General features: G+C 33.6%; 8 protein-coding genes across 8 annotated transcripts; 2 read left to right on the forward strand and 6 right to left on the reverse strand.

The window, feature by feature from the left end:
- Positions 1-13,565: 13,565 nt before the first annotated feature.
- On the reverse strand, positions 13,566-18,194 carry LOC122585648 (60S ribosomal protein L10-like). Its single transcript, XM_043757778.1, has 4 exons — positions 18,018-18,194; positions 14,789-15,290; positions 14,592-14,673; positions 13,566-13,934 (listed from the first exon to the last, which is right to left on the reverse strand). Exons 1-4 carry the CDS (start codon positions 18,025-18,027, stop codon positions 13,866-13,868), a joined length of 663 nt encoding a protein of 220 aa, XP_043613713.1. The 5' UTR covers positions 18,028-18,194; the 3' UTR covers positions 13,566-13,865.
- A 4,419-nt stretch (positions 18,195-22,613) lies between these two features.
- On the reverse strand, positions 22,614-23,477 carry LOC122585403 (E3 ubiquitin-protein ligase MPSR1). The gene has a single exon (XM_043757538.1). The coding sequence runs from the start codon at positions 23,373-23,375 to the stop codon at positions 22,809-22,811; it is 567 nt and encodes a 188-aa protein (XP_043613473.1). The 5' UTR covers positions 23,376-23,477; the 3' UTR covers positions 22,614-22,808.
- Positions 23,478-33,929: 10,452 nt separating this feature from the next.
- On the forward strand, positions 33,930-34,697 carry LOC122584713 (protein DMP9-like). Its single transcript, XM_043756760.1, has one exon. It carries the CDS (start codon positions 33,947-33,949, stop codon positions 34,619-34,621), a length of 675 nt encoding a protein of 224 aa, XP_043612695.1. The 5' UTR covers positions 33,930-33,946; the 3' UTR covers positions 34,622-34,697.
- A 68-nt stretch (positions 34,698-34,765) lies between these two features.
- LOC122584712 (beta-1,3-galactosyltransferase GALT1) lies at positions 34,766-39,053 on the reverse strand. Its single transcript, XM_043756759.1, has 8 exons — positions 38,888-39,053; positions 37,010-38,130; positions 36,261-36,436; positions 35,891-36,172; positions 35,683-35,811; positions 35,429-35,608; positions 35,229-35,336; positions 34,766-35,154 (listed from the first exon to the last, which is right to left on the reverse strand). The coding sequence occupies exons 2-8, from the start codon at positions 37,764-37,766 to the stop codon at positions 34,945-34,947; spliced, it is 1,842 nt and encodes a 613-aa protein (XP_043612694.1). The 5' UTR covers positions 37,767-38,130; positions 38,888-39,053; the 3' UTR covers positions 34,766-34,944.
- Positions 39,054-47,737: 8,684 nt separating this feature from the next.
- LOC122609413 (sphinganine C4-monooxygenase 1-like) lies at positions 47,738-48,973 on the forward strand. Its single transcript, XM_043782461.1, has 2 exons — positions 47,738-48,157; positions 48,223-48,973. The coding sequence occupies exons 1-2, from the start codon at positions 47,933-47,935 to the stop codon at positions 48,775-48,777; spliced, it is 780 nt and encodes a 259-aa protein (XP_043638396.1). The 5' UTR covers positions 47,738-47,932; the 3' UTR covers positions 48,778-48,973.
- Positions 48,974-53,118: 4,145 nt separating this feature from the next.
- Positions 53,119-54,191, reverse strand: LOC122597252 (extracellular ribonuclease LE-like). Its single transcript, XM_043769870.1, has 4 exons — positions 54,081-54,191; positions 53,810-53,965; positions 53,482-53,680; positions 53,119-53,369 (listed from the first exon to the last, which is right to left on the reverse strand). Exons 1-4 carry the CDS (start codon positions 54,189-54,191, stop codon positions 53,146-53,148), a joined length of 690 nt encoding a protein of 229 aa, XP_043625805.1. The 3' UTR covers positions 53,119-53,145.
- Positions 54,192-58,892: 4,701 nt separating this feature from the next.
- Positions 58,893-60,771, reverse strand: LOC122597242 (extracellular ribonuclease LE-like). Its single transcript, XM_043769862.1, has 4 exons — positions 60,638-60,771; positions 60,271-60,426; positions 59,751-59,949; positions 58,893-59,209 (listed from the first exon to the last, which is right to left on the reverse strand). The coding sequence occupies exons 1-4, from the start codon at positions 60,761-60,763 to the stop codon at positions 58,986-58,988; spliced, it is 705 nt and encodes a 234-aa protein (XP_043625797.1). The 5' UTR covers positions 60,764-60,771; the 3' UTR covers positions 58,893-58,985.
- Positions 60,772-64,841: 4,070 nt separating this feature from the next.
- On the reverse strand, positions 64,842-67,474 carry LOC122580662 (pentatricopeptide repeat-containing protein At2g02980, chloroplastic). Its single transcript, XM_043752935.1, has one exon. The coding sequence runs from the start codon at positions 67,259-67,261 to the stop codon at positions 65,504-65,506; it is 1,758 nt and encodes a 585-aa protein (XP_043608870.1). The 5' UTR covers positions 67,262-67,474; the 3' UTR covers positions 64,842-65,503.
- Positions 67,475-72,089: the final 4,615 nt, after the last annotated feature.

The following is a 72,089-nucleotide window of genomic DNA, read 5'->3' on the forward strand; positions in this document are numbered from 1 at the left end:
AAGGAAAGCAAGTTGCTGCTCCTAAACCTAAGAAGACCCCTCCGGCGAAGAAGGAACATCCCGCTAAGAACCTACCTTGTTACCATTGTAATGAAGTGGGTCAGTGGAAGCAGAATTGTCCCAAGTATCTTGCTGAGTTGAAGAAGAAGCAGCCCGGTACGTCCGGGACTTCAGGCATATACTTCACTATTGATTATATTCATTTTCTAAGCGGAATTCATGGGTTTACGACACTGGGTGTGGTACTCATATCTGTAATTCTTTACAGGGGCTTAGAAGAGGAAAAAAACTGAAGCCGGGATCTTTACAACTGTTCGTGGGAAATGGCCTACCTGCAGCTGTGGAAGAGATCGGCGATTATCATTTGGTTTTACCTAGTGGTTTAATAATTGTCTTGAACGATTGTCATTATGCACCTTCTATAACTAGAGGTGTTATTTCAGTTTCTTTGTTGAAAAACAACGGTTACGTTAATGTCTTTAATGATATTGGAATTTCAGTTTCTCGAAATAATGTTCATTATTTTGATGTTATTGCTTGTGATGGTATTTATGAAATTGATATGCGTGGTTGTGATTCAAAGGATAATTCAATGTATCATGTTAGCAAACGAGTCAAGTCCACCTCAGACTCGACTTATCTTTGGCATTGTCGGCTTGCTCATGTTGGCAAGAAACGCATTGAAAGACTTCAAAGGGACGGTGTCTTGCAATCAAATGATGAATTATTTGAAAAATGCGTATCTTGTGTTTCTGGCAAAATGACAAGGAAACCTTTTCCAAATAAACCGGAAAGGGCTAAAGATCTACTTGGACTAATACATTCGGATGTATGTGGCCCATTTAGACATGTGTCAAGGAAAGGTGCTAGCTATTTCGTCACTTTTACGGATGATTTCAGTCGTTATGGTTATGTTTACTTGATTAAGCATAAACATGAAGTCTTTGAAACATTCAAGGAATTTAAAAGTGAAGTGGGGAATCAACTCGGTAAAACCATCAAGATCCTCCATTCGGATCGAGGTGGTGAATACTTAAGTCAAGAGTTCAAGGATTATCTTAAAGCTTGTGGAATAGTTCAGCAGCTTACTCCTCCATATACTCCTCAACACAATGGTGTTTCGGAGAGGAGGAATCGAACCTTGTTGGAAATGGTTCGATCGATGATGATTCATACGACTCTTCCTTTTTCGTTTTGCGATTATGCCCTTGAGACTGTTGTTCGCATTCTCAATATGGTTCCAACTAAGAAAGTTGACAAGACACCGCATGAATTGTGGCATGGGAGTGTTCCTCAATTGTCTTACTTAAAGGTCTGGGGATGTGAGGCGCTCGTGAAACGAGATACGCCTGATAAGCTTGCACCTAGATCTGTCAAGTGCATCTTTGTAGGATACCCAAAGGAAACGATGGGTTACTACTTCTAATTTCCTACGGAAAACACTGTCAAGGTTCATCGATATGCTGAGTTCTTTGAAAAGAAACTCATATCTCAAGAAGACAGTGGGAGGATTGTTGAGCTTGATGAGCATCAAGAAGATGTGTCAACTTCTAAAGATACTAGCAATCTTCAACTTGGGGGGGGGAATGTTCAAAGAGATGAATCTCAAGATGAACTTCAAGTTGAAGATGAAGCGATTCCACTTCGTAAGTCCTCAAGGACTATACGTGCTCGTGATAGATTAAATCTTATGATTGAGTCTGAACAACACGTGGTAAGAGATTTGAATGAACCTCCTAATTTCAATGCTGCATTATCAGATCCGGAATCTGAAAAATGGCTTGAAGCTGCGAATGTGGAAATGAAATCCATAAAAGGCAATCAAGTCTGGAGCTTGGTTGATCTTCCACCAAATGGTAGAACCATTGGGTGTAAATGGATCTTCAAGAAGAAGACCGACATGGATGGAAATATACACACCTATAAAGCTCGTCTTGTGGCAAAAGGTTATACTCAACTCTTTAGAGTTGATTATGAGGAAACCTTTTCTCCGGTTGCGGACATTAGAGCTATTAGGATCATCTTAGCCATAGCGGCGTACTATGACTTTGAGATATGGCAAATGGATGTCAAAACCGCTTTCTTGAATGGTTTTCTAGACGAGGATGTTTATATGGACCAACCTGAAGGTTTTGTCGATCCAAAACATCCCAACAAAGTATGCAAGCTTCAAAGGTCCATTTATGGACTAAAGCAAGCATCAAGGAGTTGGAATAAAAGGTTTGATGAAGAGATCAAAAAATTTGATTTTGTTCAGAATCCTGATGAGCCATGTGTATATCGCAGAGCTAGTGGGAGTAATGTTACTTTCCTTGTCTTGTATGTCGATGACATATTGATAATAGGAAATCACATTCCAATGTTGAAAGACGTTAAATCTTATCTTGGAAAGTGTTTTGCTATGAAAGACTTGGGTGAAGCAGCATTCATACTTGGAATCAAAATCTATAGAGATAGAAGTAAACGGTTGATCGGATTAAGTCAAAGTGCGTATATAGATATGATCTTGAAGAGATTCAAGATGGAAAATTCTAAGCGCGGGAAATTGCCTATGCAAGAAGGACTTAATTTATCCAACAAGAATGGTGCTTCTACACCTGAAGAGGTGGAGCGTATGAAGAGAGTTCCTTATGCTTCGGCGGTAGGTTCTATCATGTATGCGGTTAGATGCACTAGACCTGACATTGCATTCGCGCAAAATATTGTAAGCCAATATCAGCAAAATCCCAGAGAGGATCATTGGACTGCTGTGAAAAACATTCTAAAGTACATGCGTGCTACTAAAGAATTGTTTTTGGTGTATGGAGGAAATCCGGATCAAGAGCTTAAAGTCACTGGATACTGTGATGCTGGATTTCAGACTGATAAGGATGATACCAAGTCTCAGTCAGGGTATGTCTTCATTTTAAATGGAGGAGCAGTAGATTGGAAGAGCAAGAAGCAATCTACCGTTGCTATGTCTGCTACAGAGTCTGAGTATATAGCTGCTTCGGATGCAGCAATGGAAGCTGTCTGGATCAAAAAGTTTATTTCTGGGCTTGATGTGATGCCATCAAATAATACACCTATGGATCTGTACTGTGATAATTCTGGAGCAATTGTCATTGCCAATGAACCTGGGGTTCAAAAGGGTGCCGGACATTACCAAAGGAGATATCACTATGTTCGAGAGCAAATCGAATCACGTGAAATCAATTTACTCAAAGTTCACACAGATAATAACTTGGCGGATCCTTTTACAAAGGCATTGTCAAAGGGAAAGCTCAACAAGCATGCAGAAGGCTTAGGTCTTAGATATTGCTAAGTTATTTCATGTAAATCTGTGATTAGTATTTGGATAATGGGATGTTAAACAATTGTTATTTTCAATAAATGAATTTTTATACGCGGTATAAGTGGTTTCATTTTTATAATAATTGTGTCCTATATTTGCATGTTTAAATCCATGAATATTAGTTGAATATTCTAAATGTCTATTGTCGATTAATTATATGGGAATATAATTAAAGTAAGATAATTGTGAGAGATTGGTGAAAATATTTAAGGGAATATTTTGAAGATGGTGGATCGTACCAAACTCACATGATATTCAAAAGGTGAATATTGGACTTACCCCACAGAACGAATTATCATTTTATGGATCGGCGTCATTAAATGAAATTCGTGAAATGGTTACTTTATTTATCTTTTGACTTGAGATACAAGTGAGTTATGCATGTGTGGATTGCATTTCTTGATATAGTTCCTAACTGTCCTGAACAAGGCAGTAATAAAGGGCTATTTTCAAAAATGTTAAGAAACGACATGGCCAGACACTTGTAGTCAATACAGAATTTGTTCCTTCAATTTGAAACTGAAGTATGATACCATTTGGGCCCCTCATTAATTAATTAAGATGTTTGTATGGCCGTACCCAAATGAACTCAACAGGAGTCTTGACTAATTTGGTAATCTTGATTAATTATAGAAATGAGAAACATAATCGTTAAATTATGAAATGACATTGATCCATATTCATAATTAACAAGGGTATCTGAACAAAGGAATATTAAAGACTAAATCATTTCAACTTGTCAATTTAAGAATCTATTCTTAAATATTTCCGGGAGCATTGGAGTGTTGCTAGACGCTAACCAATGTTATTGCTTTTATAATAACATGCTCAAGTGGGAGCTGTTGGCATATGATCATATTATTATAAGTCGCATGTCCGGGAACAATTTAAGCCTACGGGGTCACACGAAATGACACGGTAACTCGATAATAACAATTGATATATTAAAGTAATATATTAATTAGTTTGATCACGAAATAACTAATTAAACATAATTAAAGGATTAGTTATATTTAATTGATTAAAAAAGAGGATTAAAATGTGAAAATTGGAAAGTGGACTTGGACCTAAGTCCATTAAGGGGGGACGGCTAATCAAGGCTTTCCAAAGCCTTGATGGTTGCTTAGTTTCCAAGTTATTGTTAACCTAATATTACCCTATAAATATAAGGGTTAATTCAAGGTTTTTCATTCATTCATTCACAAACAAATCCTCTCTTCTCTCCCTCTTTTCTTTGTTTCAGCCGAACACCCCTTCTCAAAGGGTTTTTGGTTTTGACTTTTAAGTTTAAGGGTTTTAAACAAAGGGTTGTTTAGGTTCGTGATCAGGGTACTAGCATACATTATTTGGGGTGTCTAGTGTGCGATCGTGGAGGGGTTTTGCTTTAAACCCTAAGTATTAATAATAATCTTATTATTATTATTATCTCAATTGGATCTTTGCATATAAGGTACACATCTCAATTCTCTCTTTGTTAATTAATGTGATTGCATATATGTTTCGATTTCTTCCGTTGCGTTTATTCGTGATCTTGTATGTTTTATGTGTTCATATTCTAACAGGTATATGAAGAGGCATGTCGCTGAGCCCAAATTTGTCGTTCAAAAAAAAACACATTCAGAATTTAACTCAAATAATAAGAATATGGTATTCAATTACCTTTTAAAAGCAATCCAGAGAGAATAAGAAATATGTATGAGAAAATTAGTTGTGTATCATGCGTAAAGAACTAATTATGGAAGAACCTAACACACGAACGTGATTAAGTTGGGGTTATTTGGGTAATTTCAATCATTAGGATATGGGGCTGGTTTTTTAACGCTCCTTGCAAAGGGTTTTTATTTTGAAGCTCCTTGGGGCTTTTTTTTTTCAAAACAAATAGCCCAAGCCTTATTACCCAAACAAGGTTTTTATATTTAGGAGGAGCTTTTTTTTCTAAATATGAAGCCCCATCATAAATCACAGTAAGTTACATCACAAATAAGAGTTTAAGAGCCTACATAACTGAGGGATCCAGAACTATAGTAATTAGGACGAATTGAACATGAAGCTTAACAATGTCAGACGCGGTCCAGTGACATGGAAACGTGCACTGTGGTCATCGGAGACAATTATTATCTGGTTATGGCTTAAGAACCGGGTATACTAAAAGATGAATTAGTAACACAAATTTAGGTGATTAATGCTTAAACAATGAATCTAACGAGAATTTGTATAATGAATAGTTTGAGTTTAAAGACAACACTAGTTACTTAGGCATAGGATTTAGTCTAGCTAGGAAGCCTTAGTACTTTGTTCCATAGGGTGTCTAGCACCATTTATCTTTCTTGCATGGTTGGTTCCATTTTTATATGAATGTGTGCATGGTTGTTTCCTTAACCCATGTTGGCTAGGGTATATGTATTGTCAAAACTAGGCTAAAGTATGCTAGATGGCATGCTTGCTAAGCCCCCCACGCCTACAGACAGGTATTTCTTTCTTTGCTATCGGCGACCGACAGGTATGATAACTTAACTCTTTACACTTTTTGACTTTCACTTATCTGTGGTTGGAGGTCCTTATGGAAGCAGTCTCTCTACCTTTGGGTAGAGGTAAGACTGTCTACAGCTCACCTCCCTCGTACCCCGTCTAGGGATTGGGTCTTTGTTGTTGTTGTTGTTGTTGTTGTTGTTGTTGTACTAGTTACTTAGGCAAAGTGAATCTAACGAGAATCTGAGCCGTGATTCAGTTTCCAACAGTCTAGCAAGTAGGTAGAATGATATTTGGATCTGAGATGTCAAACAAGCTAGTATTTTAATTTAATTATTGCTATTTGCTTTTTCAAATCATTTTCAGACTAAGCCTCTCGCTGAATAAGCGGTTGCGGCTTCTATTTACTTTTCAGTTTTTAATTAGTTTAATAGGAAATTGTGACAACCCCCAACCGCTAGAATTACACGTATTATTAGATTAGGTAGTGCAACTCGTCCCTGCGAACGATCCTGTACTAATCACTAACTATACTAGATCTGATCTGGTCCCCTGCCTGTAACTGCGTGGTTATTTTGAGATATTTACTTGTACAACATTTTTATAAATTTAAACACTAAAACAAAAACCACCCATCAGTCAACTTCATGGCAAATGGAACAAAATCAAAATGGAGGGATGTTAAAGCGGCGCCGACGAGAAGCATAATTTTGATGTCGTCCATGAACAATACAAAATGGAGTATGGGCCGACTCGATTTGCATTTGAGAAATGTTGGGAAATCTTGAAACGTTTTGGAACGACCACAGTACACAAAAACAACCGGCGTTGGTGGATTTGGGTGACAACGATGAGACATTAGAACGATTTGGTACCGAGAGAAACCCGACTGTTGACTCGTTGTTTGGAGATGACCCCATTAGGAGACCATCGGGGCATAAAGTTAGTCGAAAGTTGTCCTAAAGTTATAATGCAGGTTCGAGTAGATCATCTACCGGGTCGGAGGCGCTACTTAAACTCGATGAAATGCTCAAGTTGCAAAAGGAATCGATAAAGGGAACAGATGAAGATCGAATGAAGTTTGAAGAGGATCGGAAACAAAAGAAAGTCGCTCGTCACACGAAGGAAGTTATGGAGGCGTTTAAGTTTCTTCTGAAACCGATTCCCACTTATTTGCTCAGAAAAGAGATGAAAGCGCTTCTAAATTATCGTAAATCTTTGATGGATCAGTGTGGGGAAGACTTTGTAGAGATGGGTGAGAACAATGACGATGAAGACGACGAGTAGTTTATTTTATCGTGCTGTTTTAATAAATTGTCATTTTTAGTTGTGTTGCAACTTTCTTTAAATAAATGTTGTGTGTTTTTCTAATTTTAATATGTTTTTTTTAATACTTAAGTGTTTTAAATTTACATAAATATTTTCATTAAATATATTTAAGGGAAAAAATGGTAAATTATTTGATGAGGTGGTGAAAAAGTTCCAAGAAGCTTGTCTTATTGACTGGGAGAGTCTTGAGTGATGTGATGCTGATGTGGTAGGAAACCATTGGTGCACTTCGTATAAGCACCGACCTAAATAAATTTTTGTATAGTCTCTTGTAAAAATGAGTCATATGTCACACGTCAACTTTTTGTGGTTTACAAACCATTGGTCTGCTATTTTGTTTTATATATATACTACTCCCTAGTTCAAAATTCAATTAAATTCATTTCTTATCTGCTAAAAGAACTAAAAGAGCGTTTTCAATTTAATCAAAGTCATTATAGGGTTTAGCATTTAAATCTCTTAAATGATAATATAGTTTGTTACTAGCTTTTAGAAAACCTTTTTGGCATCTTTATATGCATCATTTTGATGAATATGCATCCACGATGGATGCACAAAATAAAAAACTAGATTATTTCGATTTTGACGGATGAATGTGTTGTTAAACACTTAAATAATAATAATTAGTTATGCAATATGTTAGTTTTATGGACTTTTAATGCATCAAAATGATGTTTTTAAGGTGTTTTCACCGTTCTTATTTTAAAAGTGTTCTCACCAGAGTGTTACCCTATAAAGGGGGCAATCAAATAAGAACAGTTTTAAAATAAGAACGGTGAGAACACCTTAAAATCATCATTTTAATGCATTAAAAGTTTATAAAACTGACATAGTGCATAACTAATTATCATTATTTAAGTATTTAACAACACATTGATTCATCAAAATTGAAAAAATCACGTTTTTTGTTGGATGCATCATTTTGATGAATATGCATCCACGATGGATGCACAAAACAAAAAACAAGATTATTTCAATTTTGACGGATGAATGTGTTGTTAAACACTTAAATAATGATAATTAGTTATGCAATATGTTAGTTTTATGGACTTTTAATGCATCAAAATGATGTTTTTAAGGTGTTCTCACCGTTCTTATTTTAAGAGTGTTCTCACCGGAGTATTACCCTATATATATATATATATATATATATAGGGAAAAGTGAGTATGAGGCTGTTATGCACCCAACTTGGGTGAAAAACCCCTCACATACTAATATTTTAATATTTTAAATAAATACATGGCCCCCCATGATTTTTACCTTTTAAAAAAAGGTATGTGAGAGGTTTTTCACCCAACTTGGATGCCTAACAGCCTCATATTCCCTTCCCCCATATATATTATATATAATTATTGACCAGGCCTATTTATATACAAAATAAGAGGAATATTATTTATTATTTTGTCATATTTAATTTTGAATGTAAAAAACTCTTACACTGCTACTTCAATATTTAATATTTGATTAGAAAGTAGGAAATTGGATTTCACATTTCTAACACATGGTCATTGTCACAGTCTAATGAAAAACCAATGAATATAATTTTTGTTATGATAAAATAAGTGTTATTACTAAATTTTGCATTTGGTTTTGAGTTATAAATTATACTTTTACCATTTTTGATTTAAAAATAATTAACAACTATGACATTCACAAAAAACAATGAAATAAATATGTTTTACGAATAGTATGACTTAACAAATATTTTCATATTAAAAATAAAATTTATAAATACTGGCCCAACGTCATTTACTCATAGAATAAATTTTCGTTTACTTCACTTTTAATATGGAAATTGTTAGAAACATGCAAGAAAAAATTGCTTGTTTTATTGTCTGGTACCATGTGGTGTTTTTTTAGTAGAGACTAGAGAGTGGAAAACATCTAGTGTCATTGTAGGTTTAAGATAAGAAAAGACATGGCTTTATAATACAAGGACTCGAATGCAAAGATAAAGACTAAAATAAAATAAAATAAAATAAAAAAACCTGTAGATATGTTTTTATAAGTCGGTTTGCCGCTATTTAAAAATATAATAGAATTAGATGTTAGTAAAGTTTACAACGTCAATAATGATTATTAATTTGTTTTTTTCTTTTTTTGGTTTAGAATATGCTAATATTGATGCATAATGCCAATATTTGTTGATACATGAATAAAAATAAAAATAATTTAATATAAGGTATGTTTGACAAAAGTAGTTGTAGTTTATATTTTAGTTTTAAGTTGTAGCTTTTAAGCAAAGTTGTTAGTTAAAATTTTTATTTTTTAGAGTTCTTTGATACTATAATTTTAGTTGCAACTTTAAGATGTATACATGTAGTTTTTAATTATTAAACAATTCATCCAAACTAAAAACTCATGAAACATCACTTCAAGTGGTGTTTCATTTTTCTTTAAAATGAAAACCTAAAATGATTTGGCATCCAAACAAAACTTTTAATACGAGTTATGTAAACATATAATTAATTACATTATAAAAAACAATCCAATACTTAAGATTTTCTTTTACAAATTATAAACATATTATATTAATAGACATGATGATTATACCATCGTTTCAAGTTGGTGAAAAGTCTTCCAATTATATCTATCTTCAAACTTAATTTCTTATAACAAAGCACATAATGAGTTGATATGTTTTTCTCAAATTGAAGATTTGAGAAGCTATTGAATACGATATGATTTTATATTTAATTAAGAAAATAATTGGCTATATATATTCGATAGGTAATATAATAACTTCTCTCTATAAAATATAAGATATATACATTCCAAAATTTCATTTTATTATGTGCCAATATATTTAATATTTTTTATTTCATGAAAAAATAAAGATTGTAAAAAAAATATGAAGATGCCACATAAGATTTATCCTATGTGGCAATGTTATAAGCTAACTTCAAATTGAAGATGCTCTAAAATCGTTCAGATTTTTACTGTTTTAATATATATATATATATGTGATAGGGATCAAATGAGAAGGTGGCTTAAGGAGAGAAGGGAGAAAAGGTGTTATTGTCCAATTATAAATCGTCATGTGTCAAATTAAAAAAACCACGCGGTGGCATTTTTGTAAATAAAGCAAACTTTTGTTATATGCGACCCGGTGGCATTTTTGTAATTATTTTCTCCGTTAACTATTAACGATCTGTTAGTCTATTTTTAACGTGCGTTAACTCCTTGTACATCATTTATTATTAGTTTTTTCGATATAAACTATATTGTGTACGATAAGAATCTAATTTATTATTCATAATGAAATCAAAATCGAATACATCTTCATCTAAGAGTAAGTATTTAACAGAAATCGAATAATTTTAAATAGAAAGTAGTAATTATTATTTACTCTTTTTGTTTATTTCTGCAGGAAACACTAAAAAATTACTAAAATTAAGGAAAAGTATAACATTTGAGTTAGATGAATCTGAAGTTGCTTTTTCAGATTCAAAACCAGTTTTCGAATGGTGGAAAGATGTTAAAAAAGGTGATTTTTTAATTTTATTTTTGCAGTAGTTTTTTGTTTTTAATTTTATTTTTGTTTTTAATTGTCTTTTTTTTGGATTAATTTAGATATCTGAATTAGTTCATACGAAACTGATAGATCAAACTGACAGACTAAACTGATAGATCAAAGGTGACAGCCAATTTGATACACCTAGGTGATAGATCTGTGAGTTTTTTGTTATGTAAAAATAGCTTCTAGACATGTTTGTTTAAATTTGCATATAGATTGTACGTTTTTTTATTATATACTTTTTTTAGAGTAGCTGACAGTGTGAAGCTGAGTCAATTTGGGTTTTTCATGTTAGTTTTGTCTTTTTTTTAGTCTAAATATTCTACATTTGTGTAGATTATATGTGAAGCTGAGTTAGATTTTTTTCTGTTAGTGTGAAGCTGAGTCAGTTTGGTTTTCCATTAGGTTGATACACTTAGCTTGGCTTTTTTTGGTCACACTACATGTGTGTAGATTATATGTCAAATTGAGTCAGTTTCTATAAATATGGACTGTGTTTTTATGTAAATTATGTGTTTTTTAGGTGTTAATAAGCTAGTATTTCAGAGTTATATGTCAATTGAGTCAGTTCTGGTTCCTTATGTTAGTTTTGTCTTTTATTTTATTAAAGTCTAAATATTTTACATTTGTATAGATTATATGTCAAGCTGAGTTAGTTTGGATTTTTCATGTTAGTTGTCTTTTTGTTTTTTATTAAAGTCTAATATTCTACATTTGTATAGTTTATATGTCAAGCTGAGTCAGTTTTATAAATATGTATTTGTGTTATATATGAAATTTGTTTATTAGGTGTTAATAAGTAATTATTTCAGATTTTTACTAGTATATTTTTTGCCTGATACTGTGAAGCTGAGTCAGTTTGTGTTTTTCATGTTAGTTTTGTCTTTTTTTATTAAAGTCTAAATATTCTACATTTGTGTATATTATATGTCAAGCTGAGTCAGTTTGGGTTTTTTATGTTAGTTTTGTCTTTTTATTAAAGTCTAAATGTTCTACAGTATCTTCAGATAGTCGAATAGTTAAAACTGACTCAGCTCCACAGTATCTTCAGATAGTCTACATAAATGTAGATTATTTACTTTTTTAATACGCCTAAATATGAATAATCTACATAAATGTAGTCTGATTGGTAAAACTGAATCAGATTGATAGTATCTTCAGATAACCTACACAAATGTAGATTTTATTTTACTTTTTTAATACCTCTAAATATGATTAATCTATATAAACATAGTCGAATAGTCAAAACTGAATCAGCTTCACAGTATCTTCAGATAGTCTACACAAATGTAGATTTTTTTAACTTCAAAAAAAAAACACGTAAATCCAACAATCTAATGAAACTATCAGCTAAGTCTATTAGCTTGGTCTGTCAGTTTGACATCTGAAACTGAAAATAATTCAGCTTCACAAAAATACTAATTAAAGTCTGATTCAGGTTGAAATTTTTAAAAAAACTAACAAAAACTAAAAAGAATAAAATCTGATTCAAGATAATATAAATTTAAAAAAATTAAAAACAAAAAAGTAAAAAAAAAAATAATTACCAGGATTTTCATGTAATTCTTGAAGATCCACCGTATGCGCAGGCGAAATATGTGTAGAAAAAGAAAATTTTTGATTTTTGAAAAAGACAGATCTGATAAATTCTTTGTAGATCTAAAATTTTATGTATTGGTATAAATTTAAGTTGCTTTTAACAAAGATAACGGAATGTTAATTAGTAACGGAGCTCATTATTTACAAAATTGCCACCGCGTCACATATAACAAAAGTTCGCTTTATTTACAAAAATGTCACCGCGTGTTTTATTTTAATTTGACACATGTCAGGTTCTTATTGGACAATAACGCCTTCTCTCTCTTCTCTCCTTAAGACACATTCTTCCAAGATCCTCATAGTAATACATATATATTAAGGGTTAAGAGACAACAATTATTAGCCGATATCTTTTTCTTTATTATTCTTTAATATTTTCTGTATTATTCTTGATATCATCTGGATATCCAAATTCATTTATGTGATATCAACTGGATATCACTTCTTGAAATAACCTTTAAACAACAATAATAATCAAAGGCATCGGGCCGACTTCCTTTTATTTCCAGGTGTTATCACTCCGGATTCAATTGTTGAAAGGCTAAAGTTTAAGTTAGAAATTGTTGAGTGATACGTATTAGAAGACTGGTTTCTTAATCATCGGTCTTGGTTGGAAAGGAGTGAAGACGGTGTTTGAGAGGCCGGCTAAGCAGAAAACACAAAAGGAATTGGAAGACCGGTGTCTAGGTGACCCGCTTGTGAAGATTAAGTAAGACCGGTGTATCAGCCGACACCGGATTTCTTAAGAAAAAGCAGTGTCTTCAACACCGTTTTTCATAGTTTTATAAGTTTTGGAAACAAAATTTGTGTTTACACTGCACCACAGGTTTTGAAAATGTTAGTATCTGTACAAAAAATTCTATCACTTAGACCGCCCAAGGACCGGTAAATGAGGGGTAAATGGAGCTGACTGGGTGGTGAGACGATAAAGTGGTATCAACCACAAGAATCGAACACATGGCCACATTTTATGGAAACGACAACACCACTCTACTTTTTAACTAACTCAGCTATGAACTCAGAAATAAATATCATTAAAAGAAAATAAAGACACACTCTAGTCTAAAGTAATTACTACTGATTTATGATCTAATGATAATTTTAGTTTCTCTTATTTGTTTAATTAGCATCCTTTTGGATATGAAACATTCTATGTAAAGATTAACATGAACTTTCATCGAAAAAGACCCCAAATCTAAAAACTTTCTTATTGTCAGTTTAACACCTTTTGGAGCTTTGGACAATACCCCAAATCTTAGTACTTTCTTGCCAATGAATTTGGACAAACCACAAAACTCCAATCAACACTAGATGAATAATACACACAAAGCCTCTTCATAATCATACTACAATCGTTTAGTTCAATCACGATTACATCATTTATTAAAATAAACTCGTATGATTATACTCTATTATTTCAATATATGTCTTCCAAGTAAACGGGGCAACTAAATTTGCCACATTATATATCAAATTATTTTCACAAACACTACTACTTTTAGCTCTAGCATATACCATCCTTCAAGCTGACAAAAGAATTGAGTACGTAGTATCACCATAGACAGACAGAACCAAGTTTAATCCTTTGATGGTCAGACATCGTTGGCATAAACTTCTCAAGTGGTTGATGTGAGAAACGCCCTTCCTGGTTGGCGATCTGCCAATGGTCCGTGTCGTCCAAGAAGCTGCAAGACAACATATCCAGCTAATGTCAACAAGCCCATATTATCAATGAAACTCGAATGATGGGTATTAAGTTAACCCAGTAATCTTTGTAATGGCCGATTAGAGTCATGTTAGGTCTCAACAAGAAATATAGTCGGAATGCAACATGTCAAATTGTTCAAACAAAGCCAATTTTTAGATTACTTATTGTAGGGTTTTGCGGGTTGTCATTAACATGCTTAAATTCGTTGTACCTTGACCAGAAAATTTAAGAGGTGAGCTATTGATATAGAAGGTACAAGTTTTTTATGAAGATTAATGATAGCCCTTAGAGCTCTCGTTTGAAAAATCCATTATTGTATTAGTATAGATTTTGTACTTACATCAGTCCACATATTTAGAGAAAGTAGATGAAACGGTTTCTGAGCAACCCGGTCAGTATCTAGATTAGCCTGTGTGGATTCAAAAGAATTTTGACTCATTACCAAACTTATCCTAATGATTTGGAACTTGAGATATTTCACGCTGGCGGGTGGCCCATTTGGACTCGAATTAATCTGGACTCATAACCTAACTTGCCCCAATGATTTGGAATTCGAGCTATGTCACGCTGTTTTAATTTCAGGAAGCGCTTAATTTAGACCATGTATTGGTACTAAAAAAAAAACACGATATACCTTGGCGTTGACACCATCTGGCACAATCCGGTTCTCCGCCTTCCACCTCACATAGTCTTGACGGCTAAACTTTGTAAATCCCCTGAAATTAACATTCTCACAAATATTACATATTGCTTTCACATAAATCTAAATCTAACTATGTAAGAAGATGAATTGTTTCAAAAGATGAGTAAATAAAAGGTTCATGATGATACCATTTCTTGCTAACAATAATCTTTTGGCGACCAGGGAACTTAAACTTGGCTCGACGCAGAGCTTCCTGAGCATGGTGGCTGTGGCTGTCCTTACACCTAACCGAAAGAAGCACCTGACCAATGCTAACACGAGCACACGTCCCTAGTGGTTTCCCAAAGGCACCTCTCATGCCAGTCTGGAGCCGATCAGCCCCAGCACACGACAACATCTTATTGATTCTCAACACATGAAAAGGGTGGACCCGAACCCTCAAGTTGAACGTGTCTTTTCCAGCGTGTTTTGCCATGTACTTGTTGCACGCGATTCGTGCAGCTTCTAGTGCCTCACTTGACACATTCTCTTTTTCCCAACTAACCAAATGAACACAAAATGGGAGTTCATCAGCACACTTCTTTTTCATGCCCACGTCGTAGATCCTTATCTTTGGATCAGGGACACCACGACAGAATCGAGATTTTGGGTATGGTTTGTTTTTTATTTGGCGATAGCATCTTGCAGGCCCTGCATTATTAAATGATCATAAAACGTACATTCGTTTTTTTTTAAACGAGACAAATCTTTAATTTGATCACTGACAAGAACCAAAATACATAGGTGGGAATCATCGGTTATAGTCAAACCTTTATAAATTAATACTCAATAAATTAATACTTCGATAAAATTAATAATTTGTCCAGACTCAAACCTAAGAATACTATTGTAAATTAACACTCAATAATTAATAACTCATTAAATTAATAAAATATCTTGGTCAACACTATTATTAATATATAGAGGTTTTACTTAATATCACAAAGAAATTATTCAATTACAAGCTTGTAAAATTGCTAAACTGCGATCAGGGTCGGAGGTATAACGTAACAACCAACAAGCAAAGTTGGCCGAGCCGCATAGAGGGTTAATATAGAGTATTATAGACTAAGGCCCATCCTGACAATCTTTTATAAAGCTCATGTATAATGAATCGGTTTATCTAATAAAGTTTGGCCCATTTAAAGTAGCCCTGTCCATGTTAGTTTGTAGGGTCATCTTTATTTTGCACTTTTACAAACAGTCGTAAAGACGTAATCGTATATAATTCAAATTCAAACTTTCGAGTTATATAATAAAGAATCCATCAAGATACACCATTAGTTTTGTCAATTACAAAGATGAAATTGAAATATTAAGGTTTAAAAAAATCTTAGTTGATCTATGGTATTTTTTATTCGATATGTAATTAGTTATCATTGTTATCATCAATATCAACTTTATAAGTTAAAATTAAAGTGTAATAACTACAAATGTGATATTCGAGCTTATATATGTGTTTTAGTGTGTGTTAATGGAGGTTTTGATGTGTATGTGTTTGGACTGTTATTGTGTGTATGTTTGAGAGAGAATTGAATGTGTGAAAGGCGAAGATTGGAATTAATGTGGGCAAAAGGTTACAAAATACATGTGTGAAGGGGTTTATTAGTTTATATAATTCAAAATTTACATTCTAACCACTTCTACACTTACAACATTTACATTTAAAGTCCAAAGTAAATACTATACAAATATAATTCTAACATAAAGCAACTTCAATTATCGCATATATAAATTGTACTCTTTTAAACATCTTTTAGAATATACTAATTTTAGGTCGAAAACCTTGTAATACATATCAAACGGTAAACTCATTACCACCCCAAGGGATACCCCGGGGCTATCGTGAGAAAGAAAAATCTTGAGTGAGACTTGAACTCAATACCTCACTTAAAAGTAACATTCCCTACCATACCACATTTAAGTAAATAATCATTTCGTAAATTGGTTACGCATTTTGTTGTGCAAATACTTTTTATTTATATCGATACCGAAAATCATGATCTATGAGGCATCATCAAGTTCAACGTCATTGGGAAAATGATAGATCTTTTTAAGATTAGCAGGAAAAAAAACCCCTTCTAAAACCACATAAATATGACTTGTAGATTTAATAAATCTTTAGCTTAATCTTATCCTTTGGCTTTTCAATTGGAGGAAACCCACCTGGTTTCGAGTTTCACTTCCAACATTTATGGGGTGGATTAATAGGGTTTTTTGAGAGTTATGGGTTTCATTCTAGTCATGTATGTAATTTAGAAGTAAAAGTAGATTAGAAAGTCGTTTTAAAAAAAAAATAATCATTTTAGTTTTAAAATAAGTTTTATGCTAATGAATTAGTAAGATATACCATAACTAGGATTATGAAACCAACAAATACTATAATAATTATCATCATAGTTGTCAACTCGTAACTTTTGACTCAACTCGAAAACATGATTTATTGACTCGTGAATCGAAACGTGACTTGACTCGTAAGAGTCAGAACATTTTTAAGTGTTACATAATATAACATAATTATAAATATGTAACGTATTTATAAGCAATATGTAAGTTCATTATCTTAATAAATTTAACAAAATATTACATATTCAATAGTTTTAAGACATAAACTTACAATTTATCTATAAATTTGCAATAAAATAGTCAAAACTACATAGATAACATACAAAATAATGTAGCAAATTAAGTATTATATATAATATATAACCATACTATCAAATTACAATAATTATAAGTTTGCGACTCATGACTCGGTCCAAGTTTACACAGCGACTCGTAAGAGACTGGACAAAAACGAGTCACCTGACGAGTCAACTCGTTTTTAGTGTATATCGACTCGACTCGTAAGAGTTTAATAACTATGATTTAATCAATAGTGATAACATGTATTCTCCTGCTTACAAAATATATATTATACAGTTTAGCATCATATATATAATATATGTAGTTTTTTAAATTAAGGTTAATGAAATAAATAACATTAATTGGTCCTTTGATGAGAGATCTTTAAAGTTAACGCTAAAAGATAAACCTTGTAAGTTGTAACAATATATTATGAGGGGTTTATACTTTATATATATATATATAGGCCATAGCTACACAGCTATAGATCGTAATGAATTTACTAAAAACATAACTTAAAAAACGTTAGTTAATTAAATCATCTACAATACACGAAATATATAAACGCAGTAGGAAACATAACTCGAGTTACATTTTTTATAGCATGTATATAAGAAACATGTAGAAGGAACCTTGTAATAATGCGAAATATGAAAATATATACACATATATACTATAATTATAAAGGATTAATTAATAAAGAAATAATAAAAATAAGTAAAAGTGGTAGAGAAAGATGATGAAGTTACGTACGTCTTCCCATAGTGAGTGAAGTAGGCGATTGATCTGTTGTTAAGTTTGTTCGATTTGTGTGGCTGCAACTACAAATATATTGGAAAAAATAGATGATGGAATAAATCAACGATCAGAAATACACGTTCTTTCTGGTACAGATCAACAACGAATTTTCTGGAAAGTAGAATAAGAAAAAGTGGTGTGTTGTGAAGCCACGATTAGTGGTTTGTTTTGGGGAATATGTATGTTAGTATTAGATTGGTGGAACATGTCATGTGTGATGCGTGAGTTAGACTCTCGTATGAGTGTAACACATGTATTTTTACTATGAGAAAATGATTTATATGTTAACATCATCTCATCATCAAAGATGATGTTGTTTTCACAAACTCACTTAAATCAATTTTTATATATGTCAAAAAGCTCTCATGATTTTAATGGTTTGTGAAAACAACATCATCCAACCAAAATAATATTAACATCATCCAAGTTATCCCATTTTACTATTATGTATCTCCTTTAATATGTTTCTAACTTTAATTTATTTGACAACTAACTTAGTTTAAGTTCAAATGATAATTTTTCAAAAAGATCATACTCCATTCAACTCAACTACATGCCAAATCACAAATAAAAGATGGTTAAACTTTGGTCTCACTCCAATATATATATATATATATATATATATACAAGGGGCGGAGCCACATTGGCATTAGGACGGGTCAAGGCCCACCCCAGCAGGCTACTTATAATGTAATTATATGTAGAAAAATGATAAAGTTTTGGGTTTATAATGAAGTTGGCCCATCCCACCATAATAAAATAAAAAATAACATTGGCCCATCCCACCAATGCCTTTTACTTTGCACAACACGACAACATGTTTTTCTCAATCATTCTTTTTTGGACTAACAGAGTCTCAACTATGGAAGTTTAATAGTTTTCATTCTCTTTTTCTTATTTCAATCTAACAAAGGTATTTTAATTTATTCATTTTATTTATTTATTTTTTTTACTACTTCCTAAGTTTTTATTCCAATCAAACAAGTGTGTATTATTTATATATCTTATAAAGTATTTTGTCCTTTTTTTTTAAGAAAATATGATTTGAACTACCCAAAATACCCCTATTTTTTATTCACTAATTTAAACATCTTTTTTTAATAATACCTATAATAACCTTAAATTTCAACCATTCATTTTTTTCCTCACTCATCCATAAATCATTTTATTCCTCCAATTCATTCAAAATCTTTTATCTCAAAAACCGTACATCGATATATTATAAAAATTATATAGTCGTTCTTAAAATTTCATGCTACTGTTTATGAACTAAATCGATGTTATTTCGCTGTCATTTTTCGACCACTTGCCAGATAAAAAGAAAATAATTTTGGCCCTCCTCGTATCAAATTGCTGGCTTCGCCACTATATATATATATATATATATATATATATATGGAAAATGTTTGATGCGTCTTAATAATATGTCTAAATTATTTCTAACAAGTATATGGATAAATACATTACAAAATTAATGATGGGGATGGAGAAAAAAGTGTATTACATGTCTCAGTGTCAACAAAACATTTTTCATTTTATACATACTAATAAAATTCAATATATAAAGGTTCAAATCGTGTTAAAAGATATATGTGTGCGAAAAAAATGGGTTGATTTGTTCGCCTCTTAAAAAGTGTGCTTGTATAGAAATGAGATCGAACACACTCGGCAATCCTCAGTATGCATGGGTTTTAATGGAAAGTCACATGGTCACGGCAACAAATGCTTCGACATTTTGATAACGTTTCAAGCTACAACTTGATAATAATATCTTTCTCGTGACTGTTTGATTGGTTCAATGACAATCAAAATAAATTAAAATTTTATTATAAGACGAACAAATGGCTCTCAAAAGCAAGCATTTGGGAAAATTCAAACAATTCTAGATGGGGTTTCTTTTACCAGCTTTTGTTATGTTACTCCATTAGTTTGCAACATCCAACATTATGGTCAATATATGGGAAGAAGTACCGATAAATGGCTAACAAAAAGCCATTTTGCATAGAAACAAGGCCATTAATGACAACTATGATATGAAAATTGATATATCCAAATTTCAAAGATGTTTAAGAGGCGTGTTCATGCTGGAAGCTTTCTTGGCGTAGTTTTCGGTTTCTGATTTTCATTTTTTAAGAGGCTTGTTTTTTTTTTTTTAATAACGGGCATCCGGACTGGATACCGAGGGCCTACCTGATCCCCTTCCCCGCCAGCCCCACCCGGTAAATTCAACCCGCACGCCAAGAATATTGGCTAGTAACAATGCTCGAGATGGGATTCGAATTTGTGACCCTTATTACAACATCCGGGGTGTCCAACCACCGCTAGCAAGGACTTTTTAAGAGGCTTGTTGATTTAGTTTGGCTGAGTAATTCCGTTTTCTTCTTCTATGTTTTGTTACTTTCGTATCCTAGCTTCTCACTTGTTTGCTAATCTAATTGGATGTTTCATATTCTGCAAGCATTCAGCGGCTGTGTCAACAATAGGCTAAACATTAAACCACTTGCATCAAATCATGCTCAATGAGATAGTAAAAGCCTGATGAATGCATCAAGTACTTTAGAAGCCAAACAAACCTACTGCAACTTTTTATGTATTGAACTAAAATAATAAACTCTTTGCATGTTGGTTTGATACTTTGATATCCCATTAGCAATATGCAAATGTCGGCTAAACTTCGATTCTTACCCAGTTACCCTCCATTCTACTTTTCAGAATCATCCTCAATTCTCATGTCCAGATCATGAACAGCAACATGCATATTCAGGCTACAAAAAGAGCTCACTTTTCAACCAGCAACATCAAGCCTAGTGACAACTCGAATGGAAAATGAGATAAAACAACAATATAGAATACTTTTCAAGCAAAAATGCAAAATACTTGAATGACTTTCTGTTCATATATGCCAGATAAACATGATCACACCGAAATTCAGAATAATCCTTGTTTTAGAACGAAATCATCTAGGAGGCTTCATTGCATTAAAAATAAATTGTGTACGAGTTCAACCAACTTGGCCCGTTTTGGCAGGTTTTCTTTCAGCTTATTCTATACTACCCGTTAAACTTATAATATCAAGTAATTAGGTCGAACTTCCCACCTTCACAATAAAAGAGAAAAAATGGACTTAAAATTTCTTACCAGTGATGTTCCACTTCAGGACTTTGGCCATATCTTATTCAAATTAGATAACATGATCATAATCCTGTTCCTCTTCGTGCAATGTTCAGTCGTGCACAAGCATTAATATACATGAAGAATCTTCATAGTAAGATGCAGAGCATGTAGACCAATTCTATCAGATCCAGAGGCATCCCAAATTCAGGAATCACCAATACCAGAAATGGGCGGATCAACAAGTTTTATCAGGAATCACCAATGCCAGAAATGTGCGGATCAACAAGGTTTATCAGGAATCACCAATGCCGGAATCGTGCGGATCAACAAGGTTTATCAGGAATCACCAATGCCAGAATTGTGCGAATCAACATGGTTTATCAGGAATCACCAATGCCAGAATCGTGCAGATCAACAAGGTTTATCAGGAATCACCAATGCCAGAATCATGCAGATCAACAAGGTTTATCAGGAATCACCAATACCAGAAATAGGCGGATCAACATGGTTATCAAAAATCACCAGGATCCTACTTGCAAGAAAGAATCAAAGGCATTCAATAACTACTCATAATTATCGCCACAATACTATACCAGTTTAGTCGTCTTGTAGCTTTACCTATAAGACTTGTCACACTACTCAATTCTTAGGTGTAAGAGAAACCCAAACCGAAACTAGAGCAGCTAGAACCCCAATGCACAACGGTACCCAACGATTTAAGGCCTCAAAAACTCTATAGGCCATACTAATTCTAGTATTTCATGCCTCTCTTTTAATCACCAATTGGTTACTAAAAACTGGAGTCTGAGCTCGAGGATGTCCTTGAGCATAACAGCAGGGTTTATCTGAAAATCATTAATCAGTAATCACCAATGGGTTTTTCAAAAATGGGAGGTAGAAGAAATTTTATCCGAAATCACCAAATCGTTACTGTCAAAGAACGAATCAAAAGCATTCAAAAACATCTCATTATCATCCCCATACCCAAACAATACCAGACTACTAGTTTAGTCGAGTCTTATTAGCTATACCTATAAGGATTGAGCTATGTAACCCCCAACCCCCAAACTTATCACATTACTCAATTCATAAAACAAACCCAAACCCTACCGATTTGAACCCAACGGGTGGCCAACTCTTTGTGAACCTTTCTGATACTAATATTTCATGCCTCTCTTTCAAGAGTTAAGACCAACCCCATATAGTCAGTCATGGTTTCTTTAATGAACAATTATACACTAATTTAACAATCAAAACAAATTGCTGGATTTGACACTCACTAAGGGGAATTTTGAACACAATACTTGAATGTAAATCTATCATCTCAAAACCAAACAACTAAACTAAATGTGCAAGCAGATAGATGAGATGTAAACGATCCAAAACAATCAACCATTCCAAAATTAATAAATAAAATAAAACAAATGCACCAAATAGTAACCAGAAATTAAACCTTTCATTGATTTCAAAATTATAACCAAAATCATCAACCTTCTGCATTTGAAAAACCAACAAAAAAATCAACAATTTCAGCCCCTAGCATCATCATATAGCTATCTTTCTCATCTTTAATTCTTTATACACAACCTACCCTATTATTCTAACCCTCTCCTAAAACCACCCCTAGACTCTTCAATATTCTTCATCTGACCCCTCACCATCATCATCATTACTCCTCCTCGGTGAAATAAAATCCAACCAAATCTCCCTCCGAACCACCCTTTCACTTTCCACGTCATCACTATTCCCATCCACGTCATCACTCTTCTCATCCACGTCATCACCACTCCCAACCTTCAACCTACAAACAGGACAAGTGCCATGGATCTTCAACCACTTATCAACACACTCACCATGAAACTTATGCTGACATGGCATCTCCTTCGCCACGTCACCTACCTTATACTCCTCCATACATATTACACATTCACCCCCTAAACTTTCAACATCTTGACAGCTTTTCACATCAATTGTTTTCAAACCTTCAATCTCCGCCTTACTCGCCGGCGGTTCACCTTTTTTCTCATCAAAATATTCAAAATCCGCACCTGCCACCACAATCATCGATCGCGTCACTGGGTTGATTATGAAGAGACGATCCGATGGACCGGATCCAGAATCCGCCCCGACTACATCCCTGAAAAACGGCATCGACATCAAATGGTTGAAAAAGGCGATTGCTGCAGCTTCTGAAGACATTGTTGAGAAAAAATAAAAAAGAAACAGTTATTTACTTAGGGTTTGGTGTGTGTAATTGAGTGTGTTTTTAGTGCGTGTAAATGGAATTTAGAAAAAAGATGAACAGTGTGGGATATTTTTGGGGAAGGTTTAAAAGGGGAAGAGAAGAAGAGTGTGGAAGGATCTGGAATGATTTTGTATCGTGTGTGTTTGTATGTTGTATGTATTATAGACAGGTGTCGTGATTTGATTCGATAAGGAAGGGTAGTCGGTATGGGAATGAGATATATATGATGGTGATCCAAAGTGTGAGATTTATATGTCAATTGGGTATTATTAAAATACTTATTAAGCAAAAAATGTACTATGTAATTTTTTCTATTTTTAATATTTTAAAGTTTAATATTTAACTTTTTAATACATAAAATGAATAACTGTCAAACTCAAATCATCAAAGGTAAGTGTTAAATGAGTCATTTTCATGTTTGAAAATTGAGAATTTTGTACGCACCGAATCTGTTAAGATCTGTTAAGACACGATTTGTCAGCCGTAAGATTTATCATCTAATTTGATTCTAGAAATTTCTAGCCATCGATTTCTTAATCAAGCAGAAACATGTACTCATGACTCATCCAAAGACTATTTTCATCTTTTGTCTTTTTCTTATACTCCAAAAAGACTAAAACTAGTAGGAGGGTAACGATTAAGTATTAACTAAGCTAGAGTTCGTTTGTTTAAATTAACAATGGTTTACGAACCAACAAACAAACATAGATTTGTGCACATTAAGAAAAATGGTTTATTCGTTCATTTAACTAAATAAACGAATACAAATAAATTTTCCGCCAAACAGTTTATAAACTATTCGATTCTTTTAAACCTCTAAAAATTAAATATTAGAAGACTAATAATGCCTTTTTGAAAATAAAGGTTAAATAAATAAATAATAATAATAATAAAGAATCAAAGATATGAAAAATAGTTGTGGCTGATTGTGTGACATGACTTTCTTTGTTTATGTTATTTCTATTTATCATTTTCTTTTATTTTCAGCAAAATAACTAGCAACGTGAAATTGTTGTATTTATCCCGAGTTCGAATCCTAGTATTCCTAAATGGTTTGTTTTTTCATGTCTTAGGTAAGTATATAGAGTTATAAAGGCCCTCTCCCTAAATGTCTTTTGTCTTATTTTGATATATACTTTTTTACTTTCAATGAAAAATCCAAATTAACCATTACAAATATATAACTTGTCAACCCGAAAAACCGTTTCAACACTAAAATTTATAAGCATTCCATCATTTAAATCACTACATCCAAGTCCCACTCCTAATCTTTTTTCATAATGGATTTTCATAAATTTGTAAGCATTCCATCATTTAAATCACTACATCCAAGTCCCACTCTCTTTTTCATAATGGATCTTAAAAAATATTGAAGTTTGTTACAATAAAATCATCAATTAAAATTGTCTACCAAATATTATATTTAAAAAAGTTGTCGATGGATGGGTTGTGAGGGTGATGGTGATAATGGCGACGACGTCTAAACCTTTTGGTTGATCAATGTGTTTGTTAAATTTGAGACAAAAGAAATAAAGATTTCAAGTTAAGGTTCTTGCACTTTAAGCAAAAATAATCCATGGAATACCACTTAGAAACTTTCTTTGATTACTCATTTTAAGACCATGCAATAGAAATTAATTAAAGAAGGTATAATACTCAAAACCAGGGACGAAGCTTTAAGGTGTCCGGGGGCCTCGACCCTTTCCGGTTTTAGCTCAGTATTATAGGTTTATCCGTAATTCATTCCAAAAGTTATATTTCTTTTTATTTCTAGGTTACATGACTTTCGATCCCCTGATTATATTTTTTAAAGTTATCTTTTGTTCCCGTGAATTTCAATCAACGTTATCTATTATCTCAAGCTTTGTCAATGCTCAAAACCCATTGCTAACTTTCCCATTCCAAATGCCTCCTAATTAATCCATATAAATTGGATTAGGGGGGCAACTATAAAATGTGAAAGGAAAATAAAAAAAACTTTAGAGACCTTGAACAAAGCATAAAAAAACAAAAAACAAAAAAAAAAAACTTTAAGACTGAGCAAGGCGCTCCTTTTCCACTTTTCATTTCTGGAAAGCCCTGAAAAGCCTAGAACATTGCCCTAAGGGGCTTTCTGAATAGAGGGAAGACTTCCCTTTTTGGACGCCTCTTTCTACTATACTTTTTTCTGAGCCCCACCTGACACTCTTCCACTTTCTTTTATTTTTTCTCATTTTTTAAATTATTTTATTTAATTAATCTCTATATGTATATAATTCTCTATCTCAATTTGATGATATGGTATATCACAGAGCTCGCCACATCATCTTTTTCCTACGTGGCGATCTCACATTGTTAGTCTCTTAAATGTTGACACGTAAGCTGACACTTATACATACTTGACGAATCATCATCCAGTCAACAACCACATATCCTTTATTAATTATAAATAAATAGCATATTAAGAAGTCATAAGCATGATTAGAATCCACAACCTCAAGTTTTTTATGTAAAACATAAACCACTTGATCTAATGAGATTTTTGTTTATATTTTGAAAAACATGATAGATATTCGGTCTAAAATCCCACGAAAGTTATTAAAAATATCATTTATATAATTAGATGACAGTTAACATATATATAAATGAGATATATGGTAATAGTTTCTTACCTAAAATATATATTAATGACATATTCCAAATTTATAAAAGTTTTCATATTTTAAAGATCTTTTTAATTCTTATTAAAAAGTAATAATGATTCTTAATTTTTTTTAAATAATATCTTTTGAGATATAATTTTTTTTATTTATATTTAATTTTTATTTTATAACATAAATATATTGTAAAAATATAAACTTTAGATTAAATGGAACATAAAAAAATGTAGTCTTAATTTAAGTTGAATTTATGTTTTTATATACTCTATGTTTAATTCTTTGAGGATGGACGTAATACATAAGGAGGCAAAATGGTGATCGACCGGTGACCAGTTGGAACACCACCCGCCCTGTAGGTACCAAAGGGTCGGTAGCAAAGTGGTGATGGTGGTGTAAATCTGGTTTCTTCCTCACCCTCTCACCTTTTTAATTTTATCTTTTTCTTTGTTTTTTATCACTCTTAACCTCACTCAGTATGTATATTATGTATGTTAATATGAAAAGAGAGTATAAATACGTACAAAAATATAGAAAACAAAGGTGAAACTTACATCTCATTCAATGACTGAATAAGCCTTAAATAGGCAAAACTACATCTCATGTGATCATAAAAATAAGCAAATAAATTATCAACTCTACCTAAGGAATTGGTCATGGGTATGACCCATAACGTTCATATTCTCAATTGCATATAATTCGGTCAACCTCATGACTTTATACTATTTATTTGAAGCAACATTAAAACCAACTCAAATACTAACTTAAATAAAACCAACTCAAACTAGATAATATGACTGAGTCAAGATTAATTCCTACATAGACGGTGAGAGAATTGTGAGATATTCATTGCTTGTGGAAGGGATAAAGGAGGATGAAAAAAAGTGAAGATTTATCTTAAGGTTTATAATTTTTACTTCTAATAATGTTTATTACTTTGTCATTTGACATTTTACTTCATTACATAAAAAAATATTTTCGTTCTTTGATGACAGTTTTTTATTATATTGAATATTTGTTGAACTATTTGATAGAAATTTATGTTATCCCGTGCAACGCACGGGGCTAAACCTAGTAGTATATAAATAATTAAATTGTGGGTCCCTATGAGAAGCCTAAAGGAAACCTTGCTCCCACAAAAACTAAGGAAAACCCTTTGTTGATTGTACTGCCACGTGTCTTAAGATGCCCCTATGAAAAGCCCTAAAGGGAAGCGTTGCTCCGATTGTACTGCCACGTGTCATTAGATGCCCCTATGAAAAGCCCTAAAGGGAAGCCTTTGTTAGAACACCATTCAAGAAAACAACAATATTATAGAAGATACATTCGAATTACAACAACAAAATTACAAGTAAAGAAAGTAGAACAAAACATTACAAGAAAGCAAAATAAAGAATAAAACAGAAACAGAAAGAAAGGCAAAAACGGGCTGAGGATATGGTTAAACCAAGGTCCCTTAAAACTGATTTCGGGCCACCCAAGTGAACCCGACAGTTTCCCAGGGTACAACAGCCAAAGCAGTTAGTACTGTCGGAGTTAACCACAACCCAGAATTTACCTTCAAGAACTTCTTGAAGAGGAGTGAAAGAGAAAGAATATTGTATATGATCCAGGATGAAGAAAGTGTTAGTTTTCTTGTTATTATCATTCTGATCAGTTACAAATCATATATAAATCAGATTTTGTTAAGTGGGAAACACCTGTTAACATTAGAAGGTTAACAACACATTAAAACAGATGTCACTTGCTGAACTAATGCAAGTGTTGTTTCAGATGTTAAACCAGGAACAAAGGATCCCACTTAAGCCACAACCACTAACACTTGAGCCATCATACTTAGCCACTTAAGCAAAGTGCGCCACTAAAACGCCACATTACGCCTCATCGCCCACACCCAAGCCCCCGGTCCCGGTCCCGGTCTCGGGCACGGGCGCGGGCGCGTCGGGTGCTTCGCACCCTCCTAGCTCACTTGGGGTGTAGCCCCTTATAAGGAATTATAATTCCTCCAACACTCCTCCTTATAAACATACTTAATGTTTATTCTTCTACCAATGTGGGACACACTCACATTAGTTAATTATTCTTTCAACTCCTTTTAACATATCTATTAACTTGGATATTCTATGTTATTACATAAAATTTCCAACAATCCCCCACATTAATAGATATGGTTATTAAAGATAAATTCCGACAGTCAAGTATTGCAGGATAAGTAGGTGTTACCCTTTGAACTTTCCTTTGTGAGTGCACTTAGTCTCCTAGCAGTTAGTAGAACTTGATGTCTTTGAACTAACTCCTTTTTACGTAGACGTTATTGCACATCACACAATACTTTCCCTAGTCTGGTTAACCCCTCACTTTCGTGTCCGTTATGGTCATGGAACACTATCCTGGTTCTGCGAGAGCTCTAGGAATTGCCCCCACAATTCCATTCGAAGCGACCACACTTCTCTCTAACATAGGTGATTGCTCACAATCATTAAAAGCTATAAGCTTAACCTCTATGATATCATTGATTTGATATAGGAATGGACTAGGAAAATTTGCAACTCACTTTATTGTGGTGGGTTCTCCCCCCACAGTGACTGTAAACTCCCTTTGATGTTTGGGGTACTCCCCACAATGACCTCTATTCGTACAATTAGGTTGTCCTATTGAACCTAGATCATGGGATCTCCATTTACATCTAGGTTAGGTTTTCCTTCGTACAAATTTACTCAATGGGCTTTAGTCCCATTCCTCTTGGTGACTTATAAACTGCCTCACTACTTAAACCTTTAGTTAGCGGATCCGCAATGTTATCATTTGACCTAACATAGTCAACAGTGATAACCCCTGTTGTGAGCAGTTGTCGTAGACTATTATGCCTACGACGAATATGTCTTGACTTGCCATTATACATTGTATTTTGAGCTCTACCAATAGCCGATTGGCAATCACAATGTATACAAATAGCCGTTAATGTCTTTGGCCATCTTGGAACATATTCCAAGAAATGTCGTAGCCATTCTGCTTCTTCTCCAGCTTTATCCAATGCTATAAATTCAGATTCCATCGTGGATCTAGCAATTAGCGTTTGCTTGGACGATTTCCAAGTTATAGCTGCTCCTCCAAGAGTAAATACATATCCGCTTGTGGATTTGGAATCTTTTATATCGGATATCCAATTAGCATCACTATATCCTTCCAATACAGCTGGATCTCGACCAAAATGCAGCCCATAATTCTTTGTATATCTCAAGTATCTTAGTAACCTAGTCATAGCCTTCCAATGTTCCAAACTAGGATTACTAGTATATCTACTTAGCCTACTAACAGCATAGGCTAAGTCAGGCCTAGTACTTGTCATGAGATACATTAAGCTGCCAATTACCCTTGAGTACTCCAATTGAGCAACACCTTCACCTCTATTTTTCGATAGATGTTGCGTGGTATCTATTGGAGATCGAGCGACTCTTGAGTCCTCGGGACTGAATTTCTCAAGGATCTTGTCCACATAGTGAGATTGACTTAACACTAGACCATCTTGGGTTCGAGTAATTTTCATTCCAAGAATGACATCTGCTAAACCCATATCCTTCATGTCAAATCTCGCCTTCAACATGTCTTTGGTAGATTTGATCATACTATCATCACTACCCACAATGAGTATGTCATCGACATATAGACAAAGTATAACATATCCCTTAGATATGTCTTTGACATAAACACATTTATCACACTCATTAATCCTGAAACCATTGTCGAGCATGACTTGATCAAACTTTTGGTGCCATTGCTTTGGAGCTTGTTTCAATCCGTACAAAGACTTGACAAGTTTACAAACTTTGTCCTCCTGGCCAGGAGCGGAAAAACCCTCAAGTTGTTCCATATATATTTCTTCATCAAGCTCTCCATTGAGAAATGCGGTTTTTACATCGATTTGATGTATTTCCAAATTTCTCAATGCTGCAATCGCAAGCACCAATCTGATCGAAGTTACTCGAGTTACAGGCGCATATGTGTCAAAGTAATCAAGATCTTTCTTTTGTCTATATCCTTAACCACAAGTCTTGCCTTGTACTTATCAATAGAGCCATCAAATTTCATCTTTTTCTTGAATATCCAACGATGTTCAAGTGGTTTACAACCAGGTGGAAGACGAACTAATTCCCAAGTATGATTCTGCAAAATAGAATCAATTTCACTCTTAATGGCTTCTTTCCATTGAGGCGCTTCTTGTGAAGTAACCGCTTCATGATATGTTTGAGGTTCACTCATAACCATATAAGAAACAAAATCAGGCCCGAAAGATTTTTCAATCTTTTGCCTTTTGCTTCTTCGCGGTTCTACTTCTTTTTCCTCTGATTGTTCTTGATGATCATCTGGAACAATCTTATCAACCGGAGTTGATGTAGAAGCTTTTCCTCGATCCAAACGAGGAAACACATTTTCAAAAAACGAAGCATTTCTTGACTCAAGTATACTGTTTTTGTGTATTTCCGGGTTCTTAGACTCATGTACTAGAAACCGATATGCACTACTATGTTCAGCAAGATTTGAGGATTCACAATCGCTACCATGCTTAGCATATCCTATGAATACACAATCAACAGTTTTTGGTCCTATCTTTTGAACTTTAGGTGGTGGAACCACCACCTTTGCTAAACACCCCCACACTTTCAAGAACTTATAGGATGGTTTTCTATTAAACCATAACTCATAAGGTGTAACATCCTTTTTCTTGAAAGGTATCTTGTTCAAAAGATAGTTTGCCGATAAAACTGCATCTCCCCACATATCTTGTCCTAAGCCCGAGCTTATTAACATGGCATTCATCATCTCTTTAAGAGTTCGATTTTTCCTTTCAGCAATGTCATTTTGTTGTGGGGTATAAGGAGCTGTTTGCTCATGGATAATACCATTTTGAGCACAAATTTCAGCAAATGGAGAAACATATTCACCTCCTCTATCGCTCCTTAATTTTTTAATCTTTTTGTTGAGTTGATTCTCAACTTCATTTTTGTACAAGATAAACTTATCTATTGCTTCATTCTTGCTCTTTAGTAAGTATACATAGCAATATCTTGTACAATCATCAATAAATGTAATGAAATATTTGTTACCACCTCGAGTGGGAATCGATCTAAAATCACATACATCGGTATGGATTAAATCAAGTGGCTCGGTGTTTCGTTCAATAGATTTGAAAGATTTCGTGGTTTGTTTAGCTTCAACACAAGTTGGACATTTAGAATTAGAATCAATGTTAATAGATGGTATACAATTTAACTTAATTAAACGACGCATTGAATTAAAATTCACATGTCCAAGACGATTATGCCAAATATTAGAAGACTCAATCAAATAAGCGGAAGTAGAAGCATTTTCATTCACTTGCTTAATAGGTACAACATTGAGCTTAAACATCCTATTAAGGGCATAACCTTGACCAACATACAAACCACGTTTAGTTAACACAAACTTATCACTTTCAAACACTAAACGAAACCCATTCTTGTTAAGCAACCAACCCGACACAAGACTCTTGCGCAATTCGGGAACATACAACACATTGGTTAACTTGAGCTCTCTCCCCGAAGTCCACTTGAGGATCACATCGCCTTCACCCTTGATATCGGCGGTGACGCCATTTCCCATATACAACTTTTCTTCACCGGATATTTCTTTCAAGTTATGGAACATAGTCTTATCCGGACACACATGACGGGTTGCACCCGTATCAACCCACCATCCTTTGATTCCATCGGTGGTAAGATTGACCTCTTCCAACTTAGCCGTGAGGTCAGAAATCATAGCAACAAGAGCCATGTTATCTTCGATCATATTTGCCATTTCCTTCCTTGGATTCTTGCATTGATCAGCTCGGTGACCAGATTCACCACAATTGTAACACTTCCCTTTGAACAAACTAACCTTCTTCTTCACACCACCATTCTTTGGACTCAAATCCATCCTTTTTCCTTTGTTCTTCTTAATAGGACCTTTCCCTTTACCCTTGAAATTACCTTTTCCTTTGGAACTTTGTCCATGTTCAACAAAGTTGGCCTTAGCAAGACCTTCAATATGACCACCATTTTGAGCACCTCTATTGTCTTCCTCAATTCGAAGACGAACAACAAGCTCTTCAACGGTCATTTGCTTTCGCTTATGCTTAAGGTAATTTTTAAAATCCAACCAACTTGGGGGCAACTTTTCAATCATGGAAGCAACTTGAAATGTTTCACCAAGAACCATTCCTTCTGATAAGATTTCACTGATTATGATTTGCAATTCTTCAACCTGTGCCATAACAGTTTTAGAGTCAACCATTTTAAACTCTAAAAACCTTGCAACTATGAACTTTTTAGTTCCGGCATCTTCGGTTTTGTATTTCTTTTGCAAAGATTCCCATAAATCTTTTGCAGTTGTTATTTTGCAAAATACATTATACATTGAATCAACTAGACCATTTAACACATAGTTTCGGCATAGATATTCAGAATGCTTCCAAGCATCAACAGCACTTACTAATTGAGCATCAGTGGAACCTTCAGGAATTTGAGGTGCTGTTTCAGTTAGGAATCTCGCAAGATTCAAAGTGGCCAAATAGAACAACATCTTTTGTTGCCACATCTTGAAGTTGTTTCCAGAAAACTTTTCTGGTTTTTCACAGTGGTTGGCCATAGTTTGGGCAGCTTGGGTACCTACTAAAGGTCCCATGCTTGTAGAGACAGTAAGTCCTACAGATTGAGAAACATTTGCACCAACGGTGTTGGTGGTGGTAGAAGAAGTAGTTCCATTAGTAGAGGAGTTCATTTCAGTAGCCATTTCTGAAATAGAACAATCAAAGTTTTACTAAAAAACTTGCAGAAAGTAAAGACTAATTTAAATGAATAACTTTACAGAAAAGTACATAATAAAGTTTTGGAACATAATTCTGTAATTCGAATTAACCAGATGGTGAAGAAAGAAAATCAGTTTTAAGATTGTTAGAACACCATTCAAGAAAACAACAATATTATAGAAGATACATTCGAATTACAACAACAAAATTACAAGTAAAGAAAGTAGAACAAAACATTACAAGAAAGCAAAATAAAGAATAAAACAGAATCAGAAAGAAAGGCAAAAACGGGCTGAGGATATGGTTAAACCAAGATCCCTTAAAACTGATTTCGGGCCACCCAAGTGAACCCGACAGTTTCCCAGGGTACAACAGCCAAAGCAGTTAGTACTGCCGGAGTTAACCACAACCCAGAATTTACCTTGAAGAACTTCTTGAAGAGGAGTGAAAGAGAAAGAGTATTGTATATGATCCAGGATGAAGAAAGTGTTAGTTTTCTTGTTATTATCATTCTGATCAGTTACAAATCATATATAAATCAGATTTTGTAACCAGGAACTAAAACGCAAAGTGCGCCACGCAAAGTGCGCCACTAAAACGCCACATTACGCCTCATCGGTCCCGGTCTCGGGCACGGGCGCGTCGGGTGCTTCGCACCCTCCTAGCTCACTTGGGGTGTAGCCCCTTATAAGGAATTATAATTCTTCCAACACTCCTCCTTATAAACATACTTAATGTTTATTCTTCTACCAATGTGGGACACACTCACATTAGTTAATTATTCTTTCAACTCCTTTTAACATATCTATTAACTTGGATATTTTATGTTATTACATAAAATTTCCAACAGCCTTGCTCCTCATATTCTAAATGTTATAACTCGAGTGTAAACATTGAATTTTGCATAACCAAGGCGATAAATAAAGGACGGTTAGATATTTTTGCTATTAACCGCATCAAATTTGAATTTACGGTTACGATTTACGAACCCCCCAAAATCATACTCGTAATATATTTACAGTTCCAACCATTCCTCCACATTTCTCCACAATTTCCTTGCAAAATGGATCAACCGGATGAAACAGGCGTCAGAATCTACACAACCTCCCCACAAACCAACACTAATCCGCCATTGCCACGCTCCCAATCAGCACCATCTCAAGCAAACGCCACCCCCAACTTAGGCAGGCGGAAGAGATTTCAAAGGACACTCTCGAAAGGGGTCCAAAAAACGCTCTCCAAAACCTCGATGCTCGTAAACTTCCTCCCAACCGGAACTCTTCTCACATTCGAAATGGTCCTCCCTTCCATTTATGGCAAAGGCCAATGCTCCACTGTGGCAACCCTCATGATCAACATGCTTCTTGGCATTTGCACATTTTCGTGCTTCTTCTTCCACTTCACTGACAGTTTCAAAGGGCCTGATGGGAAGGTGTATTACGGGTTTGTGACACCATCGGGTTTGAAAGTGTTTAAACCAACTTTAAACATTGAAGTGCCAAAAGATGATCGGTATAAAGTTGGGTTATCAGATTTCGTACATGCGATGATGTCTTCAATGGTTTTTATGGCAATCGCATTCTCAGATCATCGGGTTACTGATTGTTTATTTCCAGGTCACGCAAAGGAGATGGATGAAGTGATGCAGAGTTTCCCTTTGATGGTTGGAATAGTTTGCAGCGGTTTGTTTCTTGTTTTTCCTAATACTCGTTATGGTATTGGATGTCTGTCGGCATAATTATTGTTGTATTTGCATAACGTACTGCTATATAACTATGTGTCTATGTGAATCTTGTGTAGTGAAAGTTGTAAATTATTACGGGTTTTCTTTGTCACGTGAACAAAACATAGCATAAAATAATAATCATACAGATCTCTCGTATGCTAAACTGCACTCGAATAACCCTACAAAAACATTGGTCGATGAATAATTTGGTTGTCAAAATACCGGTATATATACTCTACTTATCTATACGCATAGGTAAAGAAAAACCTAGCTAGACTTATATAACACTAGATTTACCCCTCTTTCGGATTTAGAGGTATGTCGCTATGTTTGTGTTAATTACCGCAACAGAAGGCTTGGTTGCCTTCTTGAAGCTTCTGCCATAAACAGAGCATTTCTCGAGGTCCCTGATAGTGTGCAACGATGTAACCGTCTTTGCAACCTTCGTTATACACTCGTTCTTCTCGTTCATATCTTACTTCTAAACCGTTCTTTTTTAAATCGGCAATCCAGATTCCCATTGCTACATCTTCCAGCTTAAACATCTGCACAAATATTTGCTTAAGATCCATTTCTATGGAAAAAGTTTACTTTAGATAGTGAATTTGTGAGAACATACCTTCAGGTGCCCTTGTTTGTGTTTATTGTTAACTGCCTTTGCTATGTCGCTAGTTACGACATACCCAGGACCATGTGCCCACGGAGGGTATCTTTCTTCTGGCCATTCCTGAAATAAAGAAGGCAAAAAGTTGATTTCATGCATATGGCTGACCAGTCATTTTGTTGCATGATATGACTAATCTCAGAAAAACAGTATACCTCAGGACTGATATACCACTTGCTGTCTGGATTCCGGTGAGGTTGAGAATCTGAATTGATTAAGCCGTAAAGCAATCCATGACTTACATTGACTCGGTGTAAAGAGAGCAAAATTTCATCAACACGAACAAATGCATCATCATCTGTTTTCATGACATATTTGGCCGAGATAACTTCTGTCTGTAATGGATATCTAGTCAGATACACCTTATTGAACTCTTCATGGGATAATAACAAATTAAATAAAGATTTACCCCGAATATACAGATGGCAATAGTCTTCCAAGATATAAGACTGTAATAGTCAACAAAAGGCATTAACTGTATATCACCATAAGTCTTCGCCTCATTCCAGAGTTCCTCATTCACCACTCGATTCTTATGCTGCAATATTCATATAAATGATTTATTAACTAGTGTGATTTGTGGATCGAGCAATTAAGATGACAGATCAATTACCCACCAATCCAACAAAAAACCGGACTGCTACTTCTCCTGACTTCACTGCAGAATATTGCATCCATGTTCTTCGAACAGCCATACGGCGTTTGAAATTGTTTGCAGTCGAGAAGACACCAATTAACAGTTTAATCTTCTTTCTGAGAGGAACTGGAGGTGATTTAAGAGATTCTAAGTCGATTATATGATCTGAATCTTCAGAAGTGGGCAAACCACTGGCTACAACCGATACCAGTTTTAAGTCTCCTGAGATCCTTACTTCACTAACAAGCCATGGCTCCAAAGTCTACAAGGATGGAAACAGATACAGTCAATCATCATATCGATTTGAAAAAAAAAATAGTAATAAAAATTAATAAAGTAAAAGAAATTACTTCTCGAAAAGCAAAAGATGTTATGTGTTTCCCGTCAACTGTCATCTGTATGCCTTCTGATCCAACCCGTAGAGTTGCTACTGAAAGATAGCCTTGCTTAAAAGGGAAATACGTTCTTGACTTTGACCCATTTATAACTTTGCCCACCTTCTCACTGCACTGGTCTAATTCATCCACTGGAAAAAATTTGCACAGTTAGCTCCTTACGAGTGTTAAGTTCTAAATAACATTGTATATATGAAAATTGCCAGCCTAAGACTACGCAAGTATGTCGCAGTTTACAGCAAACCAGGACCCCAGCAATCGTTTGATTACATTATGAGTTGGTCAATGTTAGAGGTGTTTGATTAAAATTCTAGTACATCACATATAGAAAATGACAATAAAGATTCAAGTAAGTTATCCAGGTGCACTTATTGCCTCAATCATATATAGTTATGATATTTATTTAGTTCCAAAAGATTTCCTTCAATTCGAGAAACAATAATTAAATCTAAGAACTTGTTCCTCATATTGTCGGTACAAGGATAATCTTTATTATCACAGTCATAGTTATGCACTACTTATATCATGTGTCTATGATCAACTGTTGCGAGTGTGAAGGACAGAAGAACTAGCATGGGTAACAAAATTACACATGATGACTAACTAAGAACAGCACCATTCAATATGTATTCTGTACTTTATACAAAACATTAAGTTTCATATAGCAAAGTTTAAATAAGAAAGACCGTAGGGGGTATTAGTACCTTTCTTATTCTTTTCAGGCTCCGGATGTGGACAACGTTCCTCTTCACCCCAATCATGACCGATTGTCCAAGTATTTTGGACAATTACAGGCTCTTCAGTTATTTTGTCACCATGGAGCCTGACGTTGTAGTGCAATATTACAGGAGGATCTGGTTCACCCGGAAGAGGCTCGCCGGTCAAGTCAACTCTAAAGTTACCAAGAAGACCACTCGGAATACCAATAAATGTAACCGATGAACCCTGAGTTAGACCACAAGGAACTCTCAACTTATATCCAGTATCATTAAGCTCCGCGGCATTCATGTTACTAAGAAAATGAGGACACTGTTTTTCTTTTTTCCTGTCACCTGAACTCCTATTCATGTTACGTTTCTCGTCTTCAACTGAAGTCATAAGATTATTCCATGCAATGCCAGCATCCTTGATGGCCTCTACTGTGTTAGGAAGAACCCGATCATGACTAATTAAATGTCTTAAATGGTTCCATGTATGCAATGGTTGTTTCTCTTCAAAAGAGATGTTTCTTTGAGTGAAAAGGGTAGATACTATCTCATCAGCCGATACAACTTGAGAGTCACTTCCTGGATTATGAACAGGGGGTGCACCAGAGTTTATCCATTCTAGAGGGTTTGTTGTGTTGTAGTATGTAGATGGTGAGATATATGATTCTCTAATTGGGTTTTTCATAACAAAGTACCCGAATACAGCCAATGTTAACAAAGATACAGATAAGACATAGATGTACCATTTCTTCATTACTACTAATTAATAGAGAGATCAATGCTTTTGAACCTAAAACTCATACAAATGCAGCTAAAGTTTGTATGAACTTCTGTGCAATTAAGTTAAACACAAACCAAAAAAGAAACCCTTAATATTAACCTCTGGGAAACGCTCTTCATCAGAAAACGCATAAGATGCCACTTGATCTGATACCCGATACTTAAAACTCGTGTTTCGAGACCAGGTTCATACATTAACCCACAGCTTCAGACCATTCTAAAGGTTCGTCCTTTATCACATTACTTGGAATATATGAGGTTGAAACTTGATTTCAATTCTTTACCTTAAACAATGTATTTGCATATGAAGATCAACCTTCAAAAAATTATGTTCTGTCCTGTAAATGCAAGTGATTTATATTGATCAGTGTCACTTACAAGACATATTTATAACTAAGCGTATCCATACAAGGCTAGTAGCAGAAACGGTAACTTTGTTAGTAATAAATAGTGTCTGTGGTCGCATACATGATACAACTGATATGTTGACAAGAACGTCTACGACGAAAATCATCAAAAAAAAAAAAATGCTTGTTTGCACTATTTCTATGCCAATCTTGATTCGAGCAAAATCACATGTTGATGCCCAGTGTGGGTATTTTGAGCCAAATAATTGTTAATCAAGCAAGCTGGAAAACCGGGTGAATCTAATGTAACTTACATCATTAATTTGGATCACTAAATAAAGAAATCAATATACCTTAATGGAATTAATAAATACGAGTAACAAATAATTGTGCCCAAAATCTCATATTTATCAATACTCACAAAAGATCCGCACAATGAATGCCTAAAGCTAAAACTTTGCCAAAAGGTAAAAAAATAAAAAAATAAAAGTTTAAACCACACATACAGTCAACAGCAGCTGCTAAAAGTAAAGTAAAGCAAAATCAGAACCCTGTGGTTATTTTTATTTAATATATATATACACGCTGTAGTATGTATGTTTGTATATCAGATCACATAAAAAAAACAAGAATCACAAAATCAAATCTTAAAATTTACTAGATTTACATACAGACCACCTGGATTAATAATTAATACTAATATAAAAAAGTAGAAAATAAATATCAAGTACGGAATTATGTCACTTACCTAGTAAGAATTTAGAAGACAAATGTGAGGTTAGTGAAGATTACCAGTAGCCGGAAAATTAGCTACCGTGCCGGCGGTGGCGGAGAAAGATAGATATAGATATATATATATATATAGAGAGAGAGAGAGAGGAAAGAAAAAGAAGGAAGGAAGTTGGTAGAGAGAAAATTGGCGTAGAAAATTAGTTAGTTTGTTTGCTAGTAATAAAAATTTGAATTATAAGGAAGGAAATTGGATGTAATGATGTATAGTATACAGAACCGTGTTTGTGTATAGTTTAGTCTAGTAGTCGTCGTCGTCTTTAGGCTTTACCTGGTGAGAGGTATTTTTCTTTTTTTTTTTTATCTAATTTTGACTTTTGACTTGGTACAAGTTTCGGGTCTATGTCAATTTAAATAAACACAATTATTTAGCTTTTCTTTTTATTTTACATTAAAAAAAACGCTTTCTAAGTTTACTTAAGAGATTAGAAAAAATACCCTCTAAAAACTAACCTTAAAATTTTTCAAATATCATCAAAACTTAATATGTATAATTCATTTATTATCTTTTTTCATCTTTACTTTTCATTTTCAATATGACATGATTGTATATGATTAAAAGACTAAAAAGTCAGTGTCAACCATCCATTTTATGAATCTCGATTTAGTTTTTCTTTACTCAAAGATGGACACGAATCCGATCCCTCCCGTTCCGATACCCGTCCTGAAAATTACCAAAACGTGGTATGGGCATCGGTCTCACACAAGGTTGTATTGTTACAGGACCGGGAAAATCATGCATATTGTGGGGTTTTCTAGTATCGTCCCGATCTCAATCCCAACCACAACAAAGAAATACCGATACCAATCCCAAATAGAATCCAGTACCACTTTTGGGTAAATGGTCGATACGTGATTGAGATTCGGGAATTTTTGCTCATCCTACTCACTTCCCTTTTTTTCCTAATTCCGTTCCCCCTTTACACCACCACCATTATTGTCGTCGTCGAATCTTTTGTATTTATCGTCAATCGTTCAATCTAATCTAGTGAAATTACGATCACAATGTGTTGGTAATTCCAATTATTGGAAATTACGAACACATAGTTATTCAAACACAATAGTTAGATGCGGGTTGCGCCTTAAATTGTTTATATATATATATATATATATAATAAAGCGTAGTTGGTCGGGGTGATCAGTGATGATGGTTGTGACCTACCTTACGGGTTTCACTTTTAGTTATGCAGGCTCAGCCCTCCATGACGAAGGTGGTGGCAATGGTGGATAGTAATGGTGGTGGTGGAGGATCAGAAAATAAACTAAGAGTTCTAATGTTGAAATCAACAAAATGGTTAAATGATACTATTTTTTTATTTTCAAGTTTCAACAATAAAATTATTTCCAAATGCACAAATAATTTTTTTTTTAAACAGCTAAAATTTTATTAATATCACAAACCACCCTTTATGATTGAAAAGTTTAGAACAATGATCTTCATCTACTTCCTATCAAAACCCATCGATCCCACTTTTTGTTTCCTTTTCTCTCTTGCTTACTTTTTTTTGAAAAAAAACAGCATGGTTGGATCAGTGGTAAACACCCTTGCCTATGGAGACAGAGGTCATAGGTTCGATCCCCATCCTATGCAAAGATTGGAGGGCCTTTTCTACCATTTAGGTAGAAACTGGAAGCAGCCTTAATTGTACACCAAACCGAGATTAGGTTAAGAAAAGGGAATGATGGGTGTTTTTGATTGTTTGTTGGCGATTTCCCGAAGGTAGAATTTTGATCTCTTTACGCCAATCAATTATGGTTTGATTGTTAGCCGATTGAGATCGTGCTATTATGTTTTAAGTTTGCTCTGATCTATTTGAGTCTTTGTGAATGAGTAAGAATGAATGAATGATGCCTTCGTGAGGTCTTATGAATCTCCTTTTATAGGAAAATTTATCTTGGAGAGAAAGTTAAGCCTCTTTAGGGTTTTCCTAAGTCTTGGGCCAGGAATATTATTTCCTTAATTATTGGCTGCAAGTGATAAGATCAAATCCTGAAGTTATAGGGAACAATTCTTATCATTTTATCTTACAGCGGAAGCCTTCGTTACGGACAACCTTCGTGTCGTAACATGTTACTGTTCTTTCGTGTGGCAGGTCATGCATACCGCTGAGAGGGTACATCATCAAACCCCTTAGTCCAAGGTGATGATTTTTTCTAAATAAGCATTGCGTTGGACTATTCTTGGTCACTTCGTCCCTTTCCGGGGGTGTGCATCCTTGAGGAAATCCATGCGCTACATCTCCCGTCTTTCCTAAATCTGGTTCGATGTTATCATAATGATTTTGAGAAAGTGGATACGGGATTCGAGATTTCGCGTCCCACGGATGGCGCCAAATGATTGTACACCAAACCGAGATTAGGTTAAGAAAAGGGAATGATGGGTGTTTTTTGATTGTTTGTTGGCGATTCCCCGAAGGTAGAGTTTTAATCTCTTTACGCCAATCAATTATGGCTTGATTGTTGGCCGATTGAGATCGTGTTATTATGTTTTAAGTTTGCTCTGATCTATTTGAGTCTTTGTGAATGAGTAAGAATGAATGAATGATGCCTTCGTGAGGTCTTATGAATCTCCTTTTATAGGAAAATTTATCTTGGAGAGAAAGTTAAGCCTCTTTAGGGTTTTCCTAAGTCTTAGGCCAGGAATATTATTTCCTTAATTAGTGGCTGCAAGTGATAAGATCAAATCCTGAAGTTATAGGGAACAATTCTTATCATTTTATCTTACAGCGGAAGCCTTCGTTACGGACAACCTTCGTGTCGTAACATGTTACTGTTCTTTCGTGTGGCAGGTCCTGCGTACCGCTGAGAGGGTACATCATCAAGCCTCTCTACTTAGGTAGAGGTAAGGTTTGCCTACATCTTAACCTCCCCCATACACCGTCGAGGTATTAGGGCTCAAAACCTGCGGAAAGCGGCACTGAACAGTTACTTACTTACTTTTATTTACTTTTTTTGAAAAAAATATTAATTAATTGATTATAATATATCATAATATATTGTACCAAATTCATAAATTCATTAATTAAACTTGAATTATGATGATTCAAAAGTCATCAATACAATAACTTTTAAGTGGATTATAATATGGTGTATATATCATAAATATTGTACTAACTTCATTAATGAAATTTAATCATAATGAGTACGATTATGTTTTAGTATATATGTGTATATAAGTATCATGCACCGATTTTATAACCATTAAAAAAATTTTGTAAGGTACATCGTATATGTATCATAAAAAAAATTGTAAGGTACATCATATATGTTTTAGTATATATGTTGTTTTGATCTAATGCCGTTCAAAATAAAATAAAAGTTTGTTTTGATTGTGCAATTTGATTTCTATTTTAAACAATCCTGAATTGTTTAGAAGTTATTTAAGCAATCATGATACAGTTTTAGTTTAATTATGTTATTTACAATAATATCACTCATTCCTTTTTAATTCTTGGTATATTTCTCTTTTTAAAATACAAAATAAAGTCCAAAAATATTGCTTCACTTTTCTCCAAACAACACAACCTTAGGTCGCGTTTGGTTCGCAGATTCTGATGGAATTTGATGGAATTGGAATTGAATTCCATTCCTTAGTGCGTTTGGTTGCTCAATGATGAAGAAATATCATTCCATTGGAATGTCAATATTCCCTCATTTGATGGAATCTCCATTCCATGGGGATGGGGGAAGGAATCTCATTCCGTCTCTCCCTTAAATCTTCAAAAAATGAAAAACATTCTATCAAATTTCATTCCATCATATTCCAATTCCTTCAATAGATTCCATTTTATCCAAAAACATTCCGTGAACTAAACGCGCCCTTATTGTCTTATACTAAATCAATTTTTGTGTTGAAGTGAACGATATTTATCGGCTTGATTTTGCATTAACTTGAATGTTTATAAAACGTAGAGTCGTAGACATAGGAATTTGTTGGTGGCTTCGAAAATGACCGTATCCATTGCAAAACTATTTAAAAGTAGTATTCTTTACGTAATATTTAAACAAATTTAGGATGATATATGTTTCCTTAAGGAAGATGATATATAGGGGGGAAAGCCAGAAAGGTCCACTTCAACAATTAAATAGTTATTACTTATTAGTTATCACATAATTAATGAAAATTATTCAATTCAACCACTATTTAATGTGTCATGTTGTCATATTATTCTAAATTGCATGTGTCACATGAGACATCAAACCGTAGACTTAGGCCTGTTTGTTTTTCTTAATAAGTTTGTATTGAATCTGAATATCACTTCTGAATATTAAGACTTAGTCTAAATGTCTGAAATATGAATAAATATAGCTGTTTGTTTTTTCTATAACATCTGAATACTTATAAACATCTATTTTGCCCTACAAAAATTAGAAAGAGGTGGATTAGATGTTTGAATATTGCATTTTGTTTTTGTATATATGTCTGAATATAAATAATTGTCTGGACAATCATTTTAATGTTAAAATTTGCAATTACTTTTAAAATAGAGTCGTATTGACATATTATAAAAATACAAAAACAACTAGAATAAATAAAGGTGTGTGTTTATTATTTTCGCAAAAAAATTTTTTACCACACTATTGATTTTATCTAACCTATAATTAATTGATTTCTATTCTTAAAAAGCATAAATGTATGATCCACCCATATCACAGTACTTTTATCCCAATTCCCAACCACTTCAATGTAATGAACGGTCATCTCTTTCTTGACCTTTTTACTTTCCATGGCTAGTTTCTTCTTTAACAGCCCGTCAATTTACGGTTCTTGAACAATAATCACTTGCCCTGATTCTTCAAGTCTATACTTACCTTTCTACCCTAAGTACCAAATTGGTGGTCGGGGATGACGAGGAACACGTGAAACATGGTGGGCTATCGGCGGCAGAAGACAGACGCCTACTAGAGATCTGGACGACGGTTTGTGGTGTCTGGTTAACTATTTAAAGATTTCTGGTAGCTGCTATTCTGCTAAGAAGCTAAGGAGATGAAATACTTGTGTTTTTCTCAACAAAAAGAGAGCCAGAGGCAAGTATAGATCTGACCGAATCTGATGTTCTTTAGAGGTTTCTACATCTGGATCTGTGCGAAAAACAAACGGCTTCAAATCTTGAAACCTCTAACCGAATCCGAACTCAGACGTTATTCAGAGATTTTACGGAAAAACAAACGAGCCCTTGAAACTAAATTGAAAATAAGTTATTAGCCACCCCAATGAGATAAGTTATCAGCCACCCCAATGGGATTTCTATAAAGACTAATTTGTGTTATGAAGCCGCCCAAAGTTATTTCGTCAATTACAAATGACGTTTACCAAACCACTTATGGGGTTGATCCCGAAATATAAAACGTAAAATTAATCAAAAACAATAAAATATAGCAAAAAGTTATTTAAACACAAGAGGTTCTTTTTTAACGGTTAATATTACATTAGGGGGTGAGGAGTAGGAGCGACATGAAAACTGGGTTCCTCAACCCTTCGAGCAAACACCACCGCCATCCCTGCGGCTTGAAGGACGACTGAACTTGGGCGGGATTAAAGCCAAATGCGGGTTGGTGATATTCGAACGTTGGAGCGTGTGAGGGTGAGGTGGGACCTACTCCTTTTGACTGTTGCATGATTAAAAAAAAAATCGCCTAAAAAGAAAAAAGGAGCGGAGAAGAAGACTGCACATAGAGGCTGAATCTGTGTTAGAAGATAAAATTCCCATAATTAATGTATAGTAGTATTTTTTACTGGGATTAGTTTTTTGGAATGTAAGAAACTTTGAACGAACATCTATAGTAGAAAATAACTAAAGTTGTGTGTATTGTATGTAAAAAACTCGAAATAATGTTTATTGTATGTAAGAATTTCGTTTCAACCAATTTAAATCTGACAAGTGGCACCTGTATATGGTTGTCACGTATGTTTTATTACCTACAATAAACATTTTTTTGAGTTGTTTACATACAATACACATAACTTTAGTTTTTTCCTAATATAGACATTCGGTCAAAGATAGTTACATTCGAGGAAACTAATCCCTTTTTTGTTATAGTAAGTTACATATTTCACCATCTCGATCAATCCCCTTGCCCCCCATTCTTCGAGAATCATAAAGATCCTTTTCAAGTTTGAAAACTATTGCAATGTTTACAAGTTTATATATTATTTTTGATAATAGGTAATTTTTATCCCTAACTTAGTACTTAATGTTTTTTCTAAATTATATATAATGTTTGTTTAATATTTAGTAATGTTTAGTTTATTTTAATGAAATGTTTAAGTTTTTATTTTAAATGTTTGGTTAAATTACATAAAAAAGGAAAAAATAAAATTTGGGAGGGTTGAGAAGGTGATGAATGTCATTGAAAATGGTTGAGAGAGTTGGTTGGGAGGGTTGAAAAAGAAAAATGAGTTGGAAGTATTTGATTGGTGGGATTTTGAAGAGTTAAAATTTTCAACCACACCACTCGTTTTTCCCTTAATACTTTCATACTATTAAAAAATAACTATCTAAATTAAACTATCAAATTAAATTTTGCAAATTTCTAAAATAAAACTCAAAATTCTCAAAAAGAAAAACCTCACAATTATCTATTCATGTTAGGAGGTTAGACTCAAATTATAGTGTAATACTTCAAGATAAAAAAAACTTACCATTAAGCTCCACTTTTTGTTTATGCTCGATATATTATGCCACTTTTTAACATCAAATTACAACACTCCTATACTACCAAATAATACTAAACTTCTTATTTAATTTTTCCTTGAAACAACTCAAACAATGTGAGAGTAAGAAAAATTTAAATGGGATATGCTCTAGGATGAACTATCTGGTGTGAACCCGATTAACATTGTACGTTGGACCTTTCAATATTCGTGAGTAATCGATATTTATAAAAAAAAACTAATATTTAGAAATTAATAGCATTAGTTATTAAGTTTGTTACATAAAACAACAGATTTCGACAATATTTCGTATTTGTTTTTTATTTGAATTTTGTATATGTTTATGTTTGCGACTAGAACAAAGATGTTGGTTTGTAGTTGGTCACAAGAAAGTGGTTTGTCCTTTTATATTTCACATACTTTTTGGACCCATAAAACACGCCAATCTTCTCGTTTTCTCTTTGATTTTTCCTCACATTTGAAAAGTATGTTCGGTAATATCCAAGTATTTTGGCTGTTGTTTTGAATTTTATTGTTCGGTAAATCAAAATACTTTAATCAAATGGACTTGATAAATTTGAAATATAAAAAGAATAAAAATACTAAATATGTAATACATTGAACAAATATCAAAAAATAAAAAAAGTATTTAATCGTGTCAAGAAATAAACCCACGAACAAACTCGGTAAGTATTAAAGAACTTCATTTTTTCGTTATAGAAAACGTGATTTGTACTTTATTTTATCAAATCTAGCGCACAATATATAAAATGCTATTTAGACCAATTTTTTTAGCCAAATATTTCATGTATGCGCAATATACCAATGAGTATTTTGTCTAGATTTTGTAACACAAGTTAACCCATCATTTTTTGTCTAAATCTTGTATTGTCTTTTTTCCTTTTTATATATTTTCAGCTTTAGAGCATATATTAAATCATATTTTGTTTACTAACATTTTTTATTATATAATGTGAATTTAACGTCGTTAAAGAAAAGAAGTCATAACCCATCAATCATTCGTTATGGATTATAATTTTATGATAAATACATTGTAAATATGTGAAAATTTGTGTAGGATTCTTTTGTATAACTTTTTTTATAAAGGATAAACATTTTTTTGAAATATGTTTCCATTAGATTTTCAAAAACTTTAGAACTATTCTCGGAAAAAAGAGCGAAGAAACTAGTCAACTAACAAGGTGTACCATAGAACACGAGAGCAAGTACCCGCGTGTTGCGGCGGTGAGATGGTGAAAGTGATAGGTCATAGAGTGTGATAGCCAAATGCCTTAACGTACGGGCTCCGCCATCGGATTTAAAAATTCGTCGAAAGTATATCGAATGACATCTCTAATGAAAGAGCATTAAATTTTAAGAACACCCATATAATTTTTATAATTTATCGATATACGGTTTTTGAGATAAAAGATTTTGAATTGGAGGAAGAAATAATTTATGTAGGAGTAAGAATAAAAATGATTGGTTGAGATTTGAGGAGAGAGAAAAGGTGTTAGGTAAATATAGAATTGATATATGGACATTCTGAGAAAGTAAATGTTAAAACTTAAAATGTAAACAAGGATATCTGCTTTATAATATAGCATAGATAGATATAGATAAGCGTTTGCCCAACAAGAAGTCAAGGGATTTTTAATGTCATATCTGAAGAATATGGAAAATAAGAGCCCACATAAGGCCCATCTCAGTCAAATTAACAATCCAGACTATTATCCGAATGCGTCATTTGGTTCATAGATTTTATACATTTTAAGGGTGTTTAGTTTGAGAAAATAAAAAAGAATGAAAACGTAACATGGTTAAGTATTGTAAAATAAATATTAAATTAAAATAAATAAAACAAAATGTTGATCTTTAAATCATGATTAAATTAATGTATGATGATTTACGAACTAGTTGATGCAAGATGATTTTCATTTTTCACGGTAATTTTAGTGAAAAGAAAATTTATTGTTTTATTTATTTTACATGTAATAATGGACATAGTGATAAAAAAAAATTATATATAATAAAAAGAATTTTCCTTAAGATAACAAAGACGGTCTAATGTTTGATAATGTGGTCAAGGTCAATCGTGGCTTCTAACGAACATTCAACCACGAATCACCACATGACTCCCACACCCTCTCACAGCCTCACTCACTATCACAATGAGCTGGCCACCACACACCCGCCCTATCACATCTTCTTCAGTTCTTCTCTTTGAAATTTGTTCACTTTTGTTGAAACCCTCCAAATAAATATAATACGCAAATCCAAAATAAATTCACATATTAATTTCTGTATATACATCTATTTATACTTATATAATAATAATAAAATTATTATATGGAGATGAGTATGTCAGATGAGTTTCTGGGGACGGTGGCCCCTTTAGTTGTATACTGGGTGTATTCGGGATTTTATATGTTGTTTTTTGGATCGGGCGAGAAATATCGATTGCACACTAAAAAAGACGAAGACGAGAAGAATCTGGTCTCCAAATCTACTGTTGTGAAAGGCGTCCTCCTTCAGCAGGCCATTCAGGCTGTGGTGGCCATCATCCTCTTCACTGTATGTAATTTAGGTTATCTGATTATCATTACATGTATGTGGAGTTAAATGTTCATTTGATTCAGGTGACAGGTGAGGATGCAAATAGTGCCACCGGTAAACAGCACTCTCTATTTGATCTCGGCAGACAGTTGTTGACAGCTATGGTGGTTTTAGATACTTGGCAGTATTTTATGCATCGCTACATGCATCAAAACAAGTTCCTGTACCGCCATCTCCATTCTCAGCATCACCGCCTGGTCGTCCCGTATGCTTTTGGAGCTCTTTACAACCATCCGTTGGAGGGGCTCTTAATGGACACCGTTGGCGGAGCTTTGGCTTTTCTTCTCTCAGGCATGTCCCCTCGATTCTCTATCTTCTTTTTCTCCTTTGCTACCATCAAAACCGTCGATGATCATTGCGGGTTATGGCTTCCCTGGAATCTTTTCCAAATCTTGTTCACAAACAATTCCGCATACCATGATGTACACCACCAGCTTTATGGCACCAAATTTAATTACTCCCAGCCTTTCTTTGCTGTGTGGGATAAAATTCTTGGGACTCATATGCCCTTTTCACTTGAAAAGCGAGAGGCCGGCGGTTTTCAAGTAAGACCTATTAAAGTTGTCAAGGATAATTGATTAGATTCACTTCTTTTCTTTTCTAGGTTTATAGGATATGTATCGTTATGTCCGCATACTTTCTTTATTTGTCGCACCATGTATTATATAGTGTGTTCAAAGATAATTATTTTCTCTATTTGAGGCCATGTAAATTGAGTTAAAACCCTTGTTTGTAACATTGGCATTACATTTATTGGAATTTTTTTGCATATTATAATCTGTTTTCATCCTTACTTTTGGTAGAGGGGTTTCTTGTAGGCAGATATTTCTAACAAACCTCCCCTCCGGTTCGTCCTACAAGATCTTATTATGTAGCCTACTAGCCTTGAGGTTGTTGAGTCATGTTGTGTACTTAAATGTGAAGCATATCTGTACTGCTCTTTGATTAGATAAATGGAGAGTGATAGTTAGATCACCTTGAGATTAGGACAGAAAAGAAGAGATGCCAAAAGACGGCTAACAAGTTATCTATATACACACACTCTGTTTCAACTCTGATAATTAGAATGTTGGTACATTTTAGTGACTTACCTTTTGAAACTGTTGTGCCCCTTTTATTGCAATCCAACTTAATTCTTCTACAAGTGCTGAGAATGCCATAGCATTCAAGAATCAAGATCGAGTGTTTTTTGATAATTTGTGGGACTATAATTGCTGAAAACATTCATGGTACTTCACATCTTTGTGTTTGGTAACTTATTACTGGAACATTTAAGGCTGTATATGTTTTTCTTTGATGAACAACTTTCAAAATATTTTCCTTTCTTATCGGTTTATCGTTGCCTATTAGGGATAGGATGTGTGTTAGATACTTAATTCACATACAAGAAACTTTCTTTTTTTGACACTTAAAATGTTCTCTCAATCTCTCAAGGGCATCCTTTTTGACAATAATTGCTACACATATGCATGTCTTCATATATGAGTTGTCAAGATTGCCTCATTATTGGACTGCATGCCAGAACCCTGATACTCTTTTAGTCTTTTCTATGTTTTTAGCCCCAAATGTTTCTGCAGAAAACTGATCTAATATAACTCACAGCTAGTTACAATATTAGATTTTCCTTTATATTTTCTGGAAATTGTCCTTCTGGATTTCTAAATAAATTTGGATATTTTTTCCTTATGTCACCTAGCACACCGTTGAGCAATAGATTCAATGAGTTATTTTGATTAGATTACTAGAAGAGTAGAAGTTAATAATCTCGTTTTAAATCTAAAGATAATACTACATTTGAAACATAAATGGTGGGACTAATCAGTCATTTTCTTGATGTTTCTTGCATGATTTACTATATATATCATGAATGTGATCATGATCTATAAGGCCAAGTTTCCCTCATTTCATGCGCAACATATACATATGTTATTTGCCTAGCCGGCGTTCGAAACAGCTGTATTCCCTGCACTTCTGGATGATTTATTGATTTTGGCTTTTTACCTTGCATTTGAAGAAACTGGTCAGTCCTTATTTTAATTTTCATGCACTGGATAGCCTAAATTTTTACCATTTTTGGTCCTGAAACACACACATGTGCTTGCAGCATGTGTGAAATTACACATCACACTTATATGCGATAACCTCTAGAAGCATTCTGCTTAATGTAGACTTGGGGAGATGGTGGGTTGGGCGGGTTAGGTTATGGGTACATATAGGAATGGTTCAGATTTAGTGATACTTAGGTTGGGTTGACCTGAAAGCTGAAACCTCTTCTTATTAAATTGTTTAAACCAGATACAATACTATTGCATTACGCTACCATATTTTCAAGATTTTGAATTATAAGTTTTTGAATAAAAACGTTTTACATTTATTATTTTGGCGGCTTTCAAGTAACAGGTTTGACTAGTTCCTTTTCAAGTTCTACATGCTACATGATTGATTGTGACAATGCTCTTGTGTTCCTGTTTGAGACAAATTTTGTTACGTTCTTAGGATAATATAGTAGTAAGTGCTCTGTCTATCTGTTGTGGAAGGTTTATAATGCTGTATGAGGATGATGAATAACCTTCTTGTAGCTCATATTAATATCAACCATACTGAAAGGGACCTAAAGTGTTAAACCTGAGAAGTTTTTACCCAAATGATCAGAAACAGATCACATTGGGAGCAAGTTATTCAATCTTATGCATTGATTTGGCCTGCGGCTACAACAGGCTACTGCTTCAGTGGACAACACAAATTGTACCAGCATTTGTGAGAGCGTGAATGAAACCCTTGTGGCCTTGTTGTGAATAGCCACCAAGCTATAATCATGTAGTTTTGAGCATGGAGTCCTAGCAAGTTTCATGCTTGTCCCACTGGTAACGCCATATTGTGAGAATCTTTTAAAAAAGTTTCAGTGTGCTGTGTGATTGTTAAGGGTGATATTAGTGTCTTTGGTAAAAAAGTTAAATAAGTTATACATCCAACTTGATTGGCTTGTGAAAGTGTCAATGCTAAAAAGAACATACCTTTTAACCTTTTTTATTGTGCAAGTTTGATCATTTGATAAAAAATCAACTAAATACACATGTATTATTACATATGTTCAATAAGGCAGACTCACTAATTATAAGTGAGAAAGTTCTATATCGGTGAATGCAACATAGATAAAGCTCGGGAAACGAAGGTATTCAAATTAGAATGTAGGAAACGTGATGGAGGAATCACAATTTGCGGTTGGATAAATTTGACGTTCAATGAAACCTCAACCTGAAGAATTTATACAGAGAAATTGAACAAGGTACTATTGTTGCTCCATAACGCAAGTCAGAGAGTTAAGATTTTCTTTAGGACCATCAAGTCAGTTGAGGTTTTTTTAGACAGATGTTCTCTTTATCTAGGACCGTACAGTTTTCATAACAATGACTGTTCTATTAAAAAAGTGTTTAAACATTAATTTTATTAGTTAAACGAATTATAGCAAAGTAGTATTTAACAAAAAACTATATTACGTCAACCTCTTCTATTTCACGAGTGAGTTTTCCAACTACTATACTTAAACAAAATACATTATGACATTGTTTATGAGTGAATCAAATTTTGTAGTCTTTTACGTTTGAGTTATCAAACATGATTGTCTACAAAATCTAAAATTTCGTAAGTGTTAAGATTTTAATTGTGATAGTACATAACTATATTACTGAAAAACATAGAAACAAAGCCATTGTTGTGGTACTAGGACCAAAATAGTAAAACAACACAAGCATAGAAAAACAATTTTGGATTGATTTCAGCCGTGCTTTAGACTGGTTCTGGTCTTTAACCAGTTTTGGACCGGTTTTTGTTTTAATAGATTTTGAGCCAGCTTTCGAGCTGAGATTAAGACTAATTAAGCATTATCGGGTCGGTTTTAGGACTATAGTCCAGTGACGGTCCTAAGAGGCTCATTTTTTATTTTATTTTTGTAGGATAAGTTTCGGACCGGAATATGACTAGTTTCAATTTTCCGTCTTTTCCACATAAATTCTGTAAGAGATTAGAAGTCACAACACATCGCCCCCTTTTGCTCCAAAGATCTAACCATCATCAAATGGTCTAGTGGCAAGAAGACATGTTTTCTCACAAAAACCTTTAGGTTCGAGTGATATCCTAAGCATATTTGGAGGTGATCACCTGTATTTAATTTCCACTTCTAATGGTCCTAACTGAGTTTTCTCTTCCAGATATCTAGGTGAGGTTTTTCATCAAAAGATTTAAATTGGTATCTATTCAGCAAAGGACTCGATTATTAAGACAACATTTGTTAGATATCCCGATATTCACGAGTAATTCACCCCTTTCAATAAATAAAAATATATTTCTCATCCCATGCAAATGTTGGAGGGGCTTTTCTACCATTTAGGTAGAAAATGAAAACAACCTCTCTACTTAGATAGAGATAAGGTTTGCCTACATCTTAACTTCCCCTATACACCGTTGATGTATTGATCTCAAAACCAGTGGAAGACGACACTGAACAGTCTATTATTATTATTTTTTCTATACTTTTTTTAGAAATGTACTCCGTATTTCTTACCAAATGATTTTGGGATATTAATATTATAAACGTTTAAACCTTTACACTGTATTGTTTAGTTTATTTAAAGGTGGAAAAGAAAGGAGAGGAGAGGAAAAATATATAAGATGCATTCTTAAGTTTTTTTTTAAATGTGGAGAGTGAAGGAGTGGAAAGGATTAGAATGAGAAGTTTAGTTGTTTTTTGTCTCAAAAGTTTTTACCTCATTTTTGAGGTGATTAGGAAGGAAAACTTCTCTTCCCTATTTTTTCAATTCTACCTTTAAGCTAACTAAACAATACAGTGTAGAGAGTAAAATAATCATTTCTATAACAATAAAACCACATACAAATTCCATAGAAAATTAAATTAAGGACGCAAATGGGCATATATCCAAACAATCAACTCAGAACGAAGGAAACTCGATTGAGGAACCACAACTTCCATTTGGAAAGACAGGACATTCAATATAGCCTGAAGCCGTTGAGTCGACACACAGATAGATTTGGTACAACTGACTATTACTGGACGAATCATTGTTGCACTCGATCCATGGAGTGTACCCACTTGACCCTTTGATTGCGTCCTTAATGCTACTCAAACTGTAACTTGACCCGTTTGGTTCAATCCCTAACCATATATAGTTTCAAACCAAAAAAAACGTTACATTGTATTTAGTTGATTTTGAAACACAATGACGGAAAATACAATTATTTTACCATGTTTAATAATTAAATAATACCTGCGCTTTGGAGAGCTTTAAGAAGATCTATTTCGGTTTTAAGGTTAAGAGCGGTTGAGAAATAGTCGTGTTGGTCAAGTACAGATTCTGAGCACGTGCCATGCTTGTCCCACTCGCGACCCCAAAATGTTAACCCGTCGTTGCTTGGGCATGATAACGTTGGCCAATCCGACTGCATTTGTCTAGTAAGGTCCGAAATCTGTAATAAATGGAGTACTAAATATCATTAAATATTTTTTTTCCTGCGTGGACATATATATAAAACAGATGGACAACATTTGGACCATTAAAATTAATATTGATCATGAGATATATGAAAAAAAACAACCTTGGATGCATCAAAAGGGTTGCTAGGGTCACAGTTGGAGGGATAGGAACCATCGTTTCGATTAGGCCAAAGTCCATGAATCCCGAAATCTGCTGCCGGCTTTCCTGATTTCGGGTAGCAACAACCTTGTTTTGTGTCACAATACGATCCCGGCCACTACAAAAATAATCAAATAATGGTCGTGTCACGTGTGTTCATGTTAATTAATTAGTCTACTTGTTTGTGAATTGTGGTGATATATATATCATTGTGTTGAAAACGAAATATATACCTGTTGGACAAAGTAGAAGAAATCGAAATCTTGTGAAGCAGAGAGTACTAATAAAGACTGAAGAGTCAAGATTTTGATAATCGACAGCAAAACACTATTGTTAAAAGGCATCTTTACAATATTCACGTCTTTGGTTGTGTTTGTGTATCTTACGAATATGTGATTAGTATGGGGGTATTTGTAGTGTGTATAAAAGGTATGAACTCAAAATGGAGAATATTATGTGTTTTGCAATATTATAAATAATAAATAATAATTATGTATTAATTAATTTGTTATTGATACATTTAATGAGTCATATATTAACTGCTTTGTCTTCTTGTATATTTTAATGAGTAGTTATATACTTATATATCTATATTTTCTATATTTATCTTTTAGTACGGATCCAGTTAATACATTCCGATGCGAGTAATTCACACCTTGTAAAAAAAAAACAAAAAAACAGTGACAATTCATATCAACTAAACAACGATGATATCCGACATTGCTTAAAACGTCCCATTTATAAATGGACATTGCCTTTAAAGTATACATATTCAAAGTAATGTCTTAAACATGTATGCGAGAAATATTAGTTGCATTTGCATATCTGTTGATAATTGTCAAGTGATTATATATATATAATATATATATATATATAATATAATATAATATAATATACGTGTTTCTGACCATTGACATCGATAAAAATATATTGCATTTGTTTTTTCTTCTTACTAAAACCTCGCATACGTATCAGAGGTGGCTCAACAGTACTATGGGACTAGGTGATTGCTTTAGGCCTTCAAATTTCCAAGGCCTCAAAATCTTGTATATTAGACTTAGTGTTTGAATTTTGTATTAAGTATCATTATATAATTTGCATTGCAGTAACGCCTTTTTGATTTTTGCATCAACATCTGTATATTTTTTTATTACTTGTAGTTCAATAACAAAAGACGAGCTATTTTTTTTTTTACTTTAGTTTATATGGTAATGAACTAGACCTCCAAAATTAATCTCGTTTGAGGCCTCTAAAAACCTTAAGCCGCCACTCATACGTATAATATGTGATTGCCGTTAAAGAATATTTATAACAATATAAATCAACTCATTTATCATGATCATGCATATATTATCGGATATGTTGACTCTTAATTTTGGTTTAAGGATAGGAACATGAGTTATTGAAAGCTATATAATGTTGTCATATTTGGGACGTAAAATTCCTCCATGCTGTCATATTAAACACACATGAGTAGTATATAACAACCACCGACATTGTCACTTTATCAACATCAATTATGCCGATATCAAAGGAGTTCCTTGCTTACAGAGGAAATCTATTTAAAAAAAAACATTTGTATTAAGTCTTAGAAATTTTTGTTCACATCAAAATTTAATCTCAAAACTTTAAGAGCTGTTTGGTTGCAAAAAAAAAAAAATTCTAATTTTTCATTTCTAATTTTCTAGAAAAAAATAAGTTTTTATTTTCTATAAAAAAATTAAAAATTTTAAAAACACGTTTTAGTTAGAAAACTTAAAAATATGTTAGAGATGTAAGAAAAGAGGGGGGAATTAAATGGAAAATAGAAAACAAAGAAAAGATGTTTTTAAATTTTCTATGAAAATGGAAAACATTGTTTTTTGTTTTATTGGAAAACATTTTTAGAAAAATATGATTAAAACGCGTTTTCTGTTTTTCATTTTTTATTGGAAAACAAAAATGAAAAACATGAGGGATTTTCCACAACCAAACGTCCCCTTAAAGTTTCAAGTCCCTCAAATACCTTTCACACTTGATGATCTGTCATTATATTTTGATTGTTAATCTTAACATCTTTATCTATACTTTATTATCTTATAAAGCATTTTGCCCTTTTTCAAATTCCCAAATAAGGATTTGAACTACCTAAATTACCCCTTTCTTTATTCATTAATTAAACATCTCTATCTAATATACCTATAATACCCTTAAATCTCAACCACTCATTTTATTCTCTCTCCTCAAATCTCAACCATTCATGTTTTTCTCTCTCCTCCATAAATCATTTTATTCCTCTAATTCATTAAACATCTTTTATCTCAAAAATCGTATATCGATAAATTATAAAAATTGTATGGGTGTTCTTAAAATTTCATGCTCTTTCATTAGAGATGTCATTCGATATACTTTCGACGAATTTTTAAATCCGAGGCAAAGCCCGTACGGCTAAGGCATTTGGCTATCATACTCTATGACTTGACCTATTACCTTCACCATCTCTCGTGTGTTTAAAATGATTATTTATGTTGGTCAAAATAAATTACTCCTATATAAATATCTTCAAGTTGTAACTTCGTGAGAAAAGGATGGAGAAAGTAGTAAATATTTATAGCCATATCAAACAGAGTAGGGGTTTGTATGGATCGGTTTGGGTCGGTTTTTGTCTAAAACCGAAACCAAAACCGATCCATTCGGTTTTTAGAAAACCAAAACTATTGGATTCGGTTTTTGTTCGGTTCGGTTTCTTGGTTTTCCGATTCGGTTTCGGTTTTTTTAATAAATTTTTGTTTTTAAAGTTTTTTTTACATATTATGTTATAAATTTAACTTTCAATTGTTAAGAAAAAAAAAATGATATAAAAACTCAAATACAGAGAAGCTTTTTATTTACTAATTATATTTTTTAGGTGTTAAAATTTGTATAACTTTTATAAAACGAATTGTAATATGATATAAAAATAAAATAAGTTAAAATATATTTAGTTCGGTTCGGTTTTGATCGGTTTTTTGGCATATGAAACGGAAAACCGAACCGATCCGTTCAGTTTTTAGAAAACGAAAACCAAACCAATGGATTTTGTTCGGTTTTCGGTTTTTTCGGTTTGGTTTTGTCGGTTATTGGTTTTCCGGTTTGTTTTTTGCTCACCCCTAAAACAGACGGTGGACAGCCCATAGCGCGACAGTAACAAGGTAAGCCCATATAAAACCTGATCCAATTAAATGTGTTGACAAATTTGTAAAGGTTCTATAGTTATTTTGAGGGAAAAGAATAGTGTATGTAACTTGTACTTTTTTGTATGCATCAAAATTTTAAATGTTTTATAGAAATAACCTGTTAAAAATGTTTGGATAATGTAAATTACCGGCTGGGTAAAATTTTTGCCGGTCACATGCCATGTAGGCCACCACGCTGGAACCACGTTACAAATTAATTGATAATATACTTTATTACGTTTTATTAGAACCCAAAGCATTTTTTTTTATGTGACATGAAATTTATAGAAACAAGAAAAAAATGTGTTCTTTCTCCTGGGGTGATCCCCTTTCTACGCCCCTTCCCACATAACCGATCCAAATCTCTTTTTATTCAAATTCGATCTGTTTTTCTGCTTTAAAATCACTAAATTGTTAAAAAAATTTTACCAAATTGATTTTTGATCTTCGAAATGCCTAAAAACAATCACAAATCTGGGAATAAAGCAACCAAAAAATCGAATCTCACCACTAACCCTAACTCGCCACTTTCGAATTCTGCTCCTTTTGAGGGTGTGCTTGATGAATCTTCAAAATTATAATGATGTAGATGATCAATCCAAGTATGTATATCAACTCAGATCTCATACTCTTTCTGGTGATTATTATCCAACTCCGCAAAAGAACAAAACCGCCGCCGATGTGCCGCCATTAAATAGGGCGGCGCCGGATCTGGTGGATTTGAGCCCTGATCGTGGCCACAAAAAAGATGAAGGTCGAAACAACAGAAAAAAAGCATAATATGGTGTGGATTGCGGAGAACTAACAACTCCGGCCACCATTATGACGGTAGAAAAAAGCATGGCGCGATAGAAACATTTCATTGTTGATACGCTCTCCCAACCCACAAACAATAAATGGGGCAGTTTGTCGGGACAACCCAACCCAGTTATCAAGGTCATGACACCCTGTTCGTGGGTCATCTTGATTTCATTTTGACAGACGATTGGTAAAGCTCGGATAGAAATTCTCGGGGAAGATCGGTACCACCATTTATTAGTCGTTTGTTTTGAATAAAATCTTCTTCAGTCATCTTCTTTTTGACCTGTGGATTGTGTTGATCTGTGTTCCGCAACGCAATGTCAAGATTCAGATGTCCAAAATCAAATGTTTTTGCAAATTCTTGAAGCACACCAACATAGAATTGATCATGATTCATATGAGTATGCTGTGTACATAGGTGGTTTTTAATGTAATTTTAGGTTTACTTGATTGCGGTAATCGGCGTGTAAAAATTATATATTTAAATTGGGTTTTGATATTAGTGTTACGTTATTTCGCTGGAAATCGAAAATAGTACCGGAAGCAAGTCAGAGAAGAAGATCGGAGTAAAAAATTCACTAGAGGTCTTGCAAATGTATTCAACTATGTATAAATGTGTATTGTATGTATCTTACGTGGCATGATTAATCCATGTCAGCAAACCACGTCAGTATTTTAATTAAAGATAAAATAAAGGTAACCGGTTAACCGTCAAGCATGTCATCTTTTACACGATTTATTCAGTTTGGAGACATACTTTCATCAAACGTTCAAAATTTTTGATGCATACATACAATAGTAAAAGATGACAAGTTACATACACTCCTGAATTCTTTTACCTTACCTAATGCCCGGGCATATAAATTCGACTAGAGTATTTTCTTATAGTAATTATTATCATAGGTGGTTTAATGTTGAAGAAAATAGCGGTTGAAAAGCTTGACAACAGAGAATATTTGACACGGAATGAAAACAATTAGTTGTATTCGATTTTGTTTCAATGATAAAAAGTATGAAAACGTCACAAAAAGCTAATAAAACAAAATCACATACAAATGTAACAGAAAGTTAAAAAAGACATGTTCATTGAACAAAACACACAATCAATTTCCTTCCTTGAGAAATACAAATATGTAAGTTAGATTAGAACTTAGGAAATTCGATGGAGGAGCCACAACTTCCTTTTGGAAACACAGGACATTGTATAAACCTCGAAGCTGATGAGTCGACACACAAGTAGATTTGATACAATTGACTATTACCCGACGTGTCATTGTTGCACTCGATCCATGGGGTGAAACCACTCGCCCCTTGAATCGCGCTCTTTATGCTACTCAGAGTATACTTTTGCCCATTTGGTTGTACTCCTGCATCATATATATATAGATTCATACAAAGGTAATTAAAGATTACAAGTTAAAGGAAAAAGGGTCGAAATGTTATTTTACTACTATCATATATGAATATGAATGATCATATATATATATATATATATATATGGGTGAGATATTTTGAGACCATCTCTTATTTTAGGACCAACTAGGACCATTGATTTTTGTACACCATCATCATCTCCTACGATATACAAGTCTTTTTTGTAAAAACACTAAGATTTTCTGGCGACGGGCCCATCAGAAAATCATGTGTAACTTAAGTACAGTTACACATGTGTTACACATGTGTAACTTAAGTACTTAACTTACACATGATTTTTCTGTGGGTCCGTCGCTGGAAAGTCTTAGTGTTTTTACAAAAAAAGTCCTGTATATCGTAGTAGATCATGATGGTGGTGTGTAACTTACGAAAATCAATGGTCCTTTTTTGGACTTTTTTTAGTTGGTCTCAAATTATCTTTCCCCTATATATATATATATATATATATATATAAGTGTCTTAATGTATATATACCGGCGCTTTTGAGGGCCTGTAAGAGATCAATTTGGTTCTTGAGGCTAAGGGTGGTGGCGAAATAATCATGTTGGTTGAGTACAGATTCAGAGCAAGTCCCGTGCTTGTCCCACTCATGACCCCAAAATGCTAACCCGTTGTTGCTTGGGCACGATAATGTTGGCCACTCTGATTGCATATGACTAGTAAGGTCTGAAATCTGTAACAATAATACGAAATGGTCGTAATTTTATCAATCAAAAAAGAACTTAGAATTGCCAATTTGGGGTTTGACCACTTGGTAGAGTCTCTTGACTCGTGGAGTAGAAACTAATTTATGATTATTTGGTGTAATTTATTAGTGTAGTATATTTTTCGTTAAGAAAAAAGAAAAAAAAAACTTAGAATTAATACATAGCTTATATAATAACTTTAAAAATTGATTCATATACATAAAACATAGTACCTTCTATAATTCATTTAAATATTCGCTTATATATAAAGAGAAAACACATATATAAAAGAAGAAGAAATGGACCACCTTGGACACATCGAAAGGATTGGTAGAGTCACAATTGGAGGGATAGGAACCATCGTTTCTATTGGGCCAAAGCCCATGAATTCCAAAATCTGATGCCGGCTTTCCAGTACTTGGGTAGCAGCAACTTTGTTTCGTGTCACAATACGATCCTGGCCACTACATACATACAAAAACGTACATTATTCAACTCATCATTTTATCACTTCGTAAAAAGGTCTATATGTAGTTTTCATGATTGTGTGATCGTTAGTATATAAATATTTACATATGTAAACAGTATCGTAATTAAAACAAACTTGACGCATTTATGAATTATGACGTTAATTATGAGTCGAGTTGAAAAGAAATACTTCGTAAAAAGAAATACCTGTTGAACAAAATAGAAGAAGTCGAAATCTTGCGAAGCAGCGAGGACTAGTAGAGAATGCAGGGTCAAGAGCTTGATCAACAACAAAGCATTATTATTGTTGGATATCATCATCATCATCTTCATATAATGTGTTTGTGTGTATATAATTGTGGGTTTTGTGTGTGACTATTTATAGGGTAAGGATGTGCGTATGAAAAGGTATGAACTCAAAATGGGGCATATATATCATATTCAATCCTTTGTTTTAATTAGTAAAGATAGTGACTGATCGAGAGATAATGAATGATTAAATGCATTTTAGTTATTACTATAATTAACTTAGTGTCATATGTCGTTATATGTATTTTAAGAAACACTTATAATCGAATAAGTAAGGCATATGACATAAATAAATTAATCTTGGTCTTGTGTTGACAACTTGATAATCCAGATTAATCATTTTCCTTTGTTTTTAAAGTAGTTTTCTAGTTTATAAGAAATCTCCCAAAAGTTCCAAGATAATTATAAAGTCGTTGGGTTAATAACCTACTGGCAATTGGCAAAGAGAAGTCCTTTTCAGTGAAAATTTGTATTCATAAAGATCTGAGTTCGAGTCCTGAGTGAACAATGATAACTCTTATTAATTGTTGTGTTTTCGGGGCGAATTAAAACAACATAGTATAAACTGCATTTCGATAAATCCGCACATGTCAAAAAAGTACGATCATTATAAACTATTTGTCATTATCGTATAAAGTATACTATTGTGTGAGTACAATACGACGGTACTAATTTATTAAAATTTACAAATTGGGAATTGGAAAAATCTATTTATAGCTAGTAAGAACAATTACGTAAACAGGATCATATGATATTTTTAGGTAAATTTGGCCTATATCCTTTTCGAAAATATTACGTTGTTAGTCTTCATTGCTCAACTTAATATTGATTTATGAACATGTACATACATGCAAGTAAACTTAATAAATACTATAAAAACCATATTAATTTCTTTTCTAAGGTTAAATTTAACGTGTATAAAAGTATTATACCACCATGAGTATTCTTAAGTATTTTAATTAGTCGTTTTCATATAAAGTAACAATTAATTCTTTTAGTCGTCAACAATTTGACAATTATCTTAAACTAACGAGTTCAGGTTAATTTGACTCTTGGTTTGGCTATTGGGTCGTAGATGACTGAATTAAGCTGATTTAATCAGGTTAATAACTGGAATAATAGAAGAATGGCTATTCCTTCCAATAAAAATACACTTTTCATTAAGCTATATATTCCTGTTTCAAAAAAATAAAAATCACCGATACAAGGAATTACAAGTTTCTCAATGATTTTTTATATTTTTTTCTTAAACCGTAGTGAACTTATATTTAATGATAACTTGACATGTAAATGTTTGATAACCAAAATTAAATACATTTCAATAGCATTATATAAACCCATTAAAAAAAATCTTTGAAAGGCTTAGGTATAATGAAAATGAGATTTATGTATAAATGAACGATAATTACAGGGTATGACAAAGGGTTTTAATATTGGGCATGACAGTAGTATATACTATATCACTGTTGTTTCCATTATGATTTTATAGTACAATTAATGTTACATACTAGGAATGAGTTTTTAGCCGAAAAAAAACCCGAAATCCGTTTCTAGTCCGCCCGTAACATTCGGTTATGCATTTCATTGCTTTTTCGGGTCGAACCGCCCGGGAGGGTAATGGACCGGGCTCTGGGTTTGATTTTCTTGCCATTTTGGGTTTTGGGTCACGACGGGTCTGATCGGGTTTTGACCGTGCTATATAACTTCATAGTATATATTATAGATTTATAACACTCTTTAATTTTACAATGTCAAACATGAGTCTACTTATGTGCTTTATGGCTTTGGATTGTGCCTTTTTATCCTATCCAAACCTATACTACACTGCTACTTAGTTAAGTAATTAGAAACTAATTAAGTAAGTACCCAGTTTTTCTTAACATCATCAAGATCAAGCTCTAATAGAAAACTTGTAAAAATGAAAGACAATGCACCTTAAATTTAATTAATCTGCATCGTTGACATATAGGTGTGGAAGCACAAAGAGCATTTGGGATTGGGAAGGGATATTCGACATAAAATGCTTGGCAGGTGCATTTTGTATCTACAATAATTGGGACACAATCATTTTCCTTTTTTTTTTTATCTATAAATTCTTTTTTTTTTTTTTTAAACTTTTATACTATGTTCTTGTTATTTTGTTTAAAAAAAAAAAAAAACAGAAATGAATACAATATAGTATAAAACAAGTTGTTATATATGAAAATTTTACTCGTATCATGAATGTAAAACATAAGCTTCCATGTAGTTTGAGTTTGCCTATTTGAAGCAATTTTGAGTTTGCTTGTTCATTTGGATGTCGGCATATGTTTGGTTTATTTAGCATTTTTGTTTCCATGTATTTTGGACATTGGAGTAGCTATTTTCCAATTGGCAACTTACGTTGTTCACACTTCACACGATATGTCACATTTTATATCAATTTGGTACACTGTATATATCATAAAAACTAACATATAAAGGTCTGTTTGTCTTAAATAATTTATGGATCTCTGTGTACAATGAACTCTATATATTTATGGCCGTTTTACAATTAACTTTTTATCTTTTGTCCAAACATTTTTATTGTTTAATATGACTTGGCAGTTGGCAATGTTGTAGTCAATGTTTATTTATGGGTTGTGCTGGAATACATTTCTATTGTTTAAGGCTATTGTTTAAAGGACTGCTCCCTGCATTATTCTATTTCTCAAGTACAAGATGTAGCTATACACTTATACGTATCACATTGCAATTTACGAGTATTTGTCAAGATTGATGGATAAATAAAACGGTCGACAACTTATTTCCTTTAAAAGAGAGAGAAAGGTTAAAATAGTCATTAACATATTTATAAAGAATTGTTAACTGTTTTAATTCTTCAACAAATACTAAAGTTATTGAATTGGGTATACATAAGATATTTTTAGAATTCAAAGAGGGGAAATATGATACGAGTATTATTTATCTAGATTGGACATATATGATATTTGTACTTTTTAAGGATGGATGTATGAAACTAAACATCAATTTAGTATCTAGGGATAAGGGTAAAAGTGTAAAACGGATGATTCACGTATGAAAATTTTATGTTATTTAGAAAGGTGGAACAATTTTTAAAAACGTTAGCAGATGCATCTATTACCACCAAATGGTACATAAGTTATTAAGTTTGATACGCACATTGAAAATGTTTTAAAAGGTGAATCCGAATCCCATCACCCGCAAAAACATGTGTACTTGATTCTTAATTTCTATCACACTAGAACCACGCACGACACACTTAGAATAACTCTATATATCAAATGACATAAATGATCACCATGAGATAAGGGTTTGTTTAAATCACTTGATCCTAGTTCAAAACTGACATGGCTACTACAAGCAGATTTCAGTACTGTTCTCCAAATTAGTATGGGTGTTGTTTTTCGGATTTCTTCTTTAAATGCATCTAATACACGCTTGTAATGCGTGACCCCAAGTTAAATTCCAAGTTGACTTGATACTATAAAAATGTCATATTGATTCAGTCCGGGAGAGTGGAGACTGATATATATATATATATTTAAGGCTTCTTGAGTCTTGACAATGTCCATGAGACCATGACCGCCGTATGCCATTATCAATGGGCAACGTATGTGTATTATCTATCTCTACATTCCATGTTCTTCAACAATAAAACTGCATTTTCGAAACTCACATTTCATATACCCATCGATTAGTGTGATGTTTATTTATACAGCTTTACTCTGTATAATGCTCCTAATAAACGGAGCTAAGCGGCAATTCAAGAAACACTGAAAACACACGTCTGAAAGATCGTTGCAACATATCTTGTTATAGCCACAGTATAGGTTACTGAACAAGGTTCTTTAATATGATCAAGCTCAAATCGAGCTGAATTCACAAAACAGTTTTTTTCTATGAACATTTTAATATAAATAAATTCTGAGTAAAATAGCCAAGAGAACCAGATCTTTTGCATACATCCTATCCCTTGGTTTTCTTAAGAGGGTGACTGAGAACCAACCAAACCGTAACTAGATTGTATATATGTATGACTGAGACCATCTGACCATCCCATTAAGATTAATCAGAAGAGCATCTTTGTACCAAAAAGAACGAAAAAAAGAAGGAAACTTAACCATATCGCATCACTCTTAGTTTCATGAAATCAGAGAGAATAACTGAAAAGCAACCTGATCGTGATTGAAAAAGGAAAAACATATACGAATCTATACCTCAATCGCATAAAATGAAGTATACATGTTCCCAATCTCCGCTTTACCTCCATTTAACTTCCTGGGCCTTCACTCTTTGGTCCTCAAATTTCACACTTCGACCCTAAAATAATACTTGGGTGTAAACATCCCTAACTAGTGCCATTAGGCCAAAAGTATTTGTGACCAATGGAAGAGTTTGAATGTTGTCAATGGTTTATCACTTTATTCTGGCTGTAACATGTTGATAATCATGTATCCCTTGTATCATTATCTCTTGACCAATCGCATTAGTAACTTTTGCACTAAAACACCTTGCTATCGCTCCCTTAGGCATATCTCTGCATCCCCTGCTGTTCAATCAAAGCAGTCTCAAGCTTACCGAGCCGACCGTAACAGGGTTGTGAATGAGTGATTTGAACCTCTTATCTACCCACTTAAGCTTCCCTTATGATTTGTATAGCAATTGGCCAGTCACTAGTCATATTCTGGCACTTGCTGTGCTTTACTTCTTCCACATCATATCTGATAAACTCGAGCCAAAGTATACGCTTCATGAGATCATCTACCAATAATCGCCACAAGAACATTTCCCACTTGCAAAGTGGTGAAACCGATTCATATCTCTAACAAATATTTGTCTATCACATACGAGGGATATCAACTTGAATGCAGAATGACAATCCCCGCATATTCTCAGGTTCTTTTTAACACGAATTGTTTCCCCTGGTCGACTATTTAATAGCCCAAAAGTGACTGCTAGTTTTTCACTATGGTACCTAAGTGTAACTTCTTTCTTATCATCTTTCATATCCAAGTGAACCACTAAAGAAACATCAGGTTTATAACCACTCAATTTCAATTCATCAAACAACTTATCAACAGACCGATGAAGGTCTAAATAACCCACCTGAGTGCAATCACCAGAAAAGAATTCGTGAACTTGATTCTTGATTTCTATCACACTACAACCAGGCACTTTCATGACTCCTCGATCTTTCATTAATTTTCTTGTGTATATCGCCTCTTCTCGTTTTCCAGCTCTTGAACACATGTTAGAGAAAATAACATAGTCTCCTCCATGAGATTGGTCCATCTCAAAGATTTGTGCTAACGCTTTTCTTCCTAATTCAAGATTTCCATGGCTGCTACACGCAGATAAAAGTGTTCTCCAAAGTATAGGTGTCGGTTTTGGGACCTTTTCTATAAACTTGCATGCATCTTCTAACCGCCCTGCTCGACCTAAAGCATCTAACACACATCCATAATGCTTAATCCCTGGTGAAATCCCAAATTTCCTCTTCATATTTTGAAAGTAAGTCAAACATTCATCAGCTAGTCCAGAATGATTGCAAGCATACAAAAGCCCTAGAATTGTAACTTCATCTGGTGTAATTCGTTCCTTTCTCATCATCTCAAATAAAGATATCGCCTTCCGACCAAGCCCATAAATCGCGTATGCCATGATCATTGCAGACCACGCCTGTGTATCTCTAACAGCCATTTTCTCAAACACTGAAACTGCATCATCCAAACTACCACATTTCGTATACATGTCAATTAGCGCCGTGTTGACTTTCACATATTGATCAAACCCGCTTGCCTCAACATACTCATGTACCCATTTCCCGGTATCTAATGCTCCCAATAAAGCACACGCCGAAAGAACACTAAGCATGGTGACATCACTAGGCCTTACACACCCAACTTGCATTTCACGAAACATTAACAAAGCATCATTTGGCAAGTTATTTCTAACATATCCTGTTATAATCGCATTATATGTCACTACACAGCGTTCTTTAATCCGATCAAAAACAAACCGGGCCAAACCCATGTTATCACAAGCAGTATACATATTAATAAGTGCAGGATATATATATTCACATTCACTAAGCCCGTATTTAATCGCAACACAATGCACTTGTTTACCTTCTTCCAAAGCCTTACCATTGGCACACGCCTTGAGCAGAGACGGGAAAGTATAATTATCCGGTACAAGGCCCAAAGAAACCGCTCTAACGAAAAGCAGAACGGCTTGAACCGGGGTGTGGCTGCGAGAATAGCCACGGGCCATGAAGTTGAACAGAATGGTGTCTGGTTGAGGCATTTGGTTATAGAGAAGGTGGGCGTGGTTCAGTGAACAAGGAGTCGGGTCAAGTGTGCAATGGTTGATTATCTTGTTGACCCAGAATGTAGGGGTATGGGTTTGGGTTTTGATGAAATGGGCTTGGATTTGGGTTACTTGGTTTAAAGATTTGCATTTGTGCAGTAGGGAAAGTGGGTTGGTTGACAGAGTTAAGTCTGGGATTTGGGTTGCCATTGAAAAAGTTGAATCAGAATTTTGATGAGTGGGGATTATTCAAGGACTGCGATTACATTGTAAGATAAAGTTTATGTGGCGCGAAATATAATATGCTTTGTCTACCAGACTTGTTCCCTTTTGTTAAAGATAAAACTGGAATAATTATTTTAGATTTTCCTTCATTTCAAGTCTGATCTGAATTGGTAAAGTAGGGCTAATTTATTATAAATAATTAATAATTAATGATTAATGATATGTAATGTATTTTAAACATATAAAGTTAAATTATTTTTATTATTAAATTAAAAGAAAAACTAATTCTATATAACTTTAATAATTGAAACCAGAAAATATATTAAAGAACTAGATATTAGACCCGGGGTTTACGATATTATTAATATTAGATCTTTATATATTCAATTTATAAAAACTTATAATTTCGAAGATATATTGTTTTAAGTATTGTTATACTTTGCAAATTGTAGTACAATAATCACAGGTTCGTCATTTGATCATGATGCGACCCATAACACGAATAGGTTTATTATCAATCACTTGTCCTATGATAATTAAACAACAATTCGAATTGTTTTCATATTCTTTGATAACAATTAGGTTTTTTTGATTTGAATGACAATTGTAACTTTAAAAAATTAAATATAAATACTTTTTGTAATTTTTTTCAAAAATTATATAAAAAAATCTCTTTAAGTTGATGGCTAAAAATAAAAATAAATTAAGTATCCAGGGTTAAAAAATGTAAATTATTGATGGAAAACAAAAAAGTATAAATTAATGATATTTTTCTACAAATTAATATAAATACTAATATAATAATATATTTGAATAATGATTATTAAGATTTTTTAATTTATAGATTATCTAAATGATGACATAAGCGAGAGGCAATTTGATGAAATTAAACAATTTGATTGGTTAATAAGTCATTAGTTCAACTGTCTTATAGTATATATTAAGATAAGTTTGTAACTAAATAAATTAGTTACAAAGATGGAAATTTTATTTTGTCAAATATTGACACTTTATAAATATTCAAAAATATAAAATTATTTATGCAATGAAGAGGTCACGTTAATTTTACAAACAATAAAAAAAAAGTCACTAACAGCTTGAATTAAATAAAAAAATACCACTATAAACCATCATAAAACCCCATTGTAAATCACTATACTTAGACAGTGTTTTACTCGTCAATGTGATTAGTGATTTTTTTCTTCCAAATTGATTAATGACCCCTTGTAATATTGTAAGTTAATGTTACTCTTTCGTTAAACAAATACTTAATAGCTCTTTTTTAACAAATTTGCCCCCCAATAAAAAGGTAACAAAACTACAACTCAACTATAATTTAATGAATATATTAACTAATTTTCAAGTATTATTGAAAGTGATATACTTTCCATCAAAATACCATCATAATTCTCTTTATCCTAACTTTATAGTCCACCTTTTTGATTTGATAATTTCCAAAATAATTCGGATACTTCTAGATTTCATCAATCAAAATAGTATTTTGGTTAGCCCACTTGTAGAGGCTCTTAAGTCTCTTGAGATAGAGATCAAGGTTCAATTCTTGACATTGGGGTAGTTTTAGGATTATTTGATGTATTAGTATTTAGTAATGAATTTGCCGTTAAAAAAATGTATTTAATTGGTAAACATTAAATATTACTGGGTATATTATCTGAAAAAACAGCTAATTTATTTTTCGCAATTAAGAGATAACAGATCTCATTTATAGATTCACAGTTTCCGAGCATCTTATATATACTATAAGATAGTTGAACTAATAAGTTATTAACCAATTAAATCGCTCAATTTCATCAAATTGACTCTCGCTTATGTCATCATTTAGATTAACTATAAATTAAAAATACTAATAATCATTATCCAAATATATTATTATATTATTATTTATATTAAGTTGTAGAAAAAGTCTCATCAATTTACACTTTTTTGTTTTCCATCAATAATTTACACTTTTTAACCCTAAATACTTAATTTATATGTATTTTTAGCCATAACTTGAGAGAATTTTTTAAAATCAAGTTTCCACGTATGAAATATTGTTTACAAAAAATTATTCAAACATAATGACTTATTAACAAATATTTGATTAGATTTTTATAAATTATAAATATTAATATTTACTTTAATATTTAATATAAACACAATTTGAACTCTATATACATATCCCAAACATAATAACAGATGTAAATATATAACATCCTTATCCTAAACACAATAGGAATCACAGAACATGGGACGATCACAGAAGAAATCACAATTTATAACAGAAGGTTACTTGAATACTAAATCCAAATCAATATGAACTCCATTTAAGATTCATTCTATCTCTCAATAAAAAAGATACATACTTTTCATCTTTTTTATATATTAGTTTTGCGTATTAATGTTTGAAGTTACAATTGTCATTCAAATCAAGAGTCATAACTGTTATAAAAAAAATATGAAAACAATCATAATTATTATATAATTATCATAGGACAGGTGATTGAAAATAAACCTATGCGTGTTATGAGTTCGCATCATGATCAAGTACATATACTTGAATGAGATCAAGTATCTTTCATAATAATATCACATTATGAGTACAACTGGTTTTAAAAAATTCTATTAAAGAGAAATTATTATAGCATGTGCCTTGTGGAATGACTACGATAAATAAATCTATCAATATGTCTCAGCTAATTATGACAGTGACAAACCTGTGATTATTGTACTACAACTTGCAAAGTATAACACTTAGAACCGTATATCTTAAAAATTATAAGCTTTTATAACTTAAATGTATGAAGATCTAATTCTGATAATATTGTAAACTCGTGTCCAGTGTTGGACACGGGTCTAAAATCTAGTTCTTCACTAAAGTAATACGACATTAATCATTCCGAAAGAGACAGACATAAATATGAAGCATACAAGCATGAAACAAAGTATTTTTCCCATTGGGGTATTAGCCTAATGGTCAGAGAGTTTTCCACAAAGTGGTTTTCTCCTGGGGAGTCTCAGGTTCGAATTCTGTCACATGCAAATGTGGAAAAGTGGCATTAGCAATGCTATACCCATCTAACACATGGGGAACAAACCCCTTTAGAGCATTGTTAGGAGTCGAACCAGAGTAGACGCATCCGCGTGGGGGATGTTAGCCATTTATCCGTTGTTGCTTTTTTTAAAAAAAAAAAAAAGTATCTTAGATAAGTGAGCTAACTAGGAGTGCATGAGCTCAACCCAGCCCAGCCCGACCGAAGAACTGGGAACTACCAGATATGTGGGCCGGTGGTTATATGGCGGGTTTGGTTTATACGCATGCTAGCATGTAGCCCGCATATTTGCTTCTCGCTTGTTTGTAAAAGCTAGCGAAACATCAAACAAATTACATGCAGTCTCACCATCTGATTCGCTCAAAATTACATGCAAACATCAGTCACTAACTTGTATCAAACCTTCACAACCAATCAGCAAGATAGTGAAGTCAAGCCTATCTAGTATAAGAGTTTTAGGTAGTTTCCACCTTTCCAGCAGGCACGACATCTGATTTGTTTGCTTAAATGCATATATGCCAACTTAAGAGGAAGTAAGGATTACCTTAAATCCCAAATTATGTGTTTAGGAAATTAATTAGATTTCCACAGAAAGCATTGTTTCTTTTGAAAACAAGATGAATATCAAAATTTGCATAACAAAATATCAAACCATATACGTAAGACTCTCTATATATAAAGACAGAAACTTCAATTAATAATATAATATATGTTGTCTGAGTAAGAAGTCCTAATATGATTGTATTTAGGGGTTGTAAATTGTAATTGGACAAAGCATTTCGGGTTTTACGGAGGTTTAATTTTTTTTAACAGGTTAGCCTGACAGCTGACCCTGATCAAAACTGGTTTCAGTAATATTCAGGCCCGTGGACCAGACCATATAATGACGGGGTTGCCTTGGGTTCGCTTTTTTCAGTCCGGTTCAATGGGTATCAGGGGCCGGCCCACATTTTGATCACCTATAGAGCTGACCAAGTTGGTGCTATCCTAATGTAAAAGCATGTGCAACCATAGGCCCAGCTAGAGTTCCAGACAACTCAACTGTTATCACCCCAGATGATACAGAACTTAGTTCCATAATGTTGGCTCCTTTTGGAAACCACCACGAGCACATACCATACTACCATGAGGTGTGACTCATGGTGGATGGATCTGTGGTGCTGACAACAAGCTTCTTCTTTTTTCCGGACAACAAGCTTCCTTTTTTTCCCTTTCACATAGACACACACACACACACACACACATATATATTAAAGAGTAAAATTAAATAGATGGTGGGTCCCATACTAATGGTTGGTGAGTGATGCATTGAAAATGTTGCAACTAATTAGGCCATCTTTAAAGGAAAGTCAAATGGAGAGGTGAAAAGAAGGTGAAGAGTTAAGGTGACAAGGTGAAGAGGAGGGATGAATGGGGGTTGAGTGAATGGTTTCACCTTGGGTGAAAAGGGAGGGATGGGGTCCAATTTTATGTTATTTGTTCTGTGTTGTTCTATTTTGATTTGGGTATATTATGGCGTATTACATTTAAAGGTGAAGGGTTAAAGGGAAAAAAGAGAAGGTGATGGTGGTGGGAAGGTGATGGTGACGTGGCAAGAAAAAAGTGTAGGTGAAGAAGGTGAAAAATTAAGGATGATCTTAGTGGTTGATTAGTGGGGTGAGATGTTTTTCCTGATGTGTCACTGACAAGGACCAGTGGTTAACTAATGGAGATATGGGCATTGGGGGTGCTCTCAGGGTTATTGAGACGAAGACAAATGT

Source organism: Erigeron canadensis, chromosome 1, assembly GCF_010389155.1.
Source record: "Erigeron canadensis isolate Cc75 chromosome 1, C_canadensis_v1, whole genome shotgun sequence".
In the NCBI taxonomy this organism is placed as follows: domain Eukaryota; kingdom Viridiplantae; phylum Streptophyta; class Magnoliopsida; order Asterales; family Asteraceae; genus Erigeron; species Erigeron canadensis.

Bases quoted from the DNA above. Each gene is read 5' to 3' on its own strand.
- LOC122597252 (XM_043769870.1), bottom strand. From the start codon at position 54,191: ATGCCTTTTAACAATAGTGTTTTGCTGTCGATTATCAAAATCTTGACT. The intron at 53,966-54,080 runs GTATATATTTCG...TTATTTTTGTAG, and splicing joins TCTTCTACTTTGTCCAACAG to TGGCCGGGATCGTATTGTGA. The intron at 53,370-53,481 runs GTATTATTTAAT...ATATATGGTTAG, and splicing joins TAAAGCTCTCCAAAGCGCAG to GGATTGAACCAAACGGGTCA.
- LOC122580662 (XM_043752935.1), bottom strand. From the start codon at position 67,261: ATGGCAACCCAAATCCCAGACTTAACTCTGTCAACCAACCCACTTTCC.
- LOC122597242 (XM_043769862.1), bottom strand. From the start codon at position 60,763: ATGAAGATGATGATGATGATATCCAACAATAATAATGCTTTGTTGTTG. The intron at 59,950-60,270 runs GTGGTCCATTTC...TTATTGTTACAG, and splicing joins ATCCTTTCGATGTGTCCAAG to ATTTCAGACCTTACTAGTCA. The intron at 59,210-59,750 runs GTATATATACAT...TATATGATGCAG, and splicing joins ACAGGCCCTCAAAAGCGCCG to GAGTACAACCAAATGGGCAA.
- LOC122584713 (XM_043756760.1), top strand. From the start codon at position 33,947: ATGGATCAACCGGATGAAACAGGCGTCAGAATCTACACAACCTCCCCA.
- LOC122609413 (XM_043782461.1), top strand. From the start codon at position 47,933: ATGGAGATGAGTATGTCAGATGAGTTTCTGGGGACGGTGGCCCCTTTA. The intron at 48,158-48,222 runs GTATGTAATTTA...CATTTGATTCAG, and splicing joins TGGCCATCATCCTCTTCACT to GTGACAGGTGAGGATGCAAA.
- LOC122584712 (XM_043756759.1), bottom strand. From the start codon at position 37,766: ATGAAGAAATGGTACATCTATGTCTTATCTGTATCTTTGTTAACATTG. The intron at 35,812-35,890 runs GTGGGTAATTGA...TGAATATTGCAG, and splicing joins TCCGGTTTTTTGTTGGATTG to CATAAGAATCGAGTGGTGAA. The intron at 35,155-35,228 runs GTATGTTCTCAC...ATATTTGTGCAG, and splicing joins ACAAACAAGGGCACCTGAAG to ATGTTTAAGCTGGAAGATGT.
- LOC122585403 (XM_043757538.1), bottom strand. From the start codon at position 23,375: ATGTCTTCAGAAGCTGCAGCAATCGCCTTTTTCAACCATTTGATGTCG.
- LOC122585648 (XM_043757778.1), bottom strand. The intron at 14,674-14,788 runs GTATCATCATGA...TGTTAATTTCAG, and splicing joins ATTATTGTTAGCAAGAAATG to GGGATTTACAAAGTTTAGCC. The intron at 13,935-14,591 runs GTATATCGTGTT...GTTGTCTTGCAG, and splicing joins CAGATGGTGTCAACGCCAAG to CTTCTTGGACGACACGGACC.